At 48.3% G+C, this 69,980-nt stretch overlaps 4 protein-coding genes and 2 pseudogenes across 4 annotated transcripts in view; all 6 read right to left on the reverse strand.

Moving 5' to 3' along the window:
• Nucleotides 1–9,766: 9,766 nt before the first annotated feature.
• On the reverse strand, nt 9,767–12,594 carry LOC128055596 (BOLA class I histocompatibility antigen, alpha chain BL3-7-like; annotated as a pseudogene).
• Nucleotides 12,595–15,026: 2,432 nt separating this feature from the next.
• Nucleotides 15,027–29,687, reverse strand: LOC128055597 (BOLA class I histocompatibility antigen, alpha chain BL3-7-like; annotated as a pseudogene).
• Nucleotides 29,688–41,944: 12,257 nt separating this feature from the next.
• C11H6orf15 (chromosome 11 C6orf15 homolog) lies at nt 41,945–43,053 on the reverse strand. The gene is made up of 2 exons (XM_052647770.1): nt 42,975–43,053; nt 41,945–42,741 (listed from the first exon to the last, which is right to left on the reverse strand). The coding sequence occupies exons 1-2, from the start codon at nt 43,051–43,053 to the stop codon at nt 41,945–41,947; spliced, it is 876 nt and encodes a 291-aa protein (XP_052503730.1).
• A 4,128-nt stretch (nt 43,054–47,181) lies between these two features.
• On the reverse strand, nt 47,182–50,828 carry CDSN (corneodesmosin). The gene is made up of 2 exons (XM_052647763.1): nt 50,744–50,828; nt 47,182–48,707 (listed from the first exon to the last, which is right to left on the reverse strand). Exons 1-2 carry the CDS (start codon nt 50,826–50,828, stop codon nt 47,182–47,184), a joined length of 1,611 nt encoding a protein of 536 aa, XP_052503723.1.
• A 15,317-nt stretch (nt 50,829–66,145) lies between these two features.
• PSORS1C2 (psoriasis susceptibility 1 candidate 2) lies at nt 66,146–67,195 on the reverse strand. The gene is made up of 2 exons (XM_052647771.1): nt 67,144–67,195; nt 66,146–66,501 (listed from the first exon to the last, which is right to left on the reverse strand). Exons 1-2 carry the CDS (start codon nt 67,193–67,195, stop codon nt 66,146–66,148), a joined length of 408 nt encoding a protein of 135 aa, XP_052503731.1.
• A 2,059-nt stretch (nt 67,196–69,254) lies between these two features.
• CCHCR1 (coiled-coil alpha-helical rod protein 1) overlaps nt 69,255–69,980 on the reverse strand; it is an 11,788-nt gene continuing 11,062 nt past the window's right edge. Inside the window, exons 16-18 of the mRNA XM_052647762.1 lie at nt 69,969–69,980; nt 69,688–69,859; nt 69,255–69,486 (exon numbers count right to left, since the gene is read on the reverse strand). The exon at nt 69,969–69,980 is cut by the window's right edge and continues 140 nt beyond it. Of these exons, the coding sequence (XP_052503722.1) occupies nt 69,377–69,486; nt 69,688–69,859; nt 69,969–69,980 (294 nt within the window). The 3' untranslated portion in view covers nt 69,255–69,376. The remainder of the gene's footprint in view (nt 69,487–69,687; nt 69,860–69,968) is intronic.

Genomic DNA, 69,980 nt, shown 5'->3' on the forward strand with positions numbered 1-69,980 from the left:
TCAAATAATAAATGTTGTACCACATTTTTCTGCTGCTGAAAACAATCTTATAACTCCCATCTCACTCAGAGCAAAAGTCAAAACACTTCCAACACCCTCCAGGCCTACAAGGTCTGGCTGTACCTCTGACCTCATCTCAGTTAACCTGCTCCAGCCATACTGGCCTCCTCACTTTAACAGAAACACACAGACATCCTCCTGCCTTGGTACATTTGCCTGGAGGTTTCCCCTGCCTGGAAAGAACCTCTTCCAGTCATCGGGGGTAACTCAGCATGTCCTTTAAATCTTCCCCCAAAGGCCACTTTCCCAGTGAGACCCACAGTGACCACCCTAGTACAACAGCCACCTTCCTTGTCCTCACACTCACACTGCGCATCACCTTCCCCACTGCATCTTTCTATTGGTCCCATCCTTTCATAACAGAACACTTTCCTTATTTAGCCTACTGATAAGACATAGTCTGTCTCCTACCACTTGAATACATGCTCCATAAGACCAGCAATTTTTCTCTTTAACTGCAGTGATGTTTCCCAGATGTAAAACACTGTGTCATGTGTCTGGCATGAATGAATTGCTGGTGTGAATGAATGCTCAGTGTCATGCGCTGTGTATGTGCTCAGTCACTCATTCACGTCCAACACTTTGCGACCCAGGGACTGGAGCCCCCCAAGCTCCTCTGTCCATGGAATTTTCTAGGCGAGAATACTGGAGTGGGTTGCCATTCCCTTCTCCAAAGGATCTTCCCAGCCTGAGAATCAAACCTGCATCTCCTAAGTCTTCTGCATTGGGAAATTGCCGGGGTCCAGCCCCAGTGGATCCAGGGTAAGTCGAAGTGGGGACGGAGTCGGCGTCTTAGAAAGGACTATTTAATTAGAAAAGAGAGATTAGGGAAGAATAGTGTAGTGGGAAATTTAGAGGAGGAAAGAGGCTGTATTCGTTGGTTTACATAGAAAGCCAATAAAGCCCGAGACAAGGGACTTGAACCGTCTACATATGGCCACAGGCGCCCGCTTGAATAGCGGAGGGTGCCCCACCTTGGGCTCCCTCTCGCGTGGGTCCTAGAAGCCAGGGCAAGTAAGTAGACATGGCGAGCCTCCACGCTCCAGATGGGAATTCAGCCAGAAAAGAAGAGAACGAGAACAGACCACACGTGGGAAACCAGTCTTTCCAGGAACTGGTCCCTCCTTTATTGTCCGGAAAAGCTTTTTATACTTTTGGTTGTACATAGAGATCAATGGATAATACAAAATTATGCAGGGTCAGCAGCCCTGACTCTTATTGAGACCAGGCTTTCTCTCTGCACACCTAGCTGTATGCACAAGTCTTTTACATCATCTTCTGGCCAGGAGGCCTGTTAGCATTTTATGGCCCTTTTCTGATAAGGGCCTGTCAACCAGAAAACTTATTTGCCTTAAAAGTGTTGTTCTTTCCCAAGTCTGGTGCCACTCTCAGAAAGCATTAAATAAAGTTACATTCTTACATAGCAAGGACACAATGATTTATAAGAAAGAAAGAGGAGTACAGTGATTTATAACAAAGAGAAAATTCATTAACTCAAAAGTCTAGTGTTGCTAACATCAAAACTACTATATTCCTTTTTCTATATCCCAATTACATTGATCAATATCCTTCAGGTGCCTAAAAGATACAGAATATTGCAAGGCTCAGAGGGCCGCACTCTGAAAAGGACACTCAGGGACAGCCTCTAGTGGACTGACGAATTTTTTTATCCAGCTTTTTGCAGATATATGGTCTCAGGGAGCAGAGCATAAAGCAGACTTGCGCGTAGCCTTTCTCGATACAACATCAAAGCACTCAAGCATAAAATACAGTTCCCACCACCCAAGCCATAACATAGCTTTGGCGAAACTCTAAAGGGAGTCTTATGAAACAACAGTCCTTGCTCTCAGAAACAGGTGGTCAGAAGGAAGCCTTCAAACACCTCAAGGCTGGACGTATAACCCTTCCTTATCCGTTCCCAGCCTCAGGCACTTGGTGAACGCTCATAACCCCTTGTTATGCTCGTTCCAGCTTCCAACCTTTGTCATGAGTGGAGCAAATACATTTTCAGTATTTGCTTAAAGCCTTCCAGCTCCTCCACATTTCCTTTTTCCTCAAGAGCAAGGACTGCTGCAGCCATGGTTACTCCTGCTTTTTGGGTGGCGGTGGCTCGAGCACATAATGTTCGGAATCCTATCAGAACAATAACAAACAATAAACAGATCAGCGCATAAGAAGCCATCGTATGGGGTACCCAAGTTTTTGGATTTAGAAAGGAAGTACTAGCGGATAGTGTATTATAGAAGTTAGTGTTATATAACACAGGGGAATGCTGCTGAAGGTAGACGTGATTTGTATTTGTTGATCTATCTGAGCTTGCTGGGCCCAGAGATCATGAGAATGCTTTTTCCAAGCAGTAATGAAATCATGATTTTGAATAGAATTATACAATGCCATTCCAGAAAGTGTACCAAGAGTTACAACTGAAATAATACCCACTATGGTAGCTATAATCCAGCCAATAAAACGTTTGTTTCTTTTTAAGGATTCTCTCAGAACAAAAGACAACAAGATGGAATCCGACCAAGGCTCAGAAATCTTAACTGGAACCCACAAATCAGTCCTTTGCTGGACTAAAAAAACACCGTCTTTAGTAACATTAATTGGCACACTATGATTTAAACAAGCATACAAACGACACTCAGTACAGGACAGAATTGAGCCATTACTCCTAAATTGTCCAATAGCAAAAAGATAGGGTGCATTTACACAAGCACGAACATAACCAGTATAATTATACTCAATAGTATAATTCTGTGGAATGGAAACATGTGCATAAGCATATGAGACGCTAAACCAGGACAAGTAAGCAAGAATTTTCCAAAGATGCCAGCGTTCAGGCCCCAGGACTGGACTGATTATCCGGGGTCTGGGAGGTGAAAGACTTCCGTTGTACCAGTTCAAAAGTTCATCGCGTTGATGCCAGAGTCCTGTTTGTGTTCTGTTAAAATGTGGTGCTGAAACATTATACCATTGGCAGGTGTTATTATTTTCTTGTGATTCTGAGCAATTCACAAAGAGTCCATGAGGCCCCCCAATCAACAAAGTCATGTTGGCGTGAACAGAAACTTTTTTAAACCTTCCTCTACAGGTGGACCAGTCCATTCCCGGCACAGATGATTTTTTCTTCCAAGATACGTTGTCATAAGGAGTCTCAGAAGGCATCTGTTGCAATTTCCGTTTTAGTGCTGTGACCGGTTGGGGGGTGTGGAGCAAGGTCTGTCCGACTTCTGACTCTTCTGAGTGGGACCCACTGCTCAGCTCCATCATCTAAAATGACAAGATAATATCCCTTGCCTAGGAACTTAAGTGTTCCTGGCCGCCATTGATTAAGACATTTAACCCTGTGTCTCCTGACTGTGTAGAGGCAAATTAAAATAATTGATTGTTAAAAGGGCTATAGGCAAGATGGCTTTAGGTCCATAGGGGTCCCTTAGCTTATTCCCCCTGTTTTGTTTATTAAGAATGAGCTTGAGTGTATGGTGGGCCCGTTCAATGATGGTTTGACCTAGAGGGTTGTATGGGATGCCAGTAAGATGGCAAATATCCCATTGATGTATGAAATCACGAAAAGCATTGGCTGTAAAAGCAGGACCATTGTTTGTTTTGATGGAGGCAGGGATCCCCATCATTGAAAAACATTGTGGAAGACCTGTGATGGCAGTTTTAGTAGTCTCGGCGGTGGAAGGAATTGCCCAAATGAAGCCAGAAAAGGTGTCTATGACTACAAATAACAATTTAAAAGGGGGCAGTTTGCAATGTGTAAAATCAGCTTGCCATAATTCATTTGCTTGTAAGCCTCTAAGATTAGTCCCTTGGGGACTAGTGGTCAAATGAAAGGGGACACATGTGGCACAGTCTTGAACAATTTTTCTAGCTGTTTGTAATGGTATCTTATATTGAACATGTAGTCTATTAGCATTAGTATGGAAGAGCTGATGTTCCTGTTCGGGGGAAGAAAATATAGGGGCGATGAGGCGATCAGCCAAATCATTGCCTAAACTGAGGGGTCCTGGTAAATGGGAATGAGCACGAATGTGAGTAATAAAGAAGGGATGGAGTCTAGCTCTTATTTCTTGCTGAATCTATAAGAACAAATGTATAAGATCACTTTCATTGGATGTAAAATGAGCCGTTACAAAAGATGGGAAAAGCTGTGCCACGTAGCGAGAATCAGTTAAAACATTCAATGGGGTTTTTATTAGAGTAAGTAAACAATATAACGTGAATAATTCTGTTTTTTGAACGGATTGATAAAGACTTTTAATTTTCTTTTGCAGGTTGGGACCTATTATGGCTGCCCATCCTGCCTTATTTCCATCTATGAAATAATTAGGTGCATTCATGAGAGGGTGTTCAGAAACAATATTGTTGATGGTAAAAGAAGTATTTTGTAAGAAATTCCATAATTTTCCTTCAGGTGGGTTGGCCAATAATTCCCCTGAATAATCAGCAAGGGCTATCTGAATGGTAGTGGACACCTGGAGAGCATTATCAATTTCTGTTTTTGTCAAAGGTAGGTAAATCTGAGTAGGGTCATATCCAGCTATAGTGCACAAGCGAGAGCATGCAAGAAAAATGATTTTCCCTAATAAGTCTATATAGGAAACAATGTGTTTATTCTGTTTCGAATGGAGATATACCCATTCAATAGGGTGATTATCTTGTACTATAATGGCGGTAGGAGATATCTTAGTACCAAAGATATACATTTGAAAAGGGGAATTGTAATTAATATGGTAAACAAATGTTTGTTGAATTTTCTGTTCTATCAATTGTAATTTTTTCTTAGCATCAGGGGTAAGTTGTTGGGGACTATTTAAATCAGAGGGACCTTCTAATAATTTAAATAAGTTTTGTAAAGCATATGTGGGAATTTCTAAGGTAGGTTGTAGCCCATTAATATCCCCAAGAAGTTTTTGGAAATCATTAAGTGTTTGTAAATTATCCCTTCTAATAGAAAGTTTCTGTGGCTTTACAGTGGAGCGGTCCATAAGATATCCAAGATATTTAAAAGGGGAATGGTGTTGCAATTTATCTTCTGCTATTAGCAGCCCATGATTAGTTAAATTAGTTATGGCCTCATTACCTAATAAACTTAATTGAGATTCTGAGGGAGAAGGCAATAAAATGTCATCCATGTAATGAATGAGATATGCCTCAGGGAATTGCTGTCTGATGGGCTGCAAAATTTTATCAACAACGAATTGACAGACTGTAGGGGAGTTCATCATACCTTGGGGCAGGACCTCCCATTGATACCGTTAAGCAGGGGATTGATTATTAATGGAAGGTATTGAGAAGGCAAAGCGTTGCCTGTCATCTGGATGGAAAGGTATAGTGAAAAAGCAATCTTGTAAATCAATTATCATAATAGCCCAGTCCTTAGGGACCATAGCAGCGCTTGCGAGTCCTGGTTGTAATGCTCCCATAGGAATCATTATAGTGTTAATATTTCTTAAATCTGTTAGCATTCTCCATTTACCTGATTTCTTTTTAATGACAAAAACTGGTGAATTCCATGGTGATTGAGTAGTTTTTATTCTATTTTGTTGTAGTAGTTCAGCCACCAAAGTATACAAAGCAGACAGTTTTTCTTTTGATAGGGGCCGCTGAGCTGTCCAGATAGGTTTATCAGACTTCCATTCTAACTTCAGTGGCTTTATCTCAGTGACCCCTAAGAAAAAGATTCATTCAATTGTGTAATCGCTTGAGCTTGTTGTAGAAAGTCTCTTCCCCACAAATTTAATGGTAATGGGGCAATGTATGGTTTAATGTAAGCGACTAATTGATCAGGGCCCAGGACTTGTAAGTAAGATGAACTAACATAAGTTTGAGCTGCATCTGCAGTTCTTATTCCCACCAACTGGTGTGAGGTTAAAACTGCAGGCCAATCCGAAGGCCATTCCTCTGTTCTTATGATGGAAACATTTGCCCCTGTGTCTAACGTTGTTTTAAAAGTTCTTTCTCTGATTTTTAACTTTAACATGGGCCTATTGATTTCTTTTATAACAGTAGAAAGGGCTGCAGTAACGTTGGTACTCCCGAAGCCACCTGTTCTGGTGTCTGTTTTTCTATTAAGTGGGGGCACATAAGGTAATAGCAATAGCTGAGCAAATCTGTCACCCTTTTGTAAATACAAGTTGTGAGTCACATGTAACATTATTGCAACATTATTGTAACACTATTGTAACATTATTTACCCGTGTAATCTTTATCAATGATCTCAGTATGTACAATTATCTCACCCATGGTGTTGTTGTTTTGTTCCAATAGGAGGCCTATAGTATTTTTTGGTATAGGGCCAAAATATCCAGTTAAGATTTTTATAGGATTATTTATCATTAACAATTTCATATCTCGGGGAGTAGGAATGTCTATACATGTGTTATGTCTGGTAGCCTCTGTTAATTTAGTAATATTTGGTTGTCCTCCTTGTTTAATGGGGCTAGAGGAGAGCCCCTGTTCTAGCTTCCTGAAGGAGGTGTCTGAATGGGTAAAGCATTACCTTGTTTTTCAAATTTAGAGCGGCATTCACTCAGCCAATGATTTCCCTTTTTACATCTTGGGCAGAGCTTGGGGGGCTTAGTTTTAATAGCCCCTCCTGTGTCAGGAGAAAGACCTGTTTGCCTAGGCAAGCGACATTGCTTCCGCATGTGTCCTGGCTTGCTGCAGTTAAAACATTTAACTTTAGACTTTTGGGAAACATTTAAGGTTTCTAAAGTGGCTATTTTAGCTTTATGTTGAATCGTCCCCACATTCCTGCAGGCTTTCAAGTATTTCATAACTTCTCCCTGCCCCTAATGAGTCTGATAATAGCCTGATACTCTTCATTAGCATTATCAAAGGCTAATTGTTTCAAAATGATTTCTCGAAAAGATGTATCCTTAAGACTGCGATCAATGACCTCCTTCAATTTACCAATAAATTGAGCATATTCTTCAGCTGGTCCCTGCAATATTTTTACAAAATATCCATCAGAAGTGGAACTGTCGATTTTAGCCCATGCTCTGATAGCTACTTCCTTAATCCAGTATAACATGGGCGGCTGCACAAATTGTAATTGTGCAGCAGTTTCAGCCATAGCTCCAGTGCCGGTGAGAATTTCAAAATTTAGTCTAGCAGGGTTTCCCTTGCTTTGCTGTTCTTGCAAGATTAACTTGGCTTCATCCGTGACCCACCTTTGCCACTGTAGTAGCTGTTGTGGAGCCATAACCATTTTAGCAACTGTAAAAAAATCTGCATGAAGCTAATGATCCACCTAGCCCCTAAGAAATTCCATACAGTAGGGTGAGGTAGGTCCATATAATGTACATGCCTTTTTAAATTGCTTGAGCAAACTAAAATCAGGTGATTGCCATTGATTATGTCCAGGTTGAGGATTATTAAATTGGACCGGAAAAGCCCGCGCATAAAGAGGCATGTCCCGAGGAGGAATGCTAGGAAATAGGGGAGCAGCAGCAGCAGTGGACAGCGTTGCAGCGGGCGGAAACGCCAGTGTTAGAGGCTTGTTAATATGGGCTCGCGAAAAGCAAGGTAAAGGCGGATCAGGGGCCTCTGGCAAAGTTGATTGTTTAACTGCTTTCAGCACCTGTGACTCTTGTTTGTCCGTAATCTGCTCTAGCATGACATTTTTCTGATTTAAAACCTCTGATAGATCTTTCTCTTCTAATTCACATTCATGCAGGGATCGAACAGTTTCAACCTCTAAATCTCCTCCTGAGCCATCTAATTGTTCCATAAGGGCCGGTAAGAGAGACCAAGTTACCCACCATTGTGGGGAAATTTTTACCCCGTCTATAAGCTTTTAGAACATTGTTTTTTACTTTGGTCTAAGTTTGTAAATCTAAAGTTCCTTCCTCCGGGAACCATGGATTATATTCAACCACTGTCTGGTAACAGCTAGTTAACTGCTCTTCAGGCAGATTAACCCCATGTTGTTTCAAGAAATGATGCATGAGATGGACAAAAGGAATTTTACTTGTCTGATGTCCCATCCTGCTTACCTCGCTTCTGCAAGGTCCTTGTTCAAAATTCATCTGCTGCTTCGAACCCCACGTTGGGCACCAGTTGTAAGGCTCGAAGGGCTGCACTCTGAAAAGGACACTCAGGGACAGCCTCTAGTGGACTGACAAATTTTATTATCCAGCTTTTTACAGATATATAGTCTCAGGGAGTAGAGCATAAAGCAGACTTGCACGTAGCCTTTCTTGATAAAACATCAAAGCATTCAAGCATAAAATACAGTTCCCACCACCCAAGCCATAACATAGCTTTGGCGAAACTCTAAAGGGAGTCTTATCATGAAACAACAGTCCTTACTCTCAGAAACAGGTGGTCAGAAGGAAGCCTTCAAACGCCTCAAGGCCGGGCATATAACCCTTCATTATCCGTTCCCAGCCTCAGGCACTCGATGAACGCTCATAACCCTTTGTTATGCTCGTTCCAGCTTCCAACTATCGACATGAGTGGAGCAAATACATTTTCAGTATTTGCTTAAAGCCTTCCAGCTCCTCCACAGAATATGGAGGCCTGGCAGCAGTCATTGACTCAACAGTGAAACCCATCACCAATATAATTTTTAGCTTTTTAGAAAAGGCTCTATATCTTTAAGATGCTTTAAGCTTCATGCCTCTCACAGTTGGGGGCCCGTAAACAATCACAAGTTGTAAAAGTCTCTAATTGTCAGGCAAGTTAGAGAGCCATCAGAGGGGTTTGAGCTGAGACACTCCTTGTTATATGCAGGAGACTGTTAACTGGAGCTCTAAGTTAACTCTTTCCAGAGAAAGGTGGTCGGGGATAGCCCCCTGTTATGTCAGAAGAGTAGGTGGAAAGCATAGCACAATAAAGCAGGCAGACTCTGGTTTTGGGGGTAGATGCTCGAGAATTTCCAGGGGGACCCCTGAGGCCCGACGCTGCCTTTGTGTATGCCAAGCCTCCTTCCTCAAGACCTTACCACAGGCGGGATTCCTCATGCTAGCTCCTGGCAGCAAATGGATTGTTTATCACAGAGCCACCTGGAAAGCAGGATCAGTGTTAAACACCTCACTATATCTTTATTAATGTGACCTCAGGCCAAATGTTATATTGCGGTAGCTACAGCATAACATCTACTCACATTGACATCAGTGCCACTTGTGTGTTTCTCACAAGTACTGTTCTTCCCTTCTTGGCAACCAACCTTCCTTCATACTACATTACAGGATATTTTTCTTTTTAGAAAACAATTATTGTTGATTTATGGGTCCTATTTACCAACGAAATATAAACCTAAATAAGTCTCTGTTTTAAGGGCTTACCAGGTGGCAACAAAACCTGGTATTAAAACAGTCCCAGGTGAGGAGGGGTCGTGGTGGACAGAAGGAGGCCAGGCTCACCACTTTTTTATATTATGCTAATAGCAGCACAAACACATTCAGACGACTTCGGCAGAAAGAGAAGTCAGATCTTCAAGTCATAATGCGGGAGTGGGATATGGAATCTTGCACCACTCAGTCCCCACAAGGTAGCTGTTTCACACTGTGAAAGAAAACAATCATGAACCAGTGTAGGTCAGTCATGTAAGGGCTCACATTCTAAATAGCCCCCCACATGCTCACGTGTCCCACTCAAAGACCCCCACCATCCAGTGTGTCCCCCCTGCACCAACTCCTCCCCCAGTCAAGACCCTCCAGGGTCTCACCTTTAGGATCCATGAGAGCTCTGGTCACACCTTAGAGCCCTGGGCACTGTCACTGCCTGGGAGAGAACAAGACCAGGATGTGGTCAGAATCCACAGGAGAGAAACTAGAGAAGGAACTTTGAGGAGGGCGAGCCCCCCATGACCTCTTGTCTGCACCCTCAGAAGGGCCTCAGGACTCACACCCCCTCTGTACTTACTTGCAGCCTGAGTGCAGTCCCCTGCATTTTCACCTGCAAGAAGAAAACATCACGTGAGAATCCATGGAGAAGACTGAATCATGATATCCTAAAGAAACACTCTAGTTCTGGACCCCAGAGAACTTTCTGGAACTGTAACCAAAACTCCAGGACAGAATCAGGAATATAAAGAAAGGAGATGTGGGCGGATTAGACCATCTCCAACCCTTCTAGAGGTCTGAACTACGTGCTGAGAAACAGGCCCCAACTGGAATTATGAAGGTGAAAAATCTATCTTTCATTTCCACATGTACTTAACAAAAGGGTCAATGTTAACATCAGCTCCAGACCAGCAAGCCCATATGTGTGGATGGTATTTCCCAGGAACAAGGCAGGCAAACTTCTACCTGGGCTTGAAACCCCTCAGTGAGACAAGAAAACTCAGATCTCTCCCTCCCTTCCCTACCTGAGCACCTCTTTCTCCAGATCACAGCTCCAGCCACCACAGCCAACGCGAAGACAACCAGGCCAACAATGATGCCTATGGTGAGGAAGGAGGTCTGAGGACGTTCTATGGAGGAAAAGGAAGAGGCCCTGACCTCAGGCTTGAGTCCTGACCTTTGAGTCCTGAAGGGCTCCTGCTTTATCTCAGAAAAGCTCCATCCCATCCCCCTCCTTACCCCATCTCAGGGTGAAGGGCTCCTGAAGCCCCTCATGATGCACACAGCTCGTGTATCTCCCCTCCTCTCCAGAAGGCACCACCAGGGCTGCCCACTTCTGGAAGGTTCCATCCCCTGAAGGCCTGGTCTCCACAAGCTCCATGTCCTGGCTCTGGTCCTCCCCATCACGCTGCCAGGTCAGTGAGATCTCCTCAGGGTAGAAGCCCAAGGCCCAGCACCTCAGGGTGACCTCATGCTCAGAGATGGGGTGATGGGCCACATGGGTCTTTGGAGGGTCTGAGGAAGAAGAATCAGAAAATTCACAGTTTATTTTACTCCCATGGGCCACGGAGGAAGCATCACGTGACCACTCTGAGAAATGATGAGAAAATGAGTTTGAAAAGAAAAACCACAAACACCAGATACCAGCCTGGGCTGTGGTGTCTGGGAAAATCTCCTAGTCCTTGTAAAGTTCTGGAGTCAGGGTGAGAGCCAAGGTAGGATGCTCCACCTTAAGGGGGAGAATACAGAGCAATGGTCCTGACTTTGTTGGAAACTGAATGACTCAGAAAAGCTGGAGTCTGGCCTCTTATGATGCTCTAGTCTGAGAACAGGCCTTGAGAAAGTCAAGAGTCACAAGATGGCGGGCAGGGTGAAAGGGCACCGCTGACCAGTTATTTCAGGGATGGTTTCCTGCTTCATCCCCAAAGGCACTGGATTCCTTAATTGTCCAGAGAAATGAAGCTACTGGCGAGTCATCGTCTTGTACAGAATATGAAAACCTGGGCACATTCCTCCCTCTCCAGACAATAACCTGGGGCGCTGTTCCCACAGAGACATTACTTTCTCCTCGTGGGAAGCCAGCTCCAGCCCGAGGGGAGATCAGGGAGCCCCCGTGCCCCTCGTACCTGCGCGCTGCAGCGTGTCCTTCCCGGTCTCTAGGTATCTGCGGAGCCACTCCACGCACTCGCCCTCCAGATAGTTTCTCACACGCTCCGCCATATGCTGCTCCATCTTGCGCTGGGTGACCTGAGCCGCCTTGTCCGCCGCGGTCCAGGAGCGCAGGTCCTCGTTCAGGGCGATGTACTCTCTGCCGTCGTAGGCGAACTGTTCATACCCGCGGAGGAGACGCCCGTCCGGCCCCACGTGGCAGCCATACATTTCCTGGAGGGTGTGAGACCCTGACCCGCCCAGACCATCCGCAGATATTAAACCCAAACTGAAATGAAACCGGGTCAAGCCCCCGCGAGCTCCTCTCGAGTTCGGGGGAGGGGCGGGTCGCACAGTGCCGGGGTGACCCTCGGACCCGCAGACTCGGGGCGACCCCGCCGGTCCCTGGGGATGGAGGCCGTGACCCGGCCCCGGGCCCGCGTCGCTCACCGGCCTCGCTCTGGTTGTAGTAGCCGCGCGGGGTGTTCAGGTTCAGTTTGAAAGTCTGTGCGGCGTCCTTAGTTCCCTGCGTCTCCTGATCCCAATACTCCGGCCCCTCCTGCTCACCCACCGCGCCCGCGGCTCCATCCTCGGATCCGGGCGTCGCTGTGGAACCGCACGAACTGCGTGTCGTCCACGTAGCCGACGGCGATGAAGCGGGGCTCCCCGCGGCCGGGCCGGGACACGGCGGTGAAGAAATATCTCAGGGAGTGGGAGCCTGGGGGCGGGGAGGGGAGAGACCCGGCCCGACCTCCTCCCGGCGCGGGTCCCGGGTCCGAGGTGATGGAACTGGGAGGAGGGAGGGGCGAGGGGCTCGTGAGACGGAGAAGGTCGGAGGAGGACCAGGACTCGGGGGGCAGAGCAAAGAGGCGGGGGAAGCAAGGGAGGGACAGGACGCGACGGGCGGAGGGGGCGGGTCGGGGCGAGGGCGGCGGGCTCGCTCCTTCCCTGGGGGTCCTGCCCTGTCCTGCCCACCTCCCCGCAGAGGCCGTTCCCTCCCGAGCCCGCACTCACCCGCCCAGGTCTCGGTCAGGACCAGCGCCCCCGGCAGCAGCAGGAGGAGGGTTCTCGGCCCCATGACCCGCATCTCCGGGGTCTGGGGAGAAGCGAGTCCAGCGGGTGGATGAACACTTGGTAACCTGGAGCCGCGGAGATGAATACCGGCAGAAATCGGACACCCAATGGGAGTGAGACCTGGGGCCGCGCCACAACTTTCCAGATAGGGAGTTGTGAGAGAGAAAGTGAAAGTCCGGGAGCCTGGAAGCCCCAAGGTAGAACTTCCCGGCCCCAGACATGGACCTTGACTCTGAGACCCTGAGACCCTTGCCCTCCGGGGAACCTGGGACGTTGTCCTGATCCCTCCTCTCCTGCACCGAGAGCTTTCTGTCACACTCCCTGAGTCCTGGCCCAAGGGTTTGTAGTCAGCGATTTTCAAAACATTTTTGGTCAAAATATTTATACAATCCAACAAATTAGTGAGGACCCCAAGGGTAATTTTGTTTATAGTTACTTCTATCGATATTTTCCATACTAGAAATAATAAGAGTTAGTATTTGCTTAGTCATTTATTTAGAATAATATTAATAACTCACACAGTTAATATAGAATAGAACTATTTCCCCAAATAAACACTACAGTGGGAACAGTGGAGCGTTTTACATTTTTATATTTTTGCAAGTCTCCTTAGAAGATCACTGGATGTTTATGCTTCCTTCTTGTTAAATCCATTATTTTGGTTGAAATCTATGAAAATAAAAAGTCCACACATACGTAATAGTATTTAAATAACTTTTCAGATAATATATCTAAGTTCCTCTTTGATCCAAAACGAAAACTACAAAAGTGGTAGTTTCTCAAAGATTATTTTCTTTTTCTTCTTCTTCTTTTTTTTTTTTTTTTTTTGAACTTTTGAAAACTGTTATTTTACATACGAAGAGCTAGTATTATTTCCTCCTGAGGTTGATGTGCTGGATGAGTCCTCTAAGAAAGTTCTGTTAGTCCAACTTAATGAAGCTTATGTCCTTCGCATACTGACGAAACACTGGCAGCACATTTCCGGATAAGGCACATATTTCCATATCAGACCATGCCGGTTTGAGCAGACCCGGCAAGAGCGAGAACCCTGGCCGAATTTGCTGGTGAGCCATGTTGCTTTCTCGGCTGCAACGAGGTAAAAGGCTCAAAGGTTATTTTCAAAGTGGACCTGAAATGATATTATTGAATATTTCAATTACACTAAAATTCATCAGCTTATTTTGCACACTGACTGTCTTATATACTAATATAAGATTTTTTAAAACTAATACAATGCTTCACCAAGTTTTGTAGATCTTCCAGCGTCATTCATTTTTTGAAGTAAACATTGTATTCCATGAAAGAGAGGCTAGTTCAGCTCACCCGAGTTATTTTCCTTGGGACAGAATACTTTGGAATGCAGCATAAGTGCTTGATGTGTACTTACTATGTAATCTTAGAAGATTTTTTTAGAAAACTAATCTGCATTTTGAAATATGACCATAAGCCTTTAGATTTTCCTTTAAAAAAAAGCAGCTCATTTTTGCAATAAGAAACACAACATAGCAATATCTGTGCAAGGCCTATGTTAAGATTAGAACACCATCTTTAGAACTTCATCTAAGTATGAGAATTTTGAGTGGCCAATATTCACACCGGGTTTTCTTAAGTTACTCTAACACAAGTGCATAATAGCAGATTGTAGAAGTAACATGCCATTCTGTGCCCTATTCTAACATGATATATTTACTTCTGTTCCTCTTGCAGTGTATCAGATCTTTTACAGCATCATCAGAGTAAAGCTAATGTTCACCAAGCACACTCATTTCAAAGAAAAAAACATAATCTCTTTTATGGCAGAAGTTTACCATTCATTGGTCCAGGAAACCATCACCATTAAGTTAAGAAATGTAGAGCTTTACTTGTCCATGTAATTCTTGCCTTGTCAATTAAGTCTCATCCTTAAACTTTAGCTCCATCAGTTCAGTTCACTTCAGTCGCTCAGTCTGAATCTGCAGTGATTTTGGAGCTCCCCAAAATAAAGTCTGACACTGTTTCCACTGTTTCCCCATCTATTTCCCATGAAGTGATGGGATACCAGGTGGCAATAAAACATGGTATTAAAACAGTCCAGGGTGAGGTGGGGTCGTGGTGGACAGAGGGGGGCCAGGCTCACAACTTCTTTACATTATGCTAATAGCAGCACAAACACATTCAGATGACTTCTGCAGAAAGAGAAGTCAGATCTTCAAGTCATAATGCAGGGGTGGGATATGGAATCTTGCACCACTCAGTCCCCACAAGGGAGCTGTTTCACACTGGGAAAGAAAGGAATCATGAACCAGTGTAAGTCAGTCATGTAAGGGCTCACATTCTCCACAGCCCCCCACATGCTCACATGTCCCACTCAAAGACCCCCACCACCCAGTGTGTCCCCCCTGCACCAACCCCTCCCCCAGTCAAGACCCTCCAGTGTCTCACCTTTAGGATCCATGAGAGCTCTGGTCACACATCAGAGCCCTGGGCACTATCACAGCCTGGGGGAGAACAAGACCAGGATGTGGTCAGAACCCACAGGAGAGAAACTAGAGAAGGAACTTTGAGGAGGGCGAGCCCCCCATGGCCTCTTGTCTGCACTCTCAGAAGAGTCTCAGGAATCACAGCCCCTCTGTACTTGCTTGCAGCCTGAGTGCAGTTACCTCCATTTTCACCTGCAAGAAGAAAACATCTCGTGAGAATCCATGGAGAAGACTGAATCATGATACCCTAGAGAAACCCTCTAGTTCTGGATCCCAGGGAACTTTCTGGAACTGTAACCAAAAATCCAGGACAGAATCAGGAATATAAAGAAAGGAGATGTGGGGGGACTGGACCATCTCCAACCCTTCTAGAGGTCTGAACTCAGTGGGGACTTTCCCCTCTGATCTTCAAGTGCTGAGAAACAGGCCCCAACTGGAATTATGAAGGTAAAAAATCTATTTTTCATTTTCACATGTACTTTACAAAAGGGTCAATGTTAGCATCAGCTCCAGACCAGCAAGCCCATATGTATGGATGGTATTTCCCAGGAACAAGGCAGGCAAACTTCTACCTGGACTTGAAACCTCTCAGTGAGACAAGAAAACTCAGATCCTTCCCTCCCTTCCCTACCTGAGCGCTTCTTCCTCCAGATCACAGCTCCAGCCACCACAGCCACCATGAGGAGAACCAGCCCAACAATGATCCCCATGGTGAGGAAGGAGGTCTGAGGAGGTTCTGTGGAGGAAAAGGAAGAGGCCCTGACCTCAGGCTTGAGTCCTGACCTTTGAGTCCTGAAGGGCTCCTGCTTTATCTCAGAAAAGCTCCATCCCATCCCCCTCCTTACCCCATCTCAGGGTGAGGGGCTCCTGAAGCCCCTCGTGCTGCACAGGGCACGTGTATCCCTGCTCCTCTCCAAAAGGCACCACCAGGGCTGCCCACTTCTGGAAGGTTCCATCCCCTGAAGGCCTGGTCTCCACAAGCTCCATGTCCTGGCTCTGGTCCTCCCCATCACGCTGCCATGTCAGTGAGAGCTCCTCAGGGTAGAAGCCCAAGGCCCAGCACCTCAGGGTGACCTCATGCTCAGAGATGGGGTGACAGGTCACATGTGCCTTCGGAGGCTCTGAGGAAGAAGAATCAGAAAATTCACAGTTTATTTTACTCCCATGGGCCACGGAGGAAGCATCACATGACCATTCTAAGAAATGATGAGAAAGTGAGTTTGAAAAGAAAAACCACAAACCCCAGACACCAGCCTGGGCTCTGGTGTCTGGGAAAATCTCCTAGTCCTTGTAAAGTTCTGGAGTCAGGGTGAGAGCCAAGGTAGGATGCTCCACCTTAAGGGGGAGAATACAGAGCAATGGTCCTGACTTTGTTGGAAACTGAATGACTCAGAAAAGCTGGAGTCTGGCCTCTTATGATGCTCTAGTCTGAGAACAGGCCTTGAGAAAGTCACCAGTCACAAGATGGCGGGCAGGGTGAAAGTCAAGAGTCACAAGATGGCGGGCAGGGTAAAAGGGCACCGCTGACCAGTTATTTCAGGGATGGTTTCCTGCTTCTTCCCCAAAGGCACTGGATTCCTTAATTGTCCAGAGAAACGAAACTACTGGCAAGTCACCGTCTTGTACAGAATATGAAAACCTGGGCACATTCCTCCCTCTCCTGACAAGAACCTGGCGCGCTGTTCCCACAGGGACCCCACTTTCTTCTCCTCGTGGGAAGCCAGCTCCAGCCCGAGGGGAGGACGGGGCGGCCCCGCGCCCCTCGTACCTGCGCGCAGCAGCGTGTCCTTCCCCTTCTCAAGGTATCTGCGCAGCCACTCCACGCACCGGCCCTCCACGTAGTTCCTGCGAGCCTCCGCCTCACCTGCCGCCTCCCACTTGCTCTTGGTGATCTGAGCCGCCGTGTCCGCCGCGGTCCAGGAGCGCAGGTCTTCGTTCAGGGTGATGTACTCTCTGCCATCATAGGCGAACTGAGGACTGATCATACCCGCGGAGGAGACGCCTGTCTGGCCCCACGTTGCAGCCATACATTTCCTGGAGGGAGTCTGACCCTGACCCGCCCAGACCATCCGCAGGGATTAAATCCAAACTGAAATGAAACCAGGTCAAGTCCCCTTGAGCTCCTCCTGGGTCGGTGGGGAGCGGCGGATCCCTCAATGTTGGGGTGACCCTTGGACCTGCAGACTCAACATCAGTCCTTCCAATGAATACCCAGGACTCATCTCCTTTAGGATGAGCTGGCTGGATCTCCTTGCAGTCCAAGGGACTCTCAAGAGTCTTCTCCAACACCACAGTTCAAAAGCATCAGTTCTTCAGCACTCAGCTTTCTTCATAGTCCATTCTCACAGTCATACATGACTACTGGAAAAACCATAGCCATTTTTAGGCAGACCTTTGTTGACAAAGTAATGTCTCTCCTTTTTAATATTTTGTCTATCTAGGTTGGTCATAACTTTCCTTCCATCGAGTAAGCATCTTTTAATTTCATGGCTGCAGTCATCATCTGCAGTGATTTTGGAGCCCCCCAAAATAATGTCTGCCACTGTTTCCCATCTTTTGCTATGAAGTGATGGGACCGGATACCATCATCTTAGTTTTCCGACTGTTGAGCTTTAGGACAACTTTTTTACTCTCCTCTCTCACTTTCATCAAGAGGCTTTTTAGTTCCTCTTCACTTTCTGCCATAAGGGTGGTGTCATCTGCATAGCTGAGGTTATTGATATTTCTCCTGGCAATCTTGTTTCCAGTTTGTGCTTCTTCCAGCCCGGCGTTTCTCATGATGTACTCTGCATAGAAGATAAATAAGCAGGGTGACAATACATAGCCTTGACGTACTCTTTTTCCTATTTGGAACCATCAGTTCAGTTCAGTTCAGTCACTCAGTCGTGTCCAACTCTTTGCGACCCCATGAATCGCAGCACGCCAGGCCTCCCTGTCCATCACCAACTCCCAGAGTTTACTCAGACTCGCGACCATCGAGTCAGTGATGCCATCCAGCCATCTCATCCTCTGTCGTCCCCTTCTCCTGCCCCCAACCCCTCCCAGCATCAGAGTTTTTTCCAATGAGTCAACTCTTCACAAGAAGTGGCCAAAGTACTGGAGTTTCAGCTTTAGCATCATTCCTTCCAAAGAAATCCCAGGGCTGATCTCCTTCAGAATGGACTGGTTGGATCTCCTTGCAGTCCAAGGGACTCTCAAGAGTCTTCTCCAACACCACAGTTCAAAAGCATCAATTCTTCGGCGCTCAGCTTTCTTCACAGTCCAACACTCACATCCATACATGACCACAGGAAAAACCATAGCCTTGACTAGACAGACCTTGGTCAGCAAAGTAATGTCTCTGCTTTTCAATATGCTATCTAGGTTGGTCATAACTTGTCTTCCAAAGAGTAAGCGTCTTTTAATTTCATGGCTGCAATCACCATTGGCAGTGATTTTGGAGCCCCAAAAAATAAAGTCTGACACTGTTTCCACTGTTTCCCCATCTATTTCCCATGAAATGATGGGACTGGATGCCATGATCTTCATTTTCTGAATGTTGACCTTTAAGCCAACTTTTTCACTCTCCTCTTTCACTTTCATCAAGAGGCTTTTGAGTTCCTCTTCACTTTCTGCCATAAGGGTGGTGTCATCTGCATATCTGAGGTGATTGATATTTCTCCCAGCAATCTTGATTCCAGCTTGTATTTCTTCCAGTCCAGCGTTTCTCATGATGTACTCTGCATAGACGTTAAATAAGCAGGGTGACAATATACAGCCTTGACGTACTCCTTTTCCTATTTGGAACCAGTCTGTTGTTCCATGTCCAGTTCTAACTGTTGCTTCCTGACCTGCATACAGATTTCTCAAGATGCAGGTCAGGTGGTCTGGTATTCCCATCTCTCTCAGAATTTTTCACAGTTTATTGTGATCCACACAGTCAAAAGCTTTGGCATAGTCAATAAAGCAGAAATAGATGTTTTTCTGGAACTCTCTTGCTTTTTCCATGATGTTGGCAATTTGATCTCTGGTTCCTCTGCCTTTTCTAAAACCAGCTTGAATATCAGGGAAGTTCACGGTTCACATATTTTTGAAGCCTGGCTTGGAGAATTTTGAGCATTACTTTACTAGCATGTGAGATGAGTGCAATTGTGCGGTAGTTTGAGCATTGTTTGACATTGCCTTTCTTTGGGATTAGAATGAAAACTGACCTTTTCCAGTCCTGTGGCCACTGCTGAGTTTTCCAAATTTGCTGGCATATTGAGTGCAGCACTTTCACAGCATCATCTTTCGGGATTTGAAATAGCTCCACTGGACTTCCATCAGCTGCACTAGCTTTGTTCGTAGTGAGGCTTTCTAAGGCCCACTTGACTTCACATTCCAGGATGTCTAGCTCTAGATGAGTGATCACACCATCGTGGTTCTCTGGGTCGTGAAGATCTTTTTTGTACAGTTCTTCCGTGTATTCTTGCCACCTCTTCTTAATATCTTCTGCTTCAGTTAGGTCCAGACCATTTCTGTCCTTTATCGAGCCCATCTTTGCATGAAATATTCCCTTGGTATCTCTAATTTCCTTAAAGAGATCTCTAGTCTTTCCCATTCTGTTCTTTTCCTCTATTTCTTTGCATTGATTGCTGAAGAGGCTTTCTTATCTCTCCTTGCTATTCTTTGAAACTCTGCATTCAGATGCTTATATCTTTCCTTTTCTCCTTTGCTTTTCACTTCTCTTCTTTTCACAGCTATTATTAAGGCCTCCCCAGACAGCCATTTTGGTTTTTTGCATTTCTTTTCCATGGGGATGGTCTTGATCCCTGTCTCCTGTACAATGTCACGAACCTCATTCCATAGTTCATCAGGCACTCTATCTATCAGATCTAGGCCCTTAAATCTATTTCTTACTTCCACTGTATAATCATAAGGGATTTGATTTAGGTCATACCTGAATGGTCTAGCGGTTTTCCCTACTTTCTTCAATTTAAGTCTGAATTTGGCAATAAGGAGTTCATGATCTGAGCCACAGTCAGCTCCCGGTCTTGTTTTTGTTGACTGTATAGAGCTTCTCCATCTTTGGCTGCAAAAAATATAATCAATCTGATTTCGGTGTTGACCATCTGGTGATGTCCATGTGTAGAGTCTTCTCTTGTATTGTTGGAAGAGGGTGTTTGCTATGACCAGTGCATTTTCTTGGCAAAACTCTATTAGTCTTTGCCCTGCTTCATTCTGCATTCCAAGGCCAAATTTGCCTGTTACTCCAGGTGTTTCTTGACCTCCTACTTTTGCATTCCAGTCCCCTATAATGAAAAGGACATCTTTTTTGGGTGTTAGTTCTACAAGGTCTTGTAGGTCTTCATAGAACCGTTCAACTTCAGCTTCTTCAGCATTATGGGTTGGGACATAGACTTGGATAACTGTGATATTGAATGGTTTGCCTTGGAAACGAACAGAGATCATTCTGTCGTTTTAGAGATTGCATCCAAGTACTGCATTTCGGACTCTTTTGTTGACCATGATGGCTACTCCATTTCTTCTGAAGGATTCCAGACCACAGTAGTAGATATAATGGTCGTCTGAGTTAAATTCACCCATTCCAGTCCATTTTAGTTTGCTGATTCCTAGAATGTCGACATCACTCTTGCCATCTCTTAGTTCCCCAAGGGAATCAGAGGTGTCCCTGGATCCCTAGAGTGGTGAACACACATTAGGACAATCAAGGGGGCTAAAGTGAGCACAAGAAGTTAGAACTGACAGTGAGATTTCATGTGAGGAATACCTGTGATCAGGGGGTCCTGGCTGAGGGATGATATGGGAAGGTTGTCAGTGTCCAGGGCCTGGCAGGTGAGGTAGCAGCCAATTTATGATTACTTCCTGTCAGGATGGCTCCAGAAGAGTTCCAATTTCAAATACATTCTCAAATCTGTCAGGTCCTGATCCCAAATGTATTCATTTAGCAGGTATAGACTCTGCTCCCACATGGCTGAGTAGCGCTTGTAATGGAATACAGTGAAGGTTGTTGTTATCATCAGTTCAGTTCAATTCAGTGCAGTCACTCAGTTGTGTCTGACTCTTTGTGAGCCCATGAACCGCAGCACGCCAGGCCTGCCTATCCATCACCAACTCCTGGAGTTCACTCACACTCACGTCCTTTGAGTCAGTGATGCCATCCAGCCATCTCATCCTCTGTCATCCCCTTCTCCTCCTGCCCCCAATGCCTCCCAGCATCAGAGTTTTTTCCAATGAGTCAACTCTTTGCATGAGGTGGCCAAAGTACTGGAGTTTCAGCTTTAGCATCAGTCCTTCCAAAGAAATCCCAGGGCTGATCTCCCTCAGAATGGACTGGTTGGATCTCCTTGCAGTCCAAGGGACTCTCAAGAGTCTTCTCCAACAGTTGTCATAGTAGCAGGTAATTAAAACCATCACTTTATCTCTCTCCCATAGTTACTGTAAATATTCCTCATTGTTTGCACTCTGATGTTTCTTAGAATATGAAGGATTTTAGCAAAGTTCGCCCAGGAAGGCAGACTCAATGCTTTGGGGACAGGAGACAGTATGGGCTTGACCTTGACTACACTGAGCGGATCTTCCACTTTGGACGACTCCCATTGAGACAGACTGCCCCCCTTCACATGGCGTCAGGGGCATTCCCAATGTCTTCTGAGCAGAACACTTAGTACACAAAGACTCGTGCCACAAGTCTGTGGTAACATGATTGAAAAGCACCTCTAGTACATTACATAGACTGTTACACAGATAGATGTTTATGGATGGATAGAGAGAGAGAGGATGGACAGAGGCTACACACAGATTGAGAACTGGACACATAATTTTGTCATCCATGTGTCACAGGGACAACTTATGACAACTTATACTTGTTACTTGTAGTGGACTTTTATTAGCTTCCAAGTGAGATGAAAGAAGAAAAGCAAATCAATGTACCTTAAAGAAATCCTCCAAGTTCAAACATGTTCCGATTAAGGCTAACTTGGGAAAAAACAATTTTTGAATGGGGGACCGGCGGGGAGCGTGGGGCGGTTGGCGGGGGTGGGGTGGGGGGGTTGGGGGGGAGGGTTGGGACTGAGTGTTTGTCATAAGCAGCCATACTCTGTCCTCTGGTGGCCTTCTGTGAAAGAGCACAAGTGCTGTTGGCTCCATGGTTTTGTTAGCAAAGAAGCCAACATTTCCACTTGCCACCTTCACAGTTCTGCTCTCAGAGCAAATAAAAAGTTCTGAAAGATTCAGTATTTGGGGGTGCCTACTAGAGGAAGTGACTGTCTTGACTAGGACACAAGAGGCCGCTTCCCAAGGGTAGTGTTTCAGGGAGTGTTGATTGAGCCCCTGAGTCAGGCCCTGGGTCAGGCCCTAGAGGGGAGACCAGACAGGAGGTCTCTGCCTCAGGGGAACTGCAGGGGGAGGGTGGGAACACGCAGGGCTCACTTGTCTACACCCCAGCTCTGTGGTCTGCTGGGGAGAATTTATTTACAGGGCTGCAGTGGAGAAACAGACATAAAGAATAGACTTATGAACATGGGGAGAAGGGAGAAGAGGGTGAGATGTATGGAAAGAGTAACATGGACACTTACGTTACCATATGTAAAATAAATAGCCAATGGGAATTTTCTGTATGGCTCAGGAAACTCAAACCAGGGCTCTGTATCAACCTATTCAAAGAATGATGCTTTCATCATCATCTTTGTGCTGCTTCCCTGCTGGGAACATCATATAATTGGGGACCAACTCAGTCTCCAGCTTCCCTTTCCTCAGGACAGGGGGCTTCCAGGAGCTCCTGCATCTCAGAGACTACAGAAGATACTTTCACAATGTGGATTTAAGATGATGACTTAGGAAAGATAAGAATTTTTATACGTTTTAATTTTGTTTTACTGAAGTACAGTTGATTTATAATGTTGTGTTGATTTCTGCTGTACAGCAAAGTGATTCATTTATACATACATATATATTATTTTTTGTATTTTTACCATTGTGGTTTATTAAGGAAAGATAAGAATTGGTAATGTGTCAATCAGGAGTTATTAAAGCAAACCTGCTTTTTTTTCTGCATGTAGGTGGTGGTGAAAATAGTTACTATGTCAGTTTGCTATCCTAGTCTCCACTTTTTATGTGTTTTTTTAATATGACGGAAGTCACATAATGTAAACACCCCATTGTAACCATATTTAACGGCACAGTTCAGGGACATTAGGTACATTCACACTGTTGCGTTACTCTCACCATTATCCATCTCCTGAAATTTTCACCTTCCTAAACTGAAGCTCTGTCCCTATTAAATAGTAACTCCCCATTCCTCTTCTCCACCTTTCCACCCCCTAGCCCCTGGCATCTACCAATGTACTTTCTAACTCTATGAATTTGACTATTCTAGGTACCCACTCCAGTGTTCTTGCCTGGAGAATCCCAGGGATGGCGGAGCCTGGTGGGCTGCCGTCTATGGGGTCGCACAGAGTCGGATACGACTGAAGCGACTTAGCAGCAGCAGCAGCAGCAGCAGCAGGTACCTCATATAAGTGGAATCTGCACCCGATGTATATTAGAATGCATTTTTGAGGTTAATATATGTCCCAGGTGGCAATAGTGATTTAAAAAAAAAAAAAAAAAAAACGCCTGCCAATGCAGGATGTTTAAGAGACACAGGTTCAATCCCTGGGTCAGAAAGACCCCCTGGAGGAGGACATGGCAACCCACTCCAGTGTCCTTGCCTGGAGAATCTCCATGGACAAGAGGAGCCTGGTGGGCTACAGTCCATAGGGTTGCAAAGAGTTGGACACAACTGAAACGACTTAGTACGCACATGGTAACCCTATCTTTAGTTTTTTAAGGAACCTTCATGCTGTTCTCCATTGTGGCTGTATCAATTTACATCCCCACCAACAGTGTGGGAGAGTTTCCTTTCTCCACACCCTCTCCAGCATTTATTGTTCATAAATTTTTTGATGATGGCTATTTTGATCAGTGTGAGGTGATACTTTATTATAGTTTTGATTTGCATTTCTGCAAGGAGATCCAACCAGTCCATCCTAAAGGAGACCAGTCCTGGGTGTTCATTGGAAGGACTGATGCTGAGGCTGAAACTCCAAAAGTTTGGCCACCTCATCTGAAGAGCTGACTCATTGGAAAAGACCCTGATGCTGGGAGGGATTGAGGGCAGGAGGAGAAGGGGACAACAGAGGATGCGATGGCTGGATGGCATCACCGATGCCATGGACGTGAGTTTGAGTGAACTCTGGGAGTTGGTGATGGACAGGGAGCACTGGCGTGCTGCAATTCATGGGGTCGCAAAGAGTCGGACACGACTGAGTGACTGAACTGAACTGAACTGAACTGAATAATGATGTTGAGCATCTTTTCATGTGTTTGTTGGCCATCTGTTTGTCTTTGGAGAAATGTCTATTTAGGTCTTCTGTCTACTCTAAACAAAAAGTTTGGGTTGTTTGTTTTCTTGATATTGAGGTACATGAGCTGTTTGTATATTTTGGAGATTAATCCTTAATCAGTTGCTTCATCTGCAAATATTTTCTCCCATTCTGAGGGTTATCTTTTCATCTTGTTTCCTTTGCTGGGCAAAAGCTTTTAAGTTTCATTAGGTCCCATTCATCTATCTTTGTTTTTATTTTCATTACTACTGGAGGTGGATCAAAAAAGACCTTGCTGAGATTTATGTCAAAGAGTGTCCTATAGTCAATATCTTGTAATAACCTATAATAAAAAATAGTCTGAAAAATAATATATGTGTATTTATATAACCAAATCATCTTGCTGTGCCCCTGAAACATTGTAAGTCAACTATACTCCAAGAAAATATATATATTAAGAAAAACAAAGAGGATTTTCTGCCTATGTTTTCCCTTAGAGTTTTATAGTGTCTGGCCTTACATTTAGGTCTTTAATTCATTTTCAGTTTATTTTTGTGTATGGTATTGGGAAGTGTTCTAATTTCATTCTTTTACATGTAGCTGTCCTGGTTTCCCAGCACCACTTGTTGAAGAGACTGTCTTTTCTCCATTGTATATTCTTGCCCCCTTTGTTATAATTTAGGTGACTATAGGTACTTGGGTGTATCTCTGGGTTTTCTATCTATTTCCATTGATCTATATTTCTGTTTTTGTGCCAGTACCATACTGTTTAGATTACTGTAGCTTTGCAGTATAGTCTGAGGTCATGGAGCCTGATTCCTCCAACTCCATTTTTCTTTCCCAACGTTGCTTTGGCTATTTGGAATCTTTTGTGTTTCCATACAGATTGTACAATTTTTTGTTTTAATTCCATGAAAAATGTCATTGGTAATTTGATAGGGATTGCACTGAGTCTGCAAATTCTTTTGTGTAATATATTTATTTTCACAATATTGATTCTTCTTCCAATCAAAGAGCATGGTATCTCTCTCCATCTGTGTTATTTTTTTATTTCTCTCATCAGTGTCTTATAGTTTTCTGAATACAGATCTTTTGCCTCTTTAGGTAGGTTTATTCCTAGATATTTTATTCTTTTTATTACAGTGGTAAATGGGATTGTTTCCTTAATCTCTCTTCCTGATCTTTTGTTGTTAGTATATAAAAATGCAAGAGATTCTGTGCATTAATTTTGTATCCTGCCATAGTCTCTATGATTGTTACTTATACCTCAAAGCAAATTTCAACATAGTGAAAAGTCAAATAATATCTTAGATGCTATAAAAGTAGTTTTCACTTCATGGATCTCATGAAAAGTTCTCACTGACATCAAGGGTTCCACAGCCAGGGGGTCTCCCAACTGATCCCTGCCTTTGCTTCCTCTTCATTTCAGAGACTCCTTCCCCCTGAGCTGGACTCACTGCTTCCCAAACTTAGCTGAAAGCTCTGCCCTGCCCTCCTCGCCTCAGGAAAAGAGAACTCTCTCCTGAGTTCTCTACTCAGCCCCTAGTAAGTGATGCCAGAGAGTATCCTCAGTCTGGGAAGGGAGGTGGAGGGACAGGTGTTTCCTTTGGACCTGGGAAGAGTTTGTACTTGAAGGCTCCAGACCCACTCATAACCTAGTTTGGTTTTGTTACACACCAGCTTAATGTGTTCATATCCCATACAGAAATCTGACATAGTGTCTAAGAGGAATAATATTAGCCCTTTCATCCCTCATGTATCTAATGTATCTGACTTGAGGTCCACAAATCATGAAGAGCAGTCCAGTCTAACAAAACGTTCTGTGATGAAGGAATTGTTCTGTATCTGTGCTGTCCAGATCAGGTAGCCACTAGCCACACATGGCCATTTAGCACCTCATAAGTGGCTATTGTGCTGAGCACTTTCATTTTATTTGATTAGTTTTTAAATATTTTATTTATTTTATTGAATTATAGTTGATTAACAATGTTGTCCCTTGGACTGCAAGGAAATCCAAACAGTCCATTCTGAAGGAGATCAACCTGGGATTTCCTTGGAAGGAATGATGCTAAAGCTGAAACTCCAGTACTTTGGCCACCTCATGCAAAGAGTTGACTCACTGGAAAAGACTTTGATGCTGGGAGGGATTGGGGGCAGGAGAAGAAGGGGACGACAGAGAATGAGATGGCTGGATGGCATCACTGACTCGATGGATGTGAATCTGAGTGAACTCTGGGAGTTGGTGATGGACAGGGAGGCCTGGCATGCTGCGATTCATGGGGTCACAAAGAGTCGGACATGACTGAGCAACTGAACTGAACTGAACTGAACAATGTTGTGTCAATTTCTGCTGTACAGCAAAGTGACTCAGTTTACATATATATATATGTATATATATATATACTTTTTAATACTCTTTTTCATTATGGTTTAATCACAGGCTATTGAATATAGTTCCCTGTACCATACAGTTCGACCTTGTTGTTTATTTATTCTATAGATAATAATTTGCATCTACTAACTCCAAACACCCAATCCATCCCTCCCCCAGCCCTTCTCCCCCTTGGCAACTACAGATCTGTTCTCTGTATCTGTAAGTCTGTGCTTATTTTAATTTTATTTAATTTAAATAGCCATATGTGGCTAGTAGCTAGCACATTGGATAGTGCATATCTAGAGTGTTCTTACAGAGAAGGCAATGGCATCCCACTCCAGTACTCTTGCCTGGAAACTCCCATGGACGGAGGAGCCTGGTAGGCTGCAGTCCATGGAGTCGCTGAGTCAGACACGACTGAGTGACTTCACTTTCACTTTTCATTTTCATGCATTGGAGAAGGAAATGGCAACCCACTCCAGTGTTCTTGCCTGGAGAATCCCAGGGATGCGGAGCCAAATGGGCTGCCGTCTGCGGGGTCGCACAGAGTCCGGACACGACTGAAGCGACTTAGCAGCAGTAGCAGCAGAGTGTTCTTAATTTTCAGTCTCTTCCCCCAAAGGATACTGTGTGACTCATAGGCTGATACATATTAAAATAAAATCTTCACATAGAAACTCTTGTTAGAGTCTTAAAAGGCAGCATGCACAGAATATTTCATTAATATGTATTTTAACAACTAGCATGTTCAGACATTAAGTGGTCGTGGTTTAGTCCCTAAGTCATGTCCAACTCTTGCAATCCCATGGACTGTAGCCTGCCAGGCTCCTCTGTCCATGAGATTCTCCAGGCAAGAATACTGGCTGCTGCTGCTGCTGCTGCTAAGTTGCTTCAGTTGTGTCCAACTCTGTGCGACCCCATAGACGGCAGCCCACTAGGCTCCTCGGTCCCTGGGATTCTCCAGGCAAGAATACTGGAGTGGATTGCCATTTCCTTCTCTAGGGGGTCTTCCCGACCCAGGGATTGAATCCGGGTCTCCTGTATTGCAGGCAGATTCTTCACCCACTGAGCTATGAGGGAAGTTTATCACCTTAAGGTTGTAATTGTTCAAAACTGCCCATCACTGGAGATAATCCCTGTCTATATTACATTGAGCTTTTGGTGTTGTTTTCCTTAACTGGATAAACATAAAGAGATCACAGGCAGCAGAACCCAGAGACAGAGGGCTGCCCAGGTTGAGATGAGGAGATCCGGCACTTCAGCCCTGCCCCAGGTGTGCAGGGAACCTGTCCCCATGGGGCAGAGCTGAGGGTTGCAGGACAGTCTGTGCAAAGAGATGAATTTGGTGGAACAGCAAATGTGCTCACAGATGTTCATGAAGACAGGACTCTGGGGAGAGGTGGGAATGAGTTAAAATAAGTACAATAAAGCTAACATATTATTTATTTCAGGGAAAAGAAAGTTCTAATTATATCTGAAGGAGAGGGGTCTGTGAAAGAAGAACCAGAATGAAAAATGATACATAAAACTAAAAAACAGAGAAGGAGTATGGTAAGGGGCATGTTATTTAGAGGCATTGAGATGACAATCAGAGAATCAGGCAAAAGAACTAAAACAGCTGTCTCTGAGATTCAAGAGATGGGGTGACACGGAAGATTAGGGACATCAGTCTAGATATCAAGTCTATCTAGATATCAGAAGAGTTTTACTTTTGAAAACTATGTGCATATATTCATTAGATAAAAATAAAAAGGCAACCCAGTGGGTGAGAGAACTGTTTCTGCAAGGAAAGTCCTAGATATGGAGAAGTAGTTGGAAAAAAAACTGGACGCGGAGTGGTGGATGTTTATGGGAGGACTTTGTTATATTTAGTTAGTTTTGTTGGACTTTTTTTTTTTTTAGTGGAAGGAGTTGTAGCATGTTTGTGTGCAGGACTGAAGGAGCCAGTAGAGAGTGGGAAACTGATGACACAGGGGAGGATGGAGCCGGATCCTGTGCCCCTGCTGAGGGGCGGCCTTAGACAGGAGGGGACCGACCAGCATCAGTGTGGAAGGGGAGGATGCAGGTGCAGGGGTGGGAGTGCAGGAGGAGGAGGATGGACTTCTCACCTATGTCCCTCTTTCTTTTCTGAGTTTAAAAAGAAGCTCACCATTAACAACAGGGAGTGGGGAGGCAGAGGAGGGGATTGAGGAGGGAGATGGCGGTGAGAACAGCCTCTCAGGAGGTGTGAGAGTGAGCTGACCCAGAAAGCGGCATCTGGAGAGTACAGGGTGAGGCCACTGAGGTCTGAGCGCCTCCACTTAGAGAGAAAAAGTTCTGGCACCTGGGCAGCAGCAGGAAGATGTACAATAAAAAGACAAGGCAGCCAGATATCTCCAGTGTGTGGATTATCTCCCAACCTGACGTTAAAGGCCCTGCAGTCCTGGACCCAAATCTAACTTCTGGCCTTGATGTTGACCTAGGACTTCGGGGGTGACAGGTCAGGGAGGCTCCCCAGAGCCCCACAGGCTCCAGCTGAGCCAGGCCTCCAGCTAAACAGAATCAGCAGATTCTGGACATAAAACTGGACCCTGAGGAGAAGGAGGAGCGAAAAGCTGCCTTTGTCTCTCCCCTTCCATCCACAACCGGTAAACATGCACAACAAAACAGAAGTGCCTCTGCGCAACACCCCAGGATGCGGAGAACCCCACACAATGCGCGTAAAGTGGGTGGACAGGGACCCAGACGGGAGGCGGAGCCGAGGGAAGGGCAGGAGCGGAGCCCGCGATCCTGTTCTCCAGCTGCGGCCGCGGAGCCGGAAGCCCCGGAACCCCCAGCAGTAGCAGCAAGGTGACCCGGGAATCCAGCCTTCCAGCCTCAGCGGTGCCCAGGGAGGCAGCCACAGAAGTGGGTCCTGAGGCCCCAACCCACCAGCCACTGAGATGCCCATGACTTCGGCCTCTCCACCCCCAACTCACAGCAGCGGAGGAGAACCTGACCACACAGGACACGGCAGAGGTGCCTGCCCCGTCACAGCCGCCTGCATTCCCCCATCCCCCCCACGGGTCAGAGGATCCCCGACACAAGCGAAGGACCTGCTATCCCGGTTTACCAGGCAGCGAGGCCAGCGGCAGTGGCTTCAACAAGGAACCAAAGACTCTGGAGGCACAAGAAGCAATGAGGGGCCACACCCTTGACCGGGAACTGAGGTGCAGGGGTGGAAAGTGCCAGTTCTCAAGGGCAGGGAACCCAAGTGAGTGAAGGCGAAACCTGTCCTCTGGCGCCACCTCCTGCAAGAGAGGGGGAAAGCCTCTACTCTCTAATTCGTGGATTCGGAATCCTGCAGACGTGTTCCTTGGCTCTCAGGATTATCGTGGCTTCTCACACTCGCTGATGCCATCAAGAGCCTGCATCCAGGCACAGCAGGTGATCTGCAGGCTGAGAGGATGATTTGCAGAGTGAGCCAGCGGGCTTAGTAGACGAAGGAGAGAGTCAGGCGCTGAGAGTGAAGAGAAGAAACTAAAAGAAATGGAACCTGTACAACTCAAGGTTAATGCCTCCTTGGTTTCCCAGGCAATTGAAGCAACAAGAGATTAGGAATAGACTCTTACTGTTGGTAGGAAAACTTAGGGCCTATTTGCCCAAGGTTCCAATATATGGATCCCAAGAAATAAGTAGAGAATGATGAAGATTGTGTTTTAGGAAAATAGCTTTTCCCAATTTGTATCAATGTGGTAGACATTAGTAGCCTTAACTTAAGCAGGATAGAGCCCTCATTCTCCCAGGGAGGAGTCATACAGCTCCCCTGTGGGAGACAAGAGAAAACAAGAGGTGGGCAGTCTTAGTTGCATTCAAGCCCTTGGTTCTAGTTGTACCTGAGATTCACTTGCTCCCTGGCTTTTCTTTGGTTTGTTCAGTAAGACAGTGACTCACCGTTTGACAAGCCTGAGTCAGATTTCTGCCTTTCAGTAGAAACAAAGCTGACGAATATAACTGGTTTCATTTTTCTAGAAATAACATAGTTTTTATCTGCCCAAATAATAGAGCCAACCTCAAGGAAAGCCTTATTTATCGTGAACATTTTTGTTTGTACAACTTCATGTCCAATCACGTTTGCTTCACATTCAGAAATCTGAAGGGGATTCTGGAGGGTATGTGAAATCTCAGAGCAACACTCAGGGTTCAAGATTCTACAGATAGAGAGGCTGTGATGCCTTCTGTTGCCTGAAACATTTAAAAGTGAAAAATTGTGTGTTTACAGAAAGTTTTACCAATAGAATTCAGAACTAAAAGAGCAACTGTTACTGCATCTAGAATTGTGTCTAGAGAATAGAGCAGTTTATTTTTCTGTACTAGCACATAAGCCAGTAATACAGCCAGTCACTCCGGGATTTGTACCTGGTTTAACAGTAAAGGGGTTTACCTTCCTCATGAGGCCCAGCGTCTTCCTTCTGCAGCACCCAGTGGCCTTTGTGCTGTGTGTGATCTTTACAAGCCACACACAAGAATAGCTATTCCTCCTGGAAACAGAAAAAGGCCCTTTCGCTGTGCTGCTCACAGAACCAAACTTCCTGTACTGGATCTTCACTGGGCTCCAGTGTCAGGAGCCTGGGGACCAAACTGGTCAGAATCCACCTGAGCCCGAGTCCCCTCTTGAAATGTCCTCTTGCTAAATGCACAGCCTGGGGCTTCCTCAGTGGGTCCAAAGAATCTGTGATGCCTTCTGTTGCCTGAGACATTTAGAAGTGAAACTGCGTGCATTCACAGAAATTTTTACCAGTAGACTCCAGGACTGAAAGAGCAACTATCGGTGCATTTAGAACTGTGCTTAGAATACACTAGCAGTAACTCCTTAAATCTTGATGCTGCCTATCTTGCATGCGGAAGGGCGTGAGGCTTTCCCCACACTCGCCCTATTACCAGAAGCTTCTGCATACGACTGCCCATGGGGCTTGGAGCGTGTGGGTGGAAGGCGGGATGGGACAAGGCCTACGGGGTCGTCACCAGAATTATGGTGGTGGGATCAAGTGAGTTTGTGGATCTAAGGCTCTGCAGGACGGAATGATGCATGTTATTTGCTGTCGCTCTGCCTACAGGAGAAGCCTGAGTTGCCCCAGAGTGGGGATTCGGTATCCTGTCTCTCATTTATTTATTGGAGCGAAAGAAATCTGAGGGTAAAAGAGACCCAGTCCTTAAGTCCCAGAGAGTATGGAGAGAAGAATGAATGAGAGGGGGTGGATTTAGACGTTACTGTGAGCTGAGTGATCCAAAAAGAAGCAAAGACCACCTGAGACTTTGAGACGGACAGACAGACTTCAGGAGCAGAGGGATGGGGAGAAAGAGACAGAGCCCTGGCTAGTACTTTTAAAACCCCGGGGCTCACACTTATTCAATAAGAGCTGATTGCTTCTATCCCCCTTTGTTAACCGCTTGTTCCGGCTTACGGAGCTAACCAGAGGCCTTGCTCCTTCCCGCACGCCCTACCTCAGCCTGCCCTCTAGTGGCAGCCTGCGGAGTGACAGGAACGCGCGTTACCCCCGTCCCGTCTTCAAAACATGAGTCATCTTATGGTGTGATCACTCATCTAGGGCCAGACATCCTGGAATGTGAAGTCAAGTGGGTCTTAGAAAGCATCACTACGAACAAAGCTAGGGCAGCTGATGGAATTCCAGTTGAGCTATTTCAAATCCTGAAAGATGATGCTGTGAAAGTGCTGCACTCAATATGCCAGCAAATTTGGAAAACTCAGCAGTGGCCACAGGACTGGAAAAGGTCAGTTTTCATTCCAATCCCAAAGAAAGGCAATGCCAAAGAATGCTCAAACTACTGCACAATTGCATTCATCTCACACGCTAGTAAAGTAATGCTCAAAATTCTCCAAGCCAGGCTTCAAAAATATGTGAACTGTGAACTTCCCTGATGTTCAAGCTGGTTTTAGAAAAGGCAGAGGAACCAGAGATCAAATTGCCAACATCCGCTGGATCATGGGAAAAGCAAGAGAGTTCCAGAAAAACATCTATTTCTGCTTTATTGACTATGCCAAAGCCTTTGACTGTATGGATCACAATAAACTGTGGAAAATTCTGAGAGAGATGGGAATACCAGACCACCCGACCTGCCTCTTGAGAAATCTGTATGCAGGTCAGGAAACAACAGTTAGAACTGGACATGGAACAACAGACTGGTTCCAAATAGGAAAAGGAGTATATCAAGGCTGTATATTGTCACCCTGCTTATTTAACTTCTATGCAGAGTACATCATGAGAAATGCTGGACTGGAAGAAACACAAGCTGGAATCAAGATTGCTGGGAGAAATATCAATCACCTCAGATATGCAGATGACACCACCCTTATGGCAGAAAGTGAAGAGGAACTCAAAAGCCTCTTGATGAAAGTAAAAGAGGAGAGTGAAAAAGTTGGCTTAAAGGTCAACATTCAGAAAATGAAGATCATGGCATCCAGTCCCATCACTTCATGGGAAATAGATGGGGAAACAGTGGAAACAGTGTCAGACTTTATTTCTGGGGGGCTCCAAAATCACTGCAGATGGTGATTGCAGCCATGAAATTAAAAGACGCTTACTCCTTGGAAGACAAGTTATGACCAACCTAGATAGCATATTGAAAAGCAGAGACATTACTTTGCTGACCAAGGTCTGTCTAGTCAAGGCTATGGTTTTTCCTGTGGTCATGTATGGATGTGAGTGTTGGACTGTGAAGAAGGCTGAGCGCCGAAGAATTGATGCTTTTGAACTGTGGTGTTGGAGAAGACTCTTGAGAGTCCCTTGGACTGCAAGGAGATCCAACCAGTCCATTCTGAAGGAGACTAGTCCTGAGGGTTCTTTGGAAGGAATGATGCTAAAGCTGAAACTCCAGTACTTTGGCCACCTCATGCGAAGAGTTGACTCATTGGAAAAGACTCTGATGCTGGGAGGGATTGGGGGCAGGAGGAGAAGGGGACAACCAAGGATGAGATGGCTGGATGGCATCACTGACTCTATGGGCGTGAGTCTGAGTGAACTCCGGGAGTTGGTGATGGACAGGGAGGCCTGGCGTGCTGCAATTCATGGGGTCACAAAGAGTTGGACACGACTGAGCAACTGAACTGAACTGAACTGAACCTACCTCCTAAGAATCCGCCTGCAATGAGGCAGACCTGGGTTCTATCCCTGGGTTGGGAAGATCCCCTGGTGAAGGGAAAGGCTACCCACTCCAGTATTTTGGCCTAGAGAGTTCCATGGACTGTATAGTCCATGGGGTCACAAAGTGTCCAACATGACTGAGCGACTTTCGCTTCACTCAGCCTACCTTGTAGAATTGAAGTGAGCATCAGTGATGGTTATATCAGTTTTGGCAGCGCTAGAAATGGCAATAGTTGCAGCAGCTATGCTAAGTGATTTACATGAGTCGACTTATTTAATCTAGACAAGTTGGGTGCTCAGGTGCTCAGTCGTGTCCGACCCTTTGCAACCCCATGGACAGTAGCCCACCAGGCTCCTCTATCCATGGGATTTTCCTGGGCAAGGATACTGGAGTCAGTAGTGATTTCCTCCTCCAGAGGATCTTCCCAATTCAGGGATCTAACCTGCGTCTCCTGCAATTGGCAGGCGGATTCTTTACCACTAGCGCCACCTGGGAAGCTGCAAGTTGGGAAGAGGAAAGTGGAAGTCGCTCAGTCGTGTACGACTCTGCGACCACTTGGACTGTAGCCCACCAGGATCCTCTGTCCATGGGATTTTCCAGGCAACAGTGCTGGAGTGGATTGCCATTAGGCGACTTTATTATCTCCATTTTATAAATGAAAACTTAGCTGCTCTAACCTGGCCCAGGTCAGCAGCTACTAGCTCCAAAATGAATGTGTTCACACGCTAAGCTGCCTAGTACTTTCTGTCTCTCCTTAATGCTGGTTCCTTCCTCTGTTTCCCCTGGAGAGCATCACAGAGGGGTTTACCTCATATAGAATGAAGTAAGGGAACTGGCTGTACTGTGATTTTGCCCAGGAATCTCCCTTCTGAGCTCTAGAACAATCCCCACACCCAAAGAGAAACTGGGACACACCCAAGATATTGCTGAATCTCTGGTTTAGAAACCATTTAACTCCTGAGATGGAATACTTTTGCCCACTATCCAGCATGCCGACCTCCTAGTAGTAAGACTCCTAGAAGGGAAAAATGACTGCCAATCAGAATACTGCTTGGTGACCAAGAAATCAGTCAAGAGAGGTGGGTTCATTGGAAACATTTCATCCAGGTTACAGTAAATCCCAGTCCTGGAATAACCATGGTATTCACTTATACCAGCCTTGTTTTAAACAGGGCTTCCCCAGTAGCTCAACAGTAAAGAAACTGTCTGCAATGCAGGAGCTGCAGGAGACGAAGGTTCGATCCCTGGGTCAGGAAGATTTCCCCTGGAGGAGGGCCTTGTTTTAAACATAATCTAAAATAGCTTAAACAATAAAAATTACAACCAGGGAAATGAATAGTTAGAAAAATGGGATAAAACCAGGAGTAAGGTTAATATAAACATCATCCTGGAAGGAAAACTACAGATTTGTAACTGAGCTCTCTAGCAGCCAGTTCAAAGAGGGAAACACAGTCATTATCTGGCACCCAACATCTGTAAACTAAAAAGAGACCAGAACCTCTCAGGAGATGCAGAGCTATTCCTTTTCCTGGGTTAAAGAGGTCTCCATAGAAGTGGTGGGATAAAGTGAACAAAATCCCAGCCACATCTTTATCGTGAATACAAGTTTCACAGGATTTATTCATTTCTTCCAGTGTCCCTGTGATGGCTGGTGGTACCATGTTTAGGCAGAGTCACTCAGAATAACACAATCCATGTGCCTCTGCCGTTGGTCCAGCTTAACCCATCAAGAGATTCTAGTGTAATCATGAATTCTTCATCAAACTGACGTAAGAAGTTCTCTCCACCCATCTTTTGATACGTAGAGCATGAATGTTAGTTCCGTGCTATTATACACTTGACATCACAGCCATTTGGTGTGATTAACACTAGGTTACAACAGAAAGAATACTCATGGCCAGAACAAGCCTGTCTCCCTACAGGGAGCAATTAAACAACTCACAGTTCGTATCCCCTGGGTCTCCCTTTCCTGGGTCCCATGAAGTTCACCCTTTCCTGCAGCCACATTTTTTTCTTCAGATAGAGTCCAGTACCCTGAAATCACTTTTTTCTTCCTGAGTTACAGTCTCCAGCCAGGCATGTTTCCTTTGTTTGGATTTAGTTATTCCTAAACTTCCTTAACACCTCTACAGTTCCTTCCCCAGATGGTGTCTCTCATGTACTGTGCAAATTCGCCACAACTTTCACTCATGGGTGATGAACTTCCATCTAACTAGTAAAGGAAGCCCTTTATTAGCTGTGTGACTTTAGGCAAGTTACCAAACCTCTCTGAGCCTTATTTTCATCATTTATAATGTTGATAATGCCTACATTGGAAGGTTGTTTGGAATTAGAATAAATTATAATAATAGTAAGAGCAGGACTTTCCTGGTGGTCTAGTGGTTAAGAATCCAATGCAGGGAACACAGGTTTAATCCCTGTTCTGGGTAGATCCCATATGCTGTGGAGCAGGTAAGCCCATGAGCCACAACTGCTGAGCCTGCGCTCTGTAACAGGAGTCACCACAATGAGAAGCCTGAGCACTGCGGTGGAAAGTAGTCCATGCTCGCTACAAATTTCGAAAGTCGACGTGCAGCAACAAAGACCCAGCACAGCCAAAAAATAAAAGTAAATAAATAAAAATTTTCAAAAAATACTAAAAGCAACCAAAGACTTATTAAGTTCTTGTTCTGGCAGATGCTATGGTCAGAATTTAACAAGCAGTTATTTGCTTGAGTCATCTCAACAATTCCATCACATGGGAACTGACTGTCCCCCTTACACAGATTAGTAAACTGAGGTTTGGAGAGTTTAATACCTGGCCCATTAGTTACAGCAGTCATAACAATAATGATCCAATGTCACAAAAAATGCAAAAGGCAGGAGAGTTCAGTGAGGAGTCAAGAAAGGCTTCTTGAACCAGGAGTCATTTACAGATGGGTTGGCCTCTTTGTTGGTTTGGTTTCTTTGTTTTCATTTTAAGCCTAGTATTGTATGTATTTGCTCCTTGAAAAAGTTCGAACAGTGCCTATGGTTACAAAGTTCAGTTTCCGCTAGCAGGGAGTAACGGCTGAATAACATCCTGACAGAACTTTCTCCATGAATATTCTACTTGAAAGAGATCTAGCTGTATCTCTCTCTTTTTTCCCTGGGTATCATTTTTTTTTCTTTCCTCATTTTCACTGAGAAGAAGGGTGGATGACAGGAGTAAGGGTACAGAATGGCCAGGGGCTTGAAGGCTGGGCTCTGGGTGGGTGTGCAGGGCAGGGAGCTAGGTGTTTGCTTGCTTACCTGCATTCATCAGTTCTAAAGCCTCTCTGAGTTCCTCCAGTAGTGTCTGCCCTGGCAGAGAGCAGGGCCAGGAATGAGGGTGAGGAACAGAGGAAGTCAGGGGCAGTGGCCACGTGGCAATGATCTTCGGTGCAGGTTCTGGGCTCTGCAGCTGGCTGATACTTGAGCAGGGGAGTGGCCTGACTAGAGCTGACTTTTTCAAAGTTTTACTATTATAAAATACACATAACATAAAACACACCATCTTAACCATTTTAAGTGTACAGTTCAGTAATATTAAAAACATTTGCATTGTGGTGGAGCCGTCACCACCATCCATCACGTAACGCTTTTCATCTTGTAAGTCTGAAAGCCTATACCCTTTAAACCATACCTCCGGATTCTCTGCTCTCCCCAGCTCCAGCTGACTTAGGATGGGCTGGAGGAGACAAGACCTATGTGTAAGAGGCTGATCAGGAGATGGCCAGAACCACCCAGGCCAGAGGCCGTGAGGATCCCTCTGTGAGAAAGAAGGGCACAAACAGGAAACAAATTTAATAATTAAACAAAAGCACCTCCCTGTGCATGAAACGTGCACTGTGCCAGGCCCCGAGGAGGCATCTGAGGAGTCATTTCCTCTCCAGGTGACTTGTCCAGCTGGAGTCAGCAGCCCACAAATCTGAAGCCCTTTTCTGCACCCATTTTTCATATGACTGAAGCTTCTCCATCTTCAGAATCTCCACCTTGGCTCATTCATATTCACTCTCCATCAGTCCCTTCTCCACTCAGAGAAATCCTTTTTTTTTTTTAGAGGTTAGAGTGAATTGTGTTAGTTTTTTTAATATTTATTTATTTGGCTGCAACTTGTCTTAGTTGCAGCACGCCAGATCTGCAGTCTTGGTTGTGGCATACAGGAGCTTTAGCTGCAGCATACAAACCCCTAGTTGTGGCATGTGGTATCTAGTTCCCTGACAAGGGATCAAACCCGGGCCCTCTGCATTGGGAGCCCGGAGTCTTGGCCACTGGACCACCAGGGAAGTCCCTGTACAGACCTCCTTGACCAGGATATTCTGTGAGTGGACAGAAGTAGAAACCCTGGCATGTGGCCAGTCTTCCTGAGGGCTGGTGTGCTCACTCTCAGGTGGGACAATCTGGGTTCATAAGAGTGTCTTCTGGATGTGTTCACCAGTTTCCTGACAGCAAAAGGGGAAAGCCAACCTAGAAAGGGTAGAAGGAGTTCCCTGGGGGTCCAGGTGCTTAGGACTCAGCACTTTCATTGCCAAGGGCACAGATTCAATCCCTGGTCGGGGAACTAAGATCCCGGAAGTACCCAAAAAATGGAAAGGAAGGAAGGGAGGTAGGAAGAAAGAAATAAAGAGGTATAGATAAGCAATATGGGACATCTTTCCAGTGGAATGAGAGGAATATAAGAGACATTTGGTCTCGAGGGAGAGATAAAACCACTAGCCTGGCTGCCGATCTTCAGATGACATGAAAATGGGTGAAGATGAACTTGTTGAAGGACGGATTCCAGGTGGTGATTAAGCCATGGGAGCTAGAGAATCCCACTTTCACCTGCCCTGTACAGTTTGCCCGCCTTTGCTTGCTATTTCCAAATGGTACCATACCTAAGTTTCCCCCTCACTGGCTGTGACCTTTGGTAAGTTGCCTAATCTTCCTGAGCCTCAGTTTCTTCTCCTGTAAAACATAAATAGTCAGAGTAAGTGCATCCTAGAATTGTTGTGAGAAGTAAGATGACCCTGTAACAGGTTTTGTTCATGGTATATATGTGATAAATCGATGCCGTGATTATGATCGCCCCAAAGTGCATAAGTGAAAAACATCTAAGAGAACAGTTCAAGGAAGGAAATAGTTCAAGTAGAAGCTGACTGTCCCTTCTTGATCTTGGGATAATTCTCTTAGGTGTAATTCCCAGGGGGAAGCATCACACCACACTCAACAATCAATTGTGACGTCAACTACAGACACTGCCTTCTCTGTGATGCCGGCAGGACCTCCTGAACTGAGACAACAGCCTGCATTCTAATCTTCACAATTGCTCCATTTTTCAGTCTCTAATCTACTTTATTATTATCTTAAAATTCATAACAACCTTGTGAAGTAGATCGGACATCTGCTTTCATCCCATTTTACAGATGAGCAAACCAAGGTCTGCAGAGGCAAGTGATCAGCTAAACTAACACAGCTGAGAGAGCCGTCCAGGCACATGGAAGGGGAACCTCATCTTCCAGCTTCCAGACAAGCACACTCTACTATGGGACCTTCCCTCTTGGGGCAGAAGAAATGACTTTACTCCAGTCACCACTTCCACCAGTTAACCACTAATAGAAGCATAATGGAACTTCCCTGGTGGTCCAGCGGTTAAGACTCTGCCTTGTAATTCAAGGACGAAAAGCTCTGACAAACCTAGACAGCATATTAAAAAGCAGAGAAATCACTTTCCTGACAAAAGTCCATATAGTCAAAGCTATGGTTTTTCTAGTAGGCATGTATGTATATAAGAGTTGGACCATAAAGAAGACTGAGTGCCGAAGAATCGATGCTTCTGAACTGTGGTGCTGGAGAAGGCTCCTGAGGGTCCCTTGGACTATAAGGAGATCAAACCAGTCAATCCTAAAGGAAATCAACCCTGAATATTCAATGGAAAGACTGATGCTGAAGCTGAAACTTCAATACTTTGGCCACCTGATGCAAAGAACTGACTCATTGGAAAAGACCCTGATGTTGGGAAAGATTGAAGGCAGGAGAAGGGGACAAAAGAGGATGAGATGGTTGAATGGCCTCACCGACTCAATGGACTTGAGTTTGAGCAAACTCTGGGAAATGGGGAAGGACAGAGAAACCTGGTGTGCTGCAGTCCATAGGGTCTCAAAGAGTCAGACACGATTCAACAGCTGGACAACAACAAGAAGCATACAAATCAGTACATGAGCAGCAGCTCTCGCTGCAAACCTCAGGACATTCATTATATCACAGATTGCTGACCAATCCCACTATTTTAAATAGCAACAACTTAAAGCAAAACAACCTTACAGCAAAGACCAGTCCAACAAAGCTGACCACAGCTACCCAGGACCCTCCATCAGCACCGAGTAGTGGACAAAGTCCACTTCCTCGGCTCTGTGTTACCCTGTCAGCCTTGGCTCACTTCCCTATCTGGGCGTCAGTATCTCCACCTGTATAATGGGCCAGCAGTGCCTACCCAGTGGAATTGTTTTGGAGATTAGCTGGAAGGGTATTGTGAAAGCACCTCGTCCGGAGTCTGGCACATAGCAGGTACTCAATAAAAATTAGATGGATTTCTGTTAATTGCATATTATACCTGAACACTCCCTGGACAGATAATGAGAAATACTTCATTTGAGTCACTGACTCTGTCACACGCTGGCTAAGTCACCTTGTGTAAATTGCTTAATCTCGCTGAGCCTCAGTTGCTTTATCTTACTTGCAACACCTTCCTCAGAGTTGTTAATGAAGGTTAAAGAATGGAATGTACAGGGCATTCCTGACCGAGAAGGGCTTTGTTGGGGAGATGTCAGTGAGGCTCTGGGAAAGGCACAGTAGCAGTCCTGCAGGCTTGTGGCTCAGGAATAAAGTGGAAGAAGAGAGAAAACAGGAGTGTTGACTCAGTGTTTGCTGAACGCTGACCTCGGTCCAGATGCTGTCCATGGTGCTGGCAGTTCCTCAGTGAAGAAAATAAACCCCCTTTCCAGCCGAGCTTGTGGGGCACAGACAGGTGCTGAAATCAGAACCAGAATCGCCTGCCCCAGCACTGGGGGAAACTGAGAATCCAGGGTGGGAAAGGATTGAGGGAAGAGATTGACGTGATAGAGGGTCATGTGGTTAGTGATGGGAAGACATGGGTAGACACCAGGGATTGTATCTTCTAGAAACCTCATCACCGCCAGCAACTTCTGTTAACTTCCTTGTGCGCATTCTTAGAGTGAGCCTTCATCACTGCACTCTAACTCCTGTACAAGGATGGAGAGCTCCTGGGAAAACCAGAGGGAGGGCAGTGTGACCAAAAGCAAAAGCCATGTCATCACGTGGGGATAAAAGCATCAAACGCATCCACAGGCAGGATTGTTGGCTCCACGTTTCTCTGTTCCAGTCTCTTCTCCCTTTCTTTCTTCCTCTACAGAGGTCTGCTCTTTGTTCAGCAAATGCCCTAAGCCCGTGATTCTTTGGGGCACAATGTGCCAAGTGGTGCATGTAAGGGAGGAGATCAGTGCCTCCTTCACTTCCAAGAACCGTGACTTTCTGGGAAGAAAGACAAAAGCAGACTCAATGACTTTCTCTGACCCTCTGTGTCTCTGAATGAAAGGGCATTCACTCCCCACTTGGACCTCATCCTTCCCTCCTGCTGCAGGTGCCATCTGTTAGTCCTGCTGCCCCTCCTCCCCCTTTCAGTGTCCAGGACAGTGGAGCCAGCTCTCCCACCTGGCCCAGGTGAGACCATGAGGCCCTACCCTGAGACACCTGGGCTTTGATCTCTTGCAAAGGATGGGGATGGAAAGAGAGCATCAGGAGGACCCTGGGGGAACGTGGAGATGAGAAAATGGGGATGGACAAAACTCCAGTTTGCACCCAGAAACAAAAACACTGAGAAGGAGTGGATTCAGTAAGTGCTGTGTTTTATTGGAGATCAGCGCAGGGAGAGCAGGGAGGCAGTGATAGTGGGGATGATGCTAGAAAACAACTGATAGGATCTTGATTTAGCTCATGCCACAAGGGGAGGGAACCGGACTTCCTCCTCTGACTTCTAACTGGGGTTTTCCCCACTCTGTCACCCTCCTAACTCCACTGTGACCCAGGGTTTTGAGGATTGGGGAAGCCAGCTGGGATGCTCCAAGAGGAGCCAGGAGGACGGAGAACTCGGGGAGGAAACTGATTAATACCTGGGTATAGAGGAATATTCCCCCAGCTGATACTTGGGTATTGATGGGTGTTAGCCCAGATTCCCACAGGGTATGGCATGGGCCTTGTTCCCCATCCGGTGCCAGGGCCTCCACCTCCCCAGGACGCACTGGGATTCAGGGTCCCCCAGGGGTGACCAGGCAGAAGCGGCCGTCGTATTCTGTTGATGAGAGCCCACAGTGGGGATCGGGCAAGGATGTCTCCTGGGGAGCCCAGCACGTTAGGACGGAGTGGCCGTCTAGACTCAGAGTCCTGGTGGAAGGGTGAGGACTCGGGTGAGGGGTCTCCGGGCTGTGCAGAGGGCCCTGCAGGCCAAGGCCTGCTGCCCACGGGGAGGGCAGCCACCCTAGAAAGGTAAGACAGTTCTCCGGGCAGCACTTCCCCAGCGTGGTCCTTGACCGCAGCTGCCAGCATCGGCCAGGGGTCTTCCGAGGGCCAGGAGTCCATGGAGAGCTGCACCCCAGGACCTCCTACAGGTTGAGAGCCATGTGATGGAGAAGGATTGGGCTTCACAGCAGCCCTGGACAAATCATTAGGCCCAGGGGCTGGTTTGGGCTGAGGATGCTCGGTGTTGGAGGGGCCGGTCAAGGGAGGTGGTCCCAGCAGAGGCAAGCTGATCCCCAAGTCTCGAGGAACTTTCTCCTCCATCACACCGATACTCCGGGCAAGGAGGCCTGGGGGAAGGGCAAGAGGAGGCAGCCAGTGAACCAGATGTTTGGTCCCAATGCCCTCCCCTCCCTGATTCCCTGAGCCCCTTTGTTTCAAGTCCCTTCACTTCCCATGAGCCAGCTCTCACCTGCTCAGGGACCCAAGCGTACAGCCTCCCACCGTTACCCCTTCCCTCAATCCCAGTTCCCCTGAGGCCCCCCAGTCCGCTCCTGCCCGAGGAGCGGCACAGCCTCCATACCTGGGAGATGAAGACAGACCAGGAGCAGCCCCAGAGGAGCCCGCTTCCCCACCACGCGGCCCTGCATCTTGCTCTGCATTTCCCTCAGCCCCTAGACATCCAGCCCTTTATCCTGTCAGTGGGGCGGGGGACACCAGAAACAGGCTGAGCCAGTGGTTATGGAGACAATAAATCCCCACATTCCACCCTAATTTCTAATTCATTCTGTGGCAACAGGTGCCATTTGAATGACCCAGGGAGGCTAAGTGTTCCCACCCTGCTCTTTTCCTCAAGCTCCCCACGCCTTCCCAATCCAGGTGTTCTGGCTTGCGGCTCATCGCTGGTTGCCAGCCCTACTCTTCCCAGTTCCCTATGCCAAGCACATGAGGACCTTCGCCCTTGGGGTCTCCATCTCTTCACTTTTCAGCAATAGAAACACTTGATTCTCTCTCTTTGGGATCCAGATTATCCCTTCCAGCACCCCTTTCTCATGTATCCCCAAAGCTCCATCATCGTGACCTCAAAGTGGCCCCCATCTGAGGGGCTGCTCCTAGATGAGACCCTGTGTCTTGGGAAATAGACCTGGTTCCCGTCCTTAAAAGATGGTTGGTATGTGGCTTCCTACGGCTGCTATAACAAGTAACCACAAACTGAATGTCTTACAAAACAAATTTACTATCTTACAATTGTGAAGATCAGAAGTCCAGGTAGAGCCTTTCTGGAGGCCCCCAGGGGAGAATCCATTTCCCTGCATCTTCCAGCTCCTAGAGGCCACGCGGGCTCCTTGGCTCGTGGTCCACTTCCTCCACGTTCAAAGCCAGAAGTAGCAGGATCTTCTCATACTGCGTCAGTCTGACCTCCTCTTCTTCCCTCTTTAAAAATCCTTATGACTATATCAGGCCCACCCCAGTAATCCCAGATAATCTTCCCATTTTAAGGTCATCTGACTAACAACCTTAATTCCACCTGCAAACAATTTCCCTTTGCTATGTAACCTGACATACTCTAGTTTTCAGGTATCAGGGCATGGACATCTTAGATTATGGGGAGGGCACCATTCTGCCTACCTTAGATGGTCAAATATGTCCACAGAACACAAGAGATACAGTGAGAAAGAGACAGAGAGAGAACAGATATTTCCAGCTAAGTAGAAGGAGGGCATTGATATGCTCTTGTCAAGTAACCAGGAGTTAATCCTTGTTAAGGCTGAGTGATGAGAATATAGGGGTTTATTAACTACTTTGTCTACTCTTAAATCTGCTTGATATTTTTACAATAAAAAGTATCTAAATGCCTTTGTTACTCTATTGCTGGCTTCCAGGACACACCCAGACTAGGCTTCCCTTGTTGCAGGAAGTCTAAATATTAGCTGCTAGACTTTACCATTTCATCCTCATCTCCAGGCCCTGCTGGCTGACTCCTGGAAGAGCTTCTTTCCAGATCTGGTCAGTGGACAGCATTGTAAGTCAACTATTTGTTGTTGTTGTTTAGTCGCTAAATAGTGTCTGACTCTGTGACCCCATGGACTGTAGCCCACCAGGCTCCTCTGTCCATGGAATTCTCCAGGGAAGAATACTGGGGGGTTGCCACTTCCTTCTCCAGGGGATCTTTCTGATCTTCCAGGCATTGAACTTGAGGCTCCTGCCTTTTCAGAAGGATTCTTTTCCACTGAGCCACCAGAGAAGCCCAAAACCTGAATAGCCTAATGTAAATATTAATCAATATTAATAATGCTTTATTTTTTAAAACTAGGAACTATATTCCATTAAAAATTTAAAAAAAAAAGATGCAAATCTGGCCAGTGGGTACAGGACAGCAGCCTTCTGGGGTGACATCCATCAGTTTTACAAACCTTTTTGACCTGGATCACACCAGAAACTAGAGGTCCAGGTCAGAGGCTGCAGCCCTCCCTCAGTGGTGGTCAAGGGTCTTGACTCCTATTGTTGGCTGCAGTCCAGGTAATAGCAACCAAGGGCAACTCCACAGTGATAACACAGACAGGATTATTCTGGAGCCCTCCTCTGTCTTCAGTCAACCCTGCAGGTTGGCTCCCTGCTCCAGGTCACTTCTGATCAATATTTCTGCTGGTTCAGGAATCTCAACAACAGTCCAAAATTTGGGGCCAGCTAACACCATACCTGACTCAATGGACATGAGTTTGAGTAAACTCCAGGAGTTGGTGATGGACAGGGAAGCCTGGTGTGCTGCAGTCCACGGGGTCACAAAGAGTTGGACACGACTGCGTGACTGAACTGAACTGAATACCATCCCAACAGGAGAGAATGAAGTGGCTCCTAGGCCAGGGGTCAGGTCCTTTGCAGCCAAGCAGAGGCTCTGGGAGATGCCCTGTGCTTTGGGTTGAGGCCCTTCCTGTAGGGATAAGCACAATCCACTGTCCCCTCCTTGGGGTGTGAGAGCTGCCTCGGCCTTGGCGTCTCCCCTGCTGTCTCCAGAACATAGTCACATGGCCCTCGGTACATGCTCCACAATCTTGGTCTTCTCTGGGGGAGGCTACCTCTCCTTCCCACTGTAGCGCTCCCCTCTCACCTCTCCAGCTCTCACTCTAGATCCACAGCAGGGGCAGCAAGAGAGTGAAGGCGGAAAGGACACTGCTGGCCGTGCTCTACTGTGGCTGGGGCCTGTCACCAAGGGCCAGTGAGTCACCCTGCTGGGCTGCACACCCTGCTCGCTGCCGTCCTCTCCGTCTTTTACTCTCTCCGCCCACAGCTCCCAAAACAACACCCGCCTGGGCTCCTACTCAGTCCCCAGGAATCTAGCCTGGGCTGTTGTGTTCCAGCCTTCCCAAGGCTCCAGGTGTCCCAGAAACCCAGGAAATCAATGCTCAGGACACCCAGAGAGGATGGCATCTGAAAGATGAGGCCAACTAAAGGTAGAGGAGAAGGAGCCGGGTGTGGGGCGGGGAGGAAGTCATTAGGGCTCTTCGTAAGGAGAGGGGAGGACCCCCGGGTGAATGGGTGGTGGAGAGAATGGATTTCCTGGGGAGTGAGAGAGAAGAGACGTGGGAAGAAGGATCTGGGAGACCAAGGTTGCTTGGCCTCCTGCTTTCGGTTCAATAAATATTTGTTGTTTTCCTCCTTTGTAGGAGGAGATGTAAGATATAAGAAATACTGGGGCCAATTTACAAATGAAAGTGGGGGACACAGGACCTTTAGAGGCATAGGAGAGCATCACCCAGGTCCTAAGAGGAGACCCTGGACACCAAGAAGGCAAAGAGTCTAATCTAGTTCTCACAGTTTATTGGAACATCTGTCCTGGACCCAGTGAGAGCAGGGAGGCTGTCCCAGTCTCCGCAGAGAGTCTGGTATCTCCCCAACACAGGGCGCGAAGCATCTGAGTGCTGGACCGAGATGGAGACTGAGAGACAGGAGGAGTGTTTGGGAACTCACAAAGGGCGTGGTGAGCTCTATAATGGAGGGCAGGAATGGAACTGGGAGTGTGAGAACCCAATAGCATCTCGCTGGTTGACCAGATGGTGGAATGAGATCAGTGAAAAATGGTCATTGTTTTCAAATAATCGTTTGGTTTGTGCTTTATTTGGCAAAGCAGGGATGAGCGTGGGGAGGGGATGACTTGTCCGGGCATCACAGTTCCTCTAGGAGATTTCGGGGGGGTCCCAGTTAAGAATCTGAATGGGTAGGGTTAGCCAGTAGACTATACCATCTCAAAGAAATGGCAGAGGAAATTCTGGGGAGTGGGAATCTGGCAGCGGGTGGGGCACTGCAGTAGAAGGGGAGAGAATGAGGAAAAGGATTTGGAGCCTACAGTTTGGGGAGGCATAGAAAGAAGAGGTGATAAGGGAGAGTCTGCCACATCGGGGCGATGGGGGAAGTAGGGGCAGCTCTTTTGGGAGTGAAGTCGCTCAGTCGTGTCCGACTCTTTGCGACCCCATGGACTGTAGCCCACCAGGCTCCTCCATCCATGGGATTCTCCAGGCAAGAACACTGGAGTGGGTTGCCATTTCCTTCTCCAGGGGATCTTCCCAACCTTGGGATTGAACCCGGGTCTCTCACCTTGTAGGCAGACGCTTTACCGTCTGAGCCACCAGGGAAGTCCATCGTTTGGGAGGGAGGAGGGAAACTGAGCTACCCCATGCCTGGACTACCCCTGAACTTCTCCCACTTGAGAGATGGGATGTGTGTGTGTGTGTGTGTGTGTGTGTGTGTGTGTGTGTGTGTATGCCTGCACATGTGTGGAGGCAAAATCTGCTTTATGAACTGTTAGGTAGATCTCCCTGGGGTAGGAAAACTTCAGGGTCAGCTAGCTGGGGCCCCAGAGGCTTCACCTGGGCTAGGATCTCCCGGATGGAGCGACAAGGGTTCTTTCCAGAGTTGCCTGGACCACAGGGCTTGGCACCAGCTGAGGGGTCAGGTTGGGGAGAACCATCTGGACCTCCACTCAGTGTCGAGGAGGAAACAGAAATGCAAGGGTGACCAGGAGCGCTGGACTTGCTGCCACAGGGCTGAAGGACGATTTTGCCACCAGATAGGGAGCTAGAGCTGCCGCTGAGGGAGCCAGTGCCTGGTGGGGAGCAGGGCCCCTGAGAAACACCACCACAGGGATGGAAAGATGAACCAGAGCTGCTGGAAATGCTGGGACTGCTGGAGACTCCTGAGCTGGAGAGGGAGCAGGGCCCCTTAGAGCCCCGGGAGCCGACCACACAGGGCTGGACCCCACCAGAGCCCACTGGCTGGAACACCACAGTTGAGGAAGCTCCGGACTGGTAGATATTGGAGCTAGAAGAGCTGCGGCTGGGGATGATGGGGTTGCCAGAGAAGTACTTGCCCTCAGAGACGGGGGGCCCGGCAGCAAAGGAGGGCACCCCTGGGGAGCCTTTGATGGGGCCCTCTTTGGTGAAGTAGCCCACCGGGTAGATTTTGCCCCCACTGTAGGTCATGCCTGGGACCAGATAGCTGTTGGAGGAGCCACCCACCACCTCGTAGCTGCCATGTTGGTCCACAGAGGTGATGGGGGGGCAGGGCTTGCCTGGAGGGCCTCCGTTGAGGCAGGGGACCCTTTGACCCACTCCGGGGCCACCGGGGCCATGCTGCTCCACCACCACCACTACTGGCCTCTGACCCCCAGACACAGAGTGGGAGCTGGAGATGTAGGAGCCAGACTGAGAGACGATGGGCCCCCCGCTGCAGGGAGAGTCAGGGATGTCGGGACCACAGGGCCGCAGCTTGGAGCTGACCTTCTGGCCCCCGCTGCTGGACATCCAGGAGGTTTGGGAACCAGAAGAGCTCAAGCCTCCTCCTGACTGGGAGCTGATGCTTCCTGAGTGGAGGGAGCTCGATGCACCTTGTAGAGCAGAGCCTGACCCAGAGGAGTAGCTTATCTGGGAATACCCTGTTCCTGGCTTAAGTAACGAAGATCCAGAAGAACCACCATGGGCAACAATGGACCCGGTGGAGCCACTGCCGGAGCCGCTGCTGGAGCTGCCACTGGGGCGGCCACTCAAGCCACTGGAAACACTGGAGCCACTGGAGCCGCCACTGGGGCGACCACTCAAGCCACTGGAAACACCACTGGAACTGCTGGAGCTGCCACTGGAGCCACTGGAGCTGCCACTGGAACCGCCGCTGGGGCGACCACTCAAGCCACTGGAAACACCACTGGAGCCACTGGAGCTGCTGGAGCCCCCCTTCCCCAGGAGACAGGGGTCATTGGGGGAGGTGATACGTGTGGGGTCCTTGCAGGGATCTAAGAAGGTCCCGATGCTCTTGGCCAAGGTCCCTGGTGAGGAAAGCAGTGGTTAGTAAGGGCCAGAGAGGCTGGGCTTTCTCCCTCCCCTCCCAGGCCCACCTCAGGCATCTGACACTCTGATCTCTCCCAAGAGGAGCCCAGGGAGAGAGTCTGGGGTGGAAAAGGCGGAGAGAAGTGGCCTTCACAGCGGAAGAAAAATGAGATGGCAGCTTATTCTGGGAGAAGAGGCAGGAGGGAAGCCGGAGATCGACCAGAGAAAAAGAATATGAGACTCCAAAGCAGGAGGCCTCAGAGGAAGATGAGAGGGCGTGAAGAAGTGGCAGGAGCGAACAGGTCTAAAACACAGAACACCAAAGAGACAGAGTGGGGGAGAGCGAGGCTCTGAGAGGTGGGAGAGGTCTTGGGACCAAATAGGAGGAGGAGAAAGGCAGATGATGGAGGACTGAGAAGCAAGGGAAAATAGCCAAAGGGATGCTGAGGAACGGGGGAAAGGAAGCAGGGAAACAGGGAAAGGAAACAAGGAAACAGGGGAAAGAGAGACAGGAGAAAGGCACAGGGGCTGCAGTAAAGGGCAGGACACGCGGGGACCACGATTCCGTCACCTGCTTCCCTCAAAAGGCCAGGCTCGGGGGCAGGATAGAAACCCTGCTTCCCATCTCAGGATGCCACGCCAGCAAGCCTGGGCGGGGGCCAGGACAGGAGGGCACGCACTGTTGCTTCAGAACCTGCTGGTACCCGCGCAGCAACAGGACACTGCACCCGAGCCCAGCCCAGGGACGCGAACGAAACCCTCCCCAGGCCTCTGACCTTCCTCAGTACCGCAGGACTGCCTGCCCGCCCCAGGCCCACGTCTGACTGTCTTTCCGGAACTGACCCTTTGTTCCTCACCCCAGCTCACCCTCCCCCCATCCTTCCTCTGCTCCCCTCCTCGACCCCCTCCGGTCCCAAGAGCCTCGTGCTTCAGCTTATTCATTTGGAGAGGCCAGATCTGCCCTGCCTTCCTCACAGCGTTACTGTGACCACTAGATGTGATCATCTATTAGAAACTGCTTTACAAAAACAGACAGCATTATCCATGATTTATTACTCCTCCTTCAACCCCCACCAAAAACCAGGTCTCCACAATTCGTGCAGTCCCCATTCTCTCCTAAAAAAGAAATTCAACACATCCACCTTCACACCAACCCCCGGCTCTGCCTGCAGCCCCCTCCACTCCGCTGCACCAATCAGCAGCTCCCCCACGCCTCCGCCTCTGCTCCCCTATGCCACACAGCTGTGGCCACGCAGCACGGGTCCCAGAATCACCCAGCCTGGGGCTTGGAGCCCGGCTTAATTGCCTTCTAATTTGTGATCTTGAGCCAGTTTCCTCAGCTCTCCAACCTCTGTGTCCTCCTTTGCAGAGTGGGAATAACAAATCTCTCACACAGTTCTTCTATTGATTAAAAAAGCTAATGTACTTAAAGTGCTAGTACATGCAACTTCCCTCGCAGTCCAGTGGTTAAGGCTGCTGTGCTCCCAGTGCAGGGGGTGCAGGTTTGATCCTGGTCAGGGAATTAGGATCCCACAGGCCTCGCAGCATGGTTAAAAAATTAAAAATAAATATAGTGCTAATAGTGTCTGGCATATAAAAGGGCCTCTATGAATGGTAGCAATTATTATGACTACTAAATATCCAATCTTCATCTTCTAGCACCCCAATAATAGTATAATTACAACAACATCCATCAACATATAACCATCTATAATTTCCACAGCCGTGTCACATGTATTACTTAATTAGAGACTCATAGAGCGAGGTGTTAACATTAAGCTCATTTTTAAACTTTCAGAAAGGGAGGCTCAGAAAGTTTAAGTAAGTTGCCTGAGGTGCCAAGGCAGTGAGGAGCAGCCTCTAGACTCAAGCATCAGGTTCCAGAGCCCCAGCCCTCCCCCCAGTCTCCCCTCTCTGAGTCCTCTCCTGGACTCTCACCCCGCAGGGCTCCCTCCAGCCTTCCCTGACCAGTTGTCTGAGCCTGAATCTCCCTCCTCTCCCAACTCTCCCCGCTCCCAGGGCCCCAACCTCCTACCTTGCAGGAGGAGACCAGCCAGCAGCAAAGCCAGCACCCCTCGCCCTCCCACACACCCTATCTGGGATGCTCGTGAAGAGCCCATCTTGGACCGCGTGGCCTCCTGACTGACAGCAGCTCCTGGACACCCGGGGCCTTTATGCCAGGGCAGGACATTCTCGGGGCAGGAGTCACTGTGGGGAGGGGAGGAGGGGTGGAGGGGTAGGTGCCTGGGGGAAGTTGGTGTGGCCGGGAGGAGCTGAAGCAATCAGTTGGAGCATCTGCCTACTCAGCAGCAGGGCCGGCTGCAGTGTGTGGAGTGTGCCGTGGCCGAGGGGCCAGCTGGCTAGCCGGCTCCGGCTCCTCGTTGCCTAACCTGGAACCAGGCGCTCTGCCCCAGCGGCCGCCCACTCTGGGGCAGCCACTCTCACCACGGGGCCCAGTCACCTGGCTCCCTCACTCTCCTGCCTTCCCCAGTATTGGCGTGTCTGACACCCCATCCTCTCTCCATGCACAGATGTGGGCATTTCAACTTGCCCTCAGGTACCGACTGCAGCCCCTACCCCGCCTGGGATCCCACCCACAGCACCTGGATCCGTCCTTTCCTGGGGACCCATCACTCAGCTTCCGCTCTCCTCCTCCCTCCCCACCTCCTGCTGTCACAGCCCAGGTCCCATGCCTGCCACACTCCTATTCTGTGTTCCATCAGTGAGTGGGCCTTCAGAGCCTGCACTCCAAAACCAGCCCCCTGATCTCTCCCTTCTGGGGGGCTCCAGGGACAGCATGTGGGGGTTGGACGCCAGGGCCTCAGCCTGAGGACCGGCCTGGGCTCAGGACTCCTGTCATAGCTGGGCCTCGGTTACTCACAGGCCACTCACAGCCCCTCCTCCAGGGGTGACCCTGACTCCAGTGGGTGAGCAAGAGGCTAATAAGACTAATTGGGAAGGTGGTGGCCCTGCCGCCCATTAACTGGCTGCCTGGCCTGAATGAGCGAACAGGAAGCAGCTGGCTCGGCCTGGGTAGGATCCTGGGTAGGACAAAGAAGGGTCAGCGGACTCCCCGGTCCCTGAGGATGAAGGGCAGGCCTGGAGGAGCAGAGCTCTGAGGTCTGCTAAGAGGGGGGCGGTCCCTGTCCTCTGTATTCCCCACCCTCTCCCTTTAACCCTGGCCCCACCCCAGCCAATTAATTGCTCACTGGTATTGCCCACAGTATCAGTATCAGAGGGAGGGACCTGGGAGTCGGGTCAGGTTCTCTGCCTCCGTCCCAAGCCCACCCAGCCCTCTCCCTGCCCCCTCACCTGGACCCTCAGTCCCAAACCACCCAGTCTCCTCACAGAGGCTGCCATTCTTCCGGAGCCCTGGGCTCCTCTGTCCTTTTCTCTGACCCTTTCCCTGGTCCTGACCCAGCCCGGCACTGTCTACAGAATCTTCTACGACCATGGAATTGTTCTGACTCTGTGCTGTCCAAAATGGTAGCTACTTGCCACATTGCGGCCACTGAGCATGTGAAATGGGGCTACTATGATTGGAGGGATCGAATCTTTTAAAGATGTATTTACTGATGGCTGCGCTGGGTCTTTGCTGCTGTGTGCGGGCTTTCTCTAGTTGCAGTACACGGGCTGCTTGTTGCAGTGGTTTCTCTTGTCGCGGAGCACGGGCTCTGGGCACGCAGGCTTCAGCAGTTGCGGCACGTGGATTCAGTGGTTGCGGCTCCCGGGCTCTAGAGCTCTGGCTCAGTAGTTGTGGCACAGGGCTTAGTTGCTCTGCCGCACATGGGATCTTCCCTGCCCAGGGATGGAACCTGCATCTTCTGCACTGGCGGGTGGTTCCTTGCCACTAAGCCGCCAGAGTGGCCCTGAATTTTCAGTCTTAATTTAAATGTAAATAGCTACATGTGCCTAGTGGCTAAAATCAGTTGAATCTAGCCCTTGAGTGTCCACCAGTACCCAAAATGAGAATGGGGGGGGGGGCTGTGGGGGTAGCGAGACAGCAGTCTCTGAAGAGGGTTGATGCAGTGGGGAGGGAAAAAAAAAACCCACTGGTTTCAGAATCAGGATGACCTGGGTTCAAGTCCCAGCTAACCTCCCAGCTTTGGGCAACTCACCCAAACCCTCTGAACTTCAATGTGCTCATCTACAAAACGGGAGTATTTTAAATGATGCCTGTGTGCTCCACCGGGGGAAGGCAACTAGGCTGGGCTCACCCACAGCCCCAGGCCCTCCCCAGGCTGACCTCTAGGAGTCTCCTCTCTGCCCCCTTCCCCTACTACAGGGCAGCGGACATTGCACACAGGGGTGCTGTTGAAAATGCTGCTCCTTCCTAGACTCTCAGGCCCCACTGGCTCCAGGTCCAGCGGGCAAGGAGGGAGGGGGCCCTGGGAGCAGACAGGGGAGCGGCCGAGAGAAGAGGAGCCTCGTGGGTGGCGAGAAGAGGAGGAACAGCGGGCTCTGTGGGTTATTCTTTCCCAGCGCAAACAGAGGTGGTGATGTTTGTCCTGTTTTTCCCTCCCGTGCCTCCTGACCTTGGCGGGGCTGGGGCTGGAGGAGGCACCGTCTCTCTGGGCCTCTTGCCAGATCTCCAGCCACCCACACGACACAGTGGTGTGGCCACATTCCTCCTCCCGACTGCTGTCCTCCTATCCACGCTCCCACCCCATCGCGCACCCATGTCTGCCCCATCCCTCCACCGCCTGCCACACGTGGGCCCTCTGAGCCCCTTGTTTCTTACTGAAATCAGCCCCGACGTGGTTTACTCTGCTGTGTCCCTGGGTCTCCCCATTAACGCCTCTCAGCTCAGGCAGCAAAAATCTGAAGGTGATGGCACCCAGGAGGGCAGGGAAGGGCACAGACTGAGGGAGTGCCCAAGCCAGGGCCACCTCAGGACACTGACCGGTGAGACGAGGCCCACATGGCATAGGTGGGTCCACTGTGTTCTCCAGCCGCGGAGTCTACCCCTCACCTGCCAGCAAGTGCCCTGCCCAGTGGAAGGAGTGAGTGAGAGTGTGAGGCAGGGGAAACCCCCCACCAGACAAGGTCAAGCTTAAAGCACGTGCTGCCCATAGGGTCCCTGCCCCGTATCTGGAGAAGGCAGGCTGCATCCACTCCAAGCCTCTCCGGGCTCCCCTGTGCCGTAGTGTTCTGCATGGGGCTCGGGTTCAGGGTCCACCATCCTAAACTGCAACGTGGGTGGGGGATGATGACCCATCCTTGCCCTTGAGGAGCTGCTGTCCAGCTGCGAACTCACAGCCTAGGAGGAAGGCCGGCCTGGAGAAAGGGGGCAGGCACTTGGCTTCCAGGAGGCGGCAGGACTTTCCCTGGCCCTTGAGGAATGAAGAGAAGAGAGGGAGCAGACGGCTCAGACTCGGGGCCCTGGCGGTGCTGAAAATATTTAGAAGGTGCGCTGGCTTGGGTTGGTGTGGGAAGCGTAGGCGCAGAGTAGCAGGCTGGAGGAATGGACTGCGTGGACCTGCGGGGCGGTGACCATAGCCAGGTTAGAGGGGGGCGAGGGGAACTGAGGGGTCTGAGTGGGAACAGCCCGGGGAGAGGAGGTTCGGAGTAGAGAACCACGGTTTCCTGATTGCCGACTGTGGGCCGGACTTGGTCCCACATAGCCAACATCTGCTCTGGTGTTTAATCCTCACAACAGCCCTGTGGATGAGTGTTTTTCTCCCCCGCCCCATTTCACAGATGACAAAACTCAGTTTAAATTATTTGCCCAAACCAGCTGATAATAAGCAAAAGAGTTTAGAAAGGACTCAAACGCAGTCCACACAGGTCTCATTTCTTCATGAAGCTGACCCTGTGCCATAAATTAATGGCAGTGGCCCATGGACAGGCTTCAGCTGATCCTTAATCCCTGCAAGAATATGTTCAAATTCCTCTGTCATCAAAGTCTCAGAAGCTAAATCCTGAGTGAGAAGTCCCTTCCACTCAAGCTTTTCTTCTCTGCATTTCACCCATGGGCCTGAAAGTCAGGACAGCAGTTCTGGAATGAGTGTTCCATACAGTGGTCCTCAGTAGAGCTAAGGCTTACGCTTGAGGGGGAAAAGGAGAGAGAAAAAAAAAAAAAATAGGGGACTTTCCAGGTGGCCTTTTGGCTAAGACTCTGTGCTCCCGATGCAGGAGGCCCGGGTTCGATCCCTGGTCGGGGAACTAAATCCCACATGCCGCAACTAAGAAGCTTGAGTGCTGCAACAAAGATCAAATAAAAAAATATATATCTTTTTAGATAGGAAGTGAAAAAGCCTGAAAGAGGAGGTTATTCCATGGCAGGGAGAGGAGGAGAGGCCAGTGGGGAGAGGTGGAGAGGCCAGCGGGGCCACTCTGGGCTCCAGTGCCTGTGGGCTTTCCCCACCTTTGCTCCAAAACCATGTTCCTCCCCTGCTGTTTCTCCAACACCCTTCCTCCACCTGTGGAGGACTTGAACTTGGCTCTGACACAGAGCCACTCAGCCGTGCTGTCTTGTGGGCCTGTCTGTCCCGCCCTCATTCCTCATGAGTGACTGGTCCCCTTGAGACTCTCTTCTCTCCCCTGGATGAGCTTTTTCTCCTGCGGGACACAGCACACTTCCATTACCAGAGAGCAGAGCTCACGTGGCCCTGAGGAGGAAGTCCTGGGATTTCCCCCTGAACAAGGATTCATCTGATGCTGGGGTGGGGTAGGCAGTGCTGTGTCAGAAAATCCCCTAGGTGATTCAGGGGAGCTCACCCCTACATAATGTGAGAATCACTGTCCTGGAGAGTGGTCTTCAAAATACTTTCCATGGAGGATTCCTCATTGGTCCAGTGGCTAAGACTGCTTGCTCCCAATTCCGGGGGGCCAGATTTGATCCCTGGTCAGGAAACTAGATTCCACATGAGGTAACTAAGAGTTCGAATCCACAGCTAAGATCAGATGCAGCCAAATTAATTATATACATATATATATTCCATGGTGTGATCCCTACTTGGCCACACCCTCCCTTCTCCCCTTGGCAACCCAGTCCATCACTCTCTCCATTAAGACTGATCTTCTGGAACTTGGCCTGGTCAGCAAGTCGGCATGCCCTTTCGCTCCTCTCGGCCGTGTTCTCACCCTCCTGGCAGCTCCGCTCTTCAAGAGACCCGAGTACCAGAGCAGGGACATGGGAGTGAGGGCCGGGGTCAGATCCAGAACTTCAGCCAGTGAATCCCATAGAGGAAGAACTTGGCAGGTGGGCACTCTGCCCACCAGGCTATCTGTCCCCCAGCCCCATTCTTTCCCCTTCCTCCTCCTGCCCTCCTGCACGAATCAGGGAGTCAGCTGAGCGATGGTCATGCTCCTTGAGTCCGAGACTTCACAGCTCTGTTTAAGCCACATCTGATTTGGCCACTGGCCCTCCTGTCTTGTGAGGAGGTGAATGTGGAGGCTGTGATTAGCTCTTGGAGTAACAACAATATTTTTCCTCTTGTCTGTTCTGTGGAGCAAGCGCTAAGGAAACCAGGGCTCATCGTCCACTCATTACGTTCAGCTGTTAAACAGTCATTCTTTCCACTGTTGCCACTCATGCATTTTATTGCTATTGGTCACCCAGAATTAGAGAACCAGCTCCCTCTGGCTCCAGCAGGAGAGGGTGAGAGAGGGGACCTCGGCGCAACCTGAGTGTGTATTCGGGTGAGGCTGAAGGATCATGTCAGAGGGACATCCAGGCAGGGTGTGGCCCTTGGAGTTTCCTGGGTGGGATCTGCAGGGGCCGCTGTTCCCTCCTCCTTCCCGCCAGCCTCAGTGTCTCACGCTGAGAGCTCCTCGCGGGCAGGGAGCGTCTCTTCCCCCCGCAATGTGCCTCTGGAGCCTGAAGTATCACCCGCAGATGCAGGTTAGCACAGCAGGAAACACCGAATCCCGTTGGAGAGGCTGGCATCCCGTGTCCAGCTCTGTTCTTGGGGCCCCAGGACTAGAACCAGAGAAGGACACCGACTCCTCCCTGATGGGGTGTAACAATCAGCTCGTCACCAGCATCTGCACGTGCCAGATTTATCTTAATTCTCTCCATGCTCCTAGGAGACAAAGGTTATCGTTTATCCTTTGCAGCTGCAGGCACAAGCTCAGAGTGTTAAGATGACGGCTACTACCAGAAGCTGGGGACTTTACCTGGAATCCTGATGCTGTAGCCTGTACTTAGCACCAAGCTAGTTTTTCCTCTTCTACCCGGATATTTACATGACCTGGCAGTGTCTTCTCATTTCATTTGGTCCTCTGTGGCCTGCCACCGCCTCAGAAGCCCCCTATGGCTTTTCTATTTAAAATTGTACTCCCTCATCCCCATCCCCACACTCAGGGACCATCATTCTCTATGTGCTTCCTCTGCCTTCTTTTTCTCCATAGCTCTTCTCAGGACATGGTTTCCTATCACATACATCCTGTATGATCTGCTCATTGTTCACTTCCCCCACTAGGAGGTAAGCCTCGTGAGGGCAGGACCCTCCTTTCTGATTCACTACTGTTTCCACAGCTCCAGAGCACTGCCTGGCTCATGCAGGAAACTCAGTTCATAATGAGAGAAATAGATAATGAAGGTGTGGACCCCTAGGGCAAGCATCCTGGCCTGAATTTTCCTGAGGGCCCCCGTGCCTGCCTCATTTCACCTCATGTGCCTGACTCACCTTAAAGGACTCACTTTGGCGACTAAGGGCATTAGTGGGGCCTGATGGAGGCGGGCGGAGTGGTTGATGTTCAAGTAAGAGCAAGGAAGACTCTGGAGGGAAACACCCTGGAGTAGTCTCTATGCTGCCCTCCAGTGGCAGACTGTGGGACACCACAAAGGAGGAATTGAGGCTCTCAGCCTTGTGTGGAAATTTACAGATGAACTTCCTGATGCTCAAGCTGGTTTTAGAAAAGGCAGAGGAACCAGAGATCAAATTGCCAACATCCGCTGGATCATGGGAAAAGCAAGAGAGTTCCAGAAAAACATCTATTTCTGCTTTATTGACTATGCTAAAGCCTTTGACTGTGTGGATCACAATGAACTGTGGAAAATTCTGAGAGAGATGGGAATACCAGACCACCTGACCTGCCTCTTGAGAAATCTGTATGCAGGTCAGGAAGCAACAGTTAGAATGGAACATGAAACAACAGACTGGTTCCAAATAGGAAAAAGAGTACGTCAAGGCTGTATATTGTCACCCTGCTTATTTAACTTCTATGCAGAGTACATCATGAGAAACGCTGGACTGGAAGAAACACAAGCTGGAATCAAGATTGCTGGGAGAAATATCAATAACCTCTGATATGCAGATGACACCACCCTTATAGCAGAAAGTGAAGAGGAACTCAAAAGCCTCTTGATGAAAGTGAAAGAGGAGAGTGAAAAAGTTGGCTTAAAGCTCAACATTCAGAAAACAAAGATCATGGCATCTGGTCCCATCATTTCATGGGAAATAGATGGGGAAACAGTGGAAACAGTGTCAGACTTTATTTTGGGGGGCTCCAAAATCACTGCAGATGGTGATTGCAGCCATGAAATTAAAAGACACTTACTCCTTGGAAGGAAAGTTATGACCAACCTAGATAGCATATTCAAGAGCAGAGACATTACTTTGCCCACTAAGGTCTGTCTAGTCAAGGCTATGGTTTTTTCTGTGGTAATGTATGGATGTGAGAGTTGGACTGTGAAGAAGGGTGAGCGCCGAAGAATTGATGCTTTTGAACTATGGTGTTGGAGGAGACTCTTGAGAGTCCCTTGGACTGCAAGGAGATACAACCAGTCCATTCTGAGGGAGATCAGCCCTGGGATTTCTTTGGAAGGAATGGTGCTAAAGCTGAAACTCCAGTACTTTGGCCACCTCATGCGAAGAGTTGACTCATTGGAAAAGACTTTGATGCTGTGAGGGATTGGGGTCAGGAGGAGAAGGGGACGACAGAGGATGAGATGGCTGGATGGCATCACTGACTCGATGGTTGCAAGTTTGAGTGAACTCTGGGAGATGGTGATGGACAGGGAGGCCTGGTGTGCTGCGATTCATGGGATCGCAAACAGTCGGACACGACTGAGCGACTGAACTGAACTGAACTGAAAGAAATCCCCTAAAGTTGCATCCAAGTGCCACGCAGAGATCATATGGCAGAATAGGAACAACGAATCAGATCACAACACGATGCTCTCACCACTACACTATCCTGTTTACCTCCATCACAGGAGTTGAGGTTATGCCATAAAAGAAAAGGATATTAGCTGGAAAAAACTTGGGAGGTGGATTTGGTTTAATTCAACAAGTTATTGCAATGTGGGAGATCTGGGTTCGATCCCTGGGTTGGGAAGATCCCCTGAAGAAGGAAATGACAACCTACTCTAGTACTCTTGCCTGGAAAATCCCATGGACACAGGAGCCTGGTAGGCTACAGTTCATGGGATCACAAAGAGTTGGACATGACTGAGCACCCTCACTTTCCTTCTTTCTTTCTAACAAGTTACTTGAACCAGACACCTGGTGGGCATTTATTTAAAGACTAAAGGGATAAATGTACAGCAAGAAAGCTTAGGAGGAGGAAGAATGTGCTTAGCTGTGTCCAACTCTCTGCAGCCCTGTGGACTGTAGCCCACCAGGCTCCTCTGTCCATGGGGATTCTCCAGGCAAGAATACTGGAGCTGGTTGCCATTTCCTCCTCTTCCCAACTCAGGGATCGAACCCACGTCTTCTGTGTTTCCTGCATTGGCAGATGGATTCTTTACACTGAGCCACCTGGAGAACTATATCAAAACAAGTCTTCAATCAAATGAGTGAAACATGAAATTGGCAGAGGAGTTAGAACTTCCCTCCTGGGCTCGTACCTTACTAACTTAACTTTTATCACATTTTATTGTCATGGTTTACATCTCAGTTTCCTCTTGAGACACAGAGCTCCTTGAAGGCAGGGACGACTGAAGCTTCTTGGGACTGTTACCATCACCTAGCACCTCACACAGTACGTGGTCAATAAATAACCATTATATGACTCATTGGAAAATACCCTGATGCTGGGAAAGATTGAGGGCAGGAGGAGAAGGGGACGACAGAGGATGAGAGGGTTGGATGGCATCACCGACTTGATGGATGTGAGTCTGAGTGAACTCCGGGAGTTGGTGATGGACAGGGAGGCCTGCCATGCTGCAGTCCATGGGGTTGCAAAGAGTCAGACACGACTCAGCAACTGAACTGAACTGATATGGGCAAATGGATAAACAAATGAATAGTTGGGCATTTCCAAGCCTAGAGATCTTCAAAGAAGAACACACAGCCATTTCTCCTGTCTAGTCCGAAGACATCATTTGTCTGCCCAAAGGCTGAGGGCTGTGCCCAGTGCTTTCTCAAGGTAACTCAACTTCTATAATTAGATTATACCATGATACTAGTTCCAGTTTCTTTTCTCTCATTGGCTAAGCATTTACTGACTACCTGGCATGTCCAAGGTACTGAGCCATTGTTCCCTGATTTTCTGATCCTCTTCTATTATTTAGTTCTATGACTCCATGTTGACATAAGATGTAATAGTGTCCCCACTGCATTCACTCCTGGGTGAGGTCAGCCAAGGCAGGTGGGGAAGAATCAGCATTGTCTAATTTGAATGGATAAGCTGGCACAATGGGTTCCCCTGTGTTAATATTCCATACCATCCAGTCCCACTCAGGCCTCCTCCCAGCTAATAAACACAGCATATTTTTAGGTGACAATATCTGCTGCCTAGTGACAGGAATTACAATCCCCAATTCCTTCTTGCTTTCCCTTCATTCTCCCACTCATCCACCTGTTGGGTCAAATGAGGAAAAGTTGGTTTGGAGGCCACATCCAGTGTTGACTTTAGCACATGTGTTGTCTTGGAAGGTGAGCCACCTCTGTCAGCAGCAGTTTCTTCATCTGTGAAATGGGCTAATAATTTGCTTTACTGAACATCTCGTGGGCCCAGTACTAGGAGAAAAGGAAGGCATACAAAGACAGACCAGACGCAATCCTTGCCCTCGAGAAGCTCACACTTAACGAGGTGAGAAAGACATGGAAACCAACATGTGGAAATGATGTAAAGCGCCTGAGATCCTTTCCAGGGACTCGGTTTTTCCACTCACTTTCTCTGTTTCAAGAATGTTTTTCTCTTTCCATTCCCAGTGAACTTCACTACACTGGCTTGGGAAGTTGCTGAGAGTCAGTTTGAGGGGTCCAGACTTCCTTCTTCCCTTCCATTCCATACCTTCCTGCCACCATACACCAGCCAGGTATGTGCACTTCCCTACAAAGAACACAGTTCTATCCGAGGAGAAAGGCTTTCAGATATGAGCTCCTGAGCTGGGCACCGAGACCTTCTCTAATTCCCCTCAACCTACCTGGCCCACAGCTTCGCCCTCCTCTCCAGGCTATAAACCCTTCACTCTGGCAGTTCCTTGGTGGCCCAGTAGTTAAAATTCTGAGCTTTCACTGCCAAGGCTGGGCTCAATTCCTGGTTGAGGAACTGAGATCCCATAAGCCGCATGGTGCAGCCAGCCAGGAAAAAGAAAATTATATATATATAAATATATATGTACACACACATTCACCATTTTCATCTACTCTCCACTCACTAATGAATTCAGCCATTCATAAAACATGTATGTGATGATATAATTTTATGTGTCAGTTTGACTAGGCCAGAGGACTTCCTCAGTGGTCCAGTGGCTAAAGACTCTGCACTCCCAACACAGGAACTCCAGGTTCGATCCCTGGTCAGGGAACTAGGTCCCACATGGGGTGCAACTAAGACCTGGCAGCTAAATCAATATATTTGAAAAAATTTTTTTTGACTGGGCTAAAGAATGCCCAGAGACCTGATGAAACCTTACAGTTCAGGTGTATCTGTGAGGGTGTTTCTGGAAGACATTAGCATTTGAATCAGTAGACTGAGTAAAGAAAATTGCCCTCGTCAGTGTGGGTGGGCATCCATCTAAGGGCAGAATAGAACAAAAAGGAGGAGGAAGGGCAACTCTGCTCTCTGAGCAGGACTCCCATCTTCTCCTGCCCTCAGGCATCTGGTTCTGGGTCTTTGGACTCAGACTGGGATTTACCCCCATCAACCCCTTGATTCTTGGGCCTCTGCACTCATACTGGGACTTAAAACCATTGGCTCCCCTGGTTCTCAGGCCTTCAGACTGGGATTAAATTGCTCCACTGGCTCTCCTGGTTCTCCAGCTTGCAGACGGCGGATCATGGGCGTTCTCAGCCTTCATAATCTGAACAGACAATTCCTATAGTAAATCTCCCTGTTGCAGGAGACCTGAGTTCAATCCCCCAGGGAAGATCCCTGTGTCGGGAAGATCCTCTGGAGAAGGAAATGGCAATCCACTCCGGTATTCCTGCCTGGAGAATTCTGTAGAGAGAGGAACCTGGCGGGCTACAGTCCATGGGGTCACAAAGAGTCAGATGCAGCTGAGCAACCTTCACTTCACATGTGTATTGTATTGGTTTAGTTTCTGTGGAGAACCCTAATACAATATATTAAGTGTTCATGCAGTCCCAGGGAGTTAGACAGATGACTAAAGAGATGGGATAAAATCAGGACAGACCTCAGTTCAACTCCCAGTTTTGCCACTTCCCCCAACCCGCCCCCACCCCCACCACAGTGTGACTTTGCATGACTCGCTGTACCTCTCTGGGCCTTTGTTTCTCTCTTCTGATAGGGTTATTGTGCAAATCAAGTGAGAGCTTAATCTGTAGCCTCGGGGAACAGTGCCCCTACTGCACATGCGCAGTAAAAAGTAGCTGCAAGGATTTGTAGCAAACCTTACTTAGTGTCTCAGGTCGGATGTCCCAGAAGCAAATCCTAAAACAAAAAGTCAAGTAAAAGGGATTTATTGAACAGTTATGGGGACTTCCTGGTGGTCCAGTAGTTAAGACTCCCCGCTTTCACTGTAAGGGGCACAGGTTCGACTCTTTGCCGCCCCACGTACTGTAGCATGCCAGGCCTCCCTGTCTATCACCAATTCCCAGAGCTTGCTCAAACTCATGTCCATCGAGTCGGTGATGCCATCCAATCATCTCATCCTCTGTTGTCCCCTTCTCCTCCTGCCTTCAATCTTTCCCAGCATCAGGGTCTTTTCCAATGAGTCAGCTCTTCGCATCAGGTGGCCAGATTATTGGAGTTTCAGCTTCAGTATCAGTCCTTCCAGTGAAGATTCAGGACTGATTTCCTTTAGGATGGACTGGTTGGATCCCCTTGCTAGGTTCCATCCTAGGTGGAGGAAATAAGATCCCACAGGACTGGCTGCTCAGCCAAAAAATAAAGCAAAGTTATAAGGGTGGGGAGGAGGGAAAGGGAGTGGGAAAGTGGGGCCAGGAAGGGAAGAAGGCCAAGCAACTGCGTGGAACCAAGCGAAGCCTGACGGGGGGCGACCTGGGCTCAGAAGACTAGAGTACTGATACCCCTGTGTTTGTCTGTCATCCATTAAGGGCTGCGCGGTGGGAGAGCGAACGATGTCGGGGAGAAAGGTTTCCAGGCACAGGTGGGCTGCTGACGGTGACAGCGCACTGCAGTAGGCACCAAAACGGGCCGAGAAGGAATGCGCGGAACAGTCTCTGCCCAAGGGCCTCAGAGTCTGGGAGGGGAGGGGAGCTGGCAATAAACACTGCCCCCTGAGATCCGTTCCAGGCACACCTGCACCGCATGACTTAGCTGGTGAGGGTGGGGAGCAGCGCGGAAGAGGCGTCGCGGAAGATAAACGCGCCTCGGTGCGGAGAGGAGGACTATTCCAGGCCGCGGAAACAGCACGCACACTGAGAGAGGCTCAGGGCGGGGCCTGGAGCGAGTGGGCGTGGGGCTGCGAGCCCCGAGCTTCCGCGCCTGCTCCCGCGTCCGCCCCTTCCTGGCGGGTCGTCCCTTCTGGCACCAGGCCTTCCTGCCGCGCCCCGCTCGTGGCCTCCTCTTGGAAGCCTCCCCTGACTACTCCAGCTGCTCCAGGGCGACTCTCTTCTGAACTCATGGCGTTTACTATGATGTTTACTCATGTAATTATGAAGTTAGTGCACCCTTACAGTCTGTGACATTGTTATTTAACTTTGCATGTAGATTCTGTCTCCCCTGATTTTGGCTTCCTGAGAGTGGGAACTGTATATTTTTATTCATTGTATTACTATGTGGCACCTAACATTGGAGGATATATTGAGAGTATTAGGTAATGGTTGAATCTAGTCTACTTTGAAGCTTATTAAATTACACAACCTCTACTGTTCTTACCAGTTTTAAGATTATTTCCAAATTCTCAATTTAGATGGTCTTTTGTTGTTTGTTTTTCAAATCAATCACATGTAGGTTTTGATGGGAGTTATCACATAAGCAAACTGAGTCCTAAGGGGTGGATTTTAAAGCCAAGGGGCCCTCATTTCTCTCAGCCCCTCTTCAATCCCACACAGCCAGCCACTTGACTGACACTAGGCCATTGGGATCTCTAGGCCCCACCCCTTCCAGCTTTCCTGCTCAGATACACTCTGAAAGAATTTGGGGAAACTATGTACCCTTTACACATTTTAAAGTCAACAACTAAGATTTTTAATCTTAAGTTTAAATACTTGAAAGGACACACTTTCTGGGGAATTGTAAATACTTATATATTTAGAAAGTCATATCACTCTTTTAAATCTAGTGGATGGAATATAACACAGAGCCCTTTCATGTTCATTAACACCCTTTACATAAGTGAACAAATCCATTAGCCAGTCAGCAAATTTACCTCATTCGTCTTTCTAGTTCCTCTTCCCATTTCATTTCCCTATATTTTTTTCTCCATTGCATCACTTTTTTTGTATTTTAGTGTATTTGGGGAAAGTCTTTTATTGTATATCTCTAACAAAAATATGTACATAAATTTAAACTTACTTTGTGTGACCATAAGACTATAAGTATTAAAAACAATTACTCTGTCCTGGATTTAAAATTACAATTATTAAAAGATGCAACTGATCAAAACTACAACAATTTTTATGAAATTAAAAGACTCTTCCTCCTTGGAAGAAAAGCTATGACCAACATAGACAGCATATTAATAAGCAGAGACATTACTCTGCTGACAAAGGTCTGACTAGTCAAAGCCATAGTTTTTCCAGTGGTCATGTATGGATGTGAGAGTTGGACTCTAAAGAAAGCTGAGCACCAAAGAATTGATGCTTTTGAACTGTGGTGTTGGAGAAGACTCTTGAGAGTCCCTTGGACAGCAAGGAGATCAAACCAGTCAATCCTAAAGGAAATCAGTCCTGAATATTCATTGGACGGACTGATGCTGAAGCTGAAACTCTGGTACTCTGGCCACATGATGCGAAGAACTGACTCATTTGAAAAGACCCTGATGCTGGGAAAGATTGAAGGCTGGAGGAGAAGGCGACGACAGAGGATGAGATGGCTGGATGGCATCATCAATTCAATGGACATGAGTTTGAGCAAGCTCTGGAAGTTGGCTTGCTGCAGTCCATGGGGTTGCAAAGAGCCGGACACGACTCAGTAACTGAACTGAACTGAACAAATATTGACAGTGATTAAACAAAAAAGTAAATTTTACTGAAAACACATCTCTTAATGAGATGGAAAGGGCTGGTTCTTGTTTTCCATTGACTTCATTTACCAGCTCCAGAAAGAGCACTGTGGTCCAGTTCACAGCGGTTGAGAGAGCTCAGCCTTCCTCTGTCTAGTGGGAGAACAGTTAATAGAGGCAGATGGAAAACACAGTTCTCAAGAAAATTCATTTTAGGAAGGAACACATACGTTTGTGGAAATTGATCCTCATTAAAACCTGGTCCTGCCCATGAAAGCCCATGGAGAGTTATCATGTTCACTCAGAGTAGGCAAACCGTCAGCTAATTAAAGAGAGACTTAACTTGGTTTCTCATTCTCCAAAACAGGGATCTCAGAATGGGTCTGAATTTCCTTGTTACTCTTGATAGTTGCATTTCCAACCTTCCTCCTGGTGAGTCCCCATCCTTATGCATATGGGCAAGACAGGAACTCAGATGACTTCCAGATCTCTGTAGGTTTGTGCCTGTGACAAGTGCATCTGAACATTCAAAGACCTGCTCATTGGCAAAGAAGCAACCTAGAGTCAAAATTAAGAAATAATGGTATTTTATTTTTCCATTTCATGGAAGCATCATCGGCTCCTGACAGTTCCCAGTGGTTGGCCACCAGGTGGCAGCAGAGAGAACATGGTGCTGCCAGCCCTGCTCCTGAGTTCCAGGGGTGGGGAAGAGGAGCTGGGAGGTGGAGGTAGGGATGTTCTGCTGTCAGAGAAAAAAGGAGAGGGAAAGTGGGGCTTAAATACCGATCTCAAGAGGGGACAGAAAATATGCACAACATCTTCAGAATAAAACTGAAGGAATGAGGAAAGGAATTAAGGAGTTAATGGTAAATTGGGGAGAATTCAAGGGGAGTCAGAAGGGTAGAAACGGGTTTGAGAGCAGAGGTCCAGGATGCCTCTGGAGGCCCGTTATCTGTACTCCTCCCTGGGTGGGTCAAGTTCTGGCTCCTCGTGAGATCCGTGGTCCACCTCAGGGGCAGGTGGCCAGGGGTTTTCTGGAGGCTGGGGTCCTGCGGGCCAGGGGTCGTCAGGCAGAGGAGGTTGAGGAGGATCAGTTCTAGGGGGTTCAGGAGGCCAGACTCCAGAATCAGGCAGGTCTCTCCAGGGACGATTGGGGCCTGGAGGTGGAGGATCCTCAAAGAGAGGGGGTGCCCCTGGCCAGGGGTCACCAGGGATTGGGGGGCCCTGAGGCAATGGTGGAGGGCCCTCCTCCTCTGAGATCTCTCTGGATGAGGGGGAAGGGTGGTCTCCACTGCCTGAGATGCCTGTAGAGGAAGAAGAAGGAAGGTAAGAGGTTGTGAAGGTCCCCCCTCTCCCAGCAGCTAGGACCCCAGGAGCATCACCTCTCTGTGATGGACCACGGCCTGAGCTGATTCTACAAACAAAACTCAAAAGTAACTCTCCACACATTCGCAGAATACCAACATGATCTTAAAATGGTATCAAACCCTGTCCTGAACTACTGACTGAACCAACTTTAAACTGACATGACCTCCCTTCCCCCACTATAAACTCCATCCAACCCTGTTTGGGACACACCACTGGCAGGACCCCTATACATGTCTGAGGTCCAAAACTATCTATACCCAGGCCCCATGTAGCACTCAGACTCCATCTCTACAATAACCTTCTCCCCCATAACAGAGACCCCAGCTCTGATGAACACTTGCCTGCACCCCTGAATGCTGATCTAAATCGCCACATGGAGCTAAAGCCAAACCAGCAGTTTATTCTGTGCTAAAATGAACCTACTCACATCACCTCCATCCCCTTAACTCTTCCCCTCACATGCATCTCCCAGGATCTCCTAGAATCTCCCTGTCCTTATGCATCCATCTCAGCCTCGCCTCATCCTGACTGTCCCACATCACCCCAAATCATACTCCGGGCCTCTGTTCCCAGCTCACCTCCAGCAAACAGGCAAAGGACCAAGATCCCCAGGAGTTTCCAGTTGAGCATCTTGGCTATCTCCTGGCCCCCAAAGTCAGGGGTCACCTGAGTCTGGGAGTCTGGGAGCCCTAAGCGGCTTTATAGGGGAAGAGGGAGTGGTGGAGGCTTGTCTCTGGGGAGGGGCCGGCCCTGTCACACAAGGAACTGCATCCAAGCCTGACTGGTCAAACCCGTCTGGAAGGCCACGGCTGGCGTGTAGCCGCTGATGGCGGCGTCCCTCAGCTCAGGACCCAGCCACCCAGGCTCTATCGATGACCTAGACCTTGCTCACCCCACCCTTGTTTTCATGTCCCCCTTCATACACACCCTGCAGCGAACCCTAATAACAGGGACTCCTATCTCTCATCCTTCGAGGTCCCCGGAAGCCAAGGAATGGCAGCAAGCATGCGTGGGGAAGCAGTGTCATTACAGGGGCTGAGAGGCAGGATGCGGGGCAGAGGGCGGGCAACTGGGGGGACAAGGAGGGAGAGGATGGGCGGGGGTGCTCTCTTGAACACCTGGGACACAGCCAGGGCCATCTCAGCTGGTAAACCGAGCCTCCTCCACCCACCCCAGGGTGAACCCTCTCTTGGGGCTCAGTTCTTCCTGGAATTTGCACTCCCCAGCATACACCTTCTCCAGGCACGAAGGGGGCCTCCCGAGTAGTGACACACGAGGAATTTCATACAGGAGCCACCTGGGCTGACTGCAGCTGAAGGAGGAAGTACAAGACATCCTGATTCCTTCTCCCCACCCCAGGGCTGGTTCCAGTCAGTCACACCCAGAGGCTCTGGAAGAAGCTGCCTCAGCCGCCCCCTGGCACCTCAGCCTCTTCCGCCTCCTTCTAGCATCTTCACTGCCCTTCCCCTGGTCCTTGGTGGGAACTCTCTGCAGCCCCCTTCTCCCCCCTCATCCTTCAGACGTCAGTCTGTCTGGTCTGAGTCGCTCAGAGATGCCCCTTGAACTTTCCTGCAGCGAGGACTCCTCTGTGAGGATGTCCCACGAGCCGCTCGGAAGCAAATGTCCAAAACTGAACTCACTTCCTCCACAACCTGGTCCGCTCCCCAGTGGCCAGGAATACCACTGTCCCCTGCGGCTCAATGTTTCAAAGACTTCATTCGTCTCTTTCCTCATCCCGTGCCCCCAAACCCGTCCTCCACAGCCAGTTGATAGGTCTCTTAAATATGTAAGTCAAATTGTGTGGCTGTTCTCAGTTTAAAAAGTACTCCAAGTGCTATTTATTTAATGTGGCTGGACCAGGTCTGAGTTGTGGCATACAGGATCCTTAGTTGTGGCATGTAGAAATCTAGTTCCCTGACCAGGGATTGAACCTGGGCCCCCTGCTTTGGGAGCGCAGTCTTAGCCACTGGACCACCAGGAACCTCCCTCCAAGGGCTTTTTATTGACTTAGAGTAAAACCCAAGCTACACCAGGCCTGGCCTCTCCCTGCGGCACCCTCCCTTGGGCTCCCCCCAGCCTCAGGACCTGTCCATCCTGGTGCTTCTCCCAGATGGCTGCACAGCCCGTTCCTTAGCGCACTCCGGCCCCAGCAGCACATCCCTCCTGAGAGAAGCCTTGCCTGTCCCCTCATCTAAAGCCACCCCTCCCCACACAGCTAGTTTCTACCATGTCACTATCATTTTTTTCCTCTTCACAGCACTTGTTTGAAACATTCATTTGTTCATGTAGGTACCTGCCCGTTGTCTGTCTCTCCCACCAGAAGGTAACTGTCTCGGGAGCAGGGACCCACCCATTAATCAAACCCACCAGTGGCCCCCTCAAGGCAGGACGCTGCCTGGCTCTGTGATTCCTGCTGAGCACGTGAATGTTTTATCTGCCTCGTGCCCTTGCCCTGACCATTTTCCAGAGGTAGTTTTAAAACAAAAGTTAAGGATAAAACAAAACCTGGAGCTTCTCCAAAAACTTCTTGGGCAGCCTAGAAAAGGGGTTTTGAAAAAGGAACCATCTACAGGAAGAGCTGTATGAGGGACTGGTTCTCACATTTCCCAGACAAGAGAGGCTACAGGGAGAAAATTTCCTCATATTCCCAGAGAGCACTGTCCAGACCATGACTCCTACTGTTGTCATCTTTATTGAGCCACGGGAGAATTCATGACATCTTGGCGGCTGGTGTCCCCACGGGCGGCTGGAGGAAGTCCCCTTCCCGACCCATTCCCCTTCCATCCTCATCCTCCTGGTCCTCACAGCTGGTCAGAGGCAAACTGAAGAAGAGGTCTGGCTGTCCCCTTCACAAATGGCTTCCTCTTTGGAAATGGCCTCACTCAGGCCCTGCAGGTCGTCGAGCAAGACAGAAAGGGATCCTGGAGGGACAGGAGGTGGACAAGGCTGTCAATCACAGTGCCAAGGAACAGGGCCGCTACCAGATGTGGGAGAGTTATAAGGGAGAAAGCTCTTGGCCCAAGGCAGGCTGTGGGCCTCCAGTGTCACAGAGAACAAGGCTCAAGCCCTGCAGAGTGCCTGGAGGAAAGGTTCCCAAGGTCCCCCTGCCCTCCGTCCCTTACCTTTGATGGACTCCTTGGTGCAGACGGCCGCTGCCGGGGGTGTGGGTGCTGACGACTCTGAGGGCTTCGGGCTGGGCTCCACAGGTACGCCCTTATCCGATGGGGAGGGAAGGACTGCCAACAGTCGCTGCTGCTTGTAACGGGAGAGGAGACCCTCCTGCTGCAAGGTGGCCTGGGAAGGAGAGGGTTAAATGCCACCGAGCCCAGGCAGGGGCCCCTCCCCTCTCCACAGCTCTGTTCCCCAACCAGCCCATGAAGGGCCCAGTGTCTCCGCCTCCTACCAGCATGAGGTT

The sequence above is a fragment of the Budorcas taxicolor genome, chromosome 11, assembly GCF_023091745.1.
Source record: "Budorcas taxicolor isolate Tak-1 chromosome 11, Takin1.1, whole genome shotgun sequence".
Lineage (NCBI taxonomy): Eukaryota > Metazoa > Chordata > Mammalia > Artiodactyla > Bovidae > Budorcas > Budorcas taxicolor.

What these genes read in the sequence shown, in the direction of transcription:
- CDSN (XM_052647763.1), bottom strand. Translation starts at nt 50,828, where the DNA reads ATGGGCTCTTCACGAGCATCCCAGATAGGGTGTGTGGGAGGGCGAGGG. An exon ending in GGCTGGTCTCCTCCTGCAAG is followed by an intron (nt 48,708 to 50,743) that starts GTAGGAGGTTGG and finishes TTTCCTCACCAG; the next exon opens with GGACCTTGGCCAAGAGCATC.
- C11H6orf15 (XM_052647770.1), bottom strand. Translation starts at nt 43,053, where the DNA reads ATGCAGAGCAAGATGCAGGGCCGCGTGGTGGGGAAGCGGGCTCCTCTG. An exon ending in GGTCTGTCTTCATCTCCCAG is followed by an intron (nt 42,742 to 42,974) that starts GTATGGAGGCTG and finishes CCCTTCCCCCAG; the next exon opens with GCCTCCTTGCCCGGAGTATC.
- PSORS1C2 (XM_052647771.1), bottom strand. Translation starts at nt 67,195, where the DNA reads ATGCTCAACTGGAAACTCCTGGGGATCTTGGTCCTTTGCCTGTTTGCT. An exon ending in CCTTTGCCTGTTTGCTGGAG is followed by an intron (nt 66,502 to 67,143) that starts GTGAGCTGGGAA and finishes CTTCCTCTACAG; the next exon opens with GCATCTCAGGCAGTGGAGAC.